Below are 63,485 nucleotides of genomic sequence, written 5' to 3'. Positions count from 1 at the left end.
TCTGACCATCAACCGGTGCGATAAGCGCACTCCATGCACCCGCAGGAACTCCCGCACATGCTATTCCCATCTCCCACTGGCGGTGCCACATCTTCTTCAAACGGAATGGTTCCTTCATAGGGAACCAGCCCATCTTCAGATACAAATCCTTCTTCTGTATAGGCTAAAAACATACAAAGAATAAAGGAATGAGTTCTAAAGAACTCAGTAAGAAACAATCATATATCTCATCCATCATCCAAAAATGCCATGATACAACAGTAATATGAATGAATGCAAAACATGAATGATGCTATGATTTCTAACTATGCAAGTCTCTAATAGCTGACATGCTTTAAGATAAACACCAGCCCTCCTCTGGGTAAGTCTCATCACTCTGATCCGGCAAGGACTGGTTACCTCTGTAGGGATCCAGGGAAAAAGGGAAAGTCCACACCTGGCTCACAAACCATGGTTAGGGGTTAAGTCCACACTCTCTCACCACGACCATTGCTAATGAGTACTGGCGCATGTTTGGGTTTCTAATCCAATGCAAGGTCATAATGGTTACATGTCTACATGAAGTCCAGATACATCCCCTATGGCACCGACCAACTTGGTTCAGTATCCTTTGCAACCTAGGAGTAAGAATCCTCACGGACTGGCTACCTCTGTTGGACTCTACTCCATAACCCTATGGTCATCCACATATCATTGGGGCGGATGCTCTCATGATTCCTCCCGACACCCGGTCCGGTCCCTGGACATCCATGAGCCCAACCCTAACATATGCAACCCTACCATTTCATGACCAACAGTGGACCACCAAGTCACATCATTGTCATCACGAGTCACTCGGTTTCAATTCCCCTACCGAAAGGGTAGTAGCATGTGGGGTACCTAGCCATGCAATCTAGACTCATCCTAACAATGTCATCAATTAATCATGACAAGCTTGAAGGCATCACAGAGCATGTGTCCCATTCCACAGCCTCCTGATAACATCAGCCAAGATATCCCAAAAGGAATACCCCAACTATCATAATCATATACCAACTATCACCATCTCATAACAATCACAAACCATAAAGTAAATATGAAATCAAAGTAAACAGCAGTAGTATAACAGCATTATATATGAAACTACAGCAGTTTATATTGGTACAGATTAAGAATAACAATTACTAAATCAACATGCTGAAGTATACATAAATAGATAAGATAGACTGTCCTTACTTGCATATACTGAAACGTCCGTAAAATGGAATCCAGTAATTATTAGTAGACTTTTCTTTTAAACAAGTAATCACCTAAACACGGGGTTATTAGAATATATAAGTCACATAAACCAAATTGAATCAAAACCGAAATCTATTTGGTCACTGTTTACCAACCGGTCGCTTGTGCCGGTCGCTTAGGTTAAGCGACCGCCACTAGTGACCGCCCCAAAAACAGTGAGCTTCAATCCGAAACTCAGGCTTCTGATTACTCGATTTCAATCCGGTTTTCGAGTAATCTCATCCTAAGTCTCGAATTAAACACTCCCTAAGCCAAAAGGGTAAGAGAAAACAATCCACTATCATCAGTGGATTACCCCTAACCCTCTCCTTGATTGGATTTACCATCTCACGAAGATGTGGTTCCGTTTATGGTTATTCCATCTCATGTAGATTAAAAAAAAAAGGGTAAAGAATAACCAAGGGGTAATCACAGTGACGAGGGAAAAAGGGTAAAACCAAACTAACGGAGATAAGAGAGTAGAGAACGAAGGGTTAGTTCAATACCTCACACCAGAAAGCCAGAGAAGAAGAGAACTGATCTTCCAAACCACCGTCGCACTCCGGAGACTCTTTCGGATCTTCCCGCAGCCGCCTTAACTCCCAAATAAGAAATAACGAACAAAGTAATCGTTAATGAGACGGAGGTTGCCTTTTATAGAAGTCTGGGGGCAAAATAGGGCAAAATCCCCGAAAACATACCGGGCGGTCGCTTGGGCCGGTCGCTTAGGTTAAGCGACCGCCACTAGTAACCGCCCCCATGTAATTTGCCATACAAGGGTGCTTTTACTAGGGGGTTGATACCCAAGGTCAACCTAGCCCTAAATAAGAGATGGGGGAGATCTTACCTTCATTCCGGACATCTCTGAACGACACTTGACTTCCAGAATTTCCCACGCCAGCCAAGGCAGGCTTTTCGGACATAGGATCCAGATCCATGGGTCCTGGGTATGGATCATGGGCTTCAATCCGGATACTCCACAAGTTCACCCGACTAGACCTTCGGGTTCTCGGACCTGGAATACGGATCTCGGGTTAGAAATACGGGGGGGGTATTACAGCTTTAATCTTTTTATCTAACTGATTCTCAACTAAGCTCATGAATTTCTTAAAACATTCCAGAGCTTCTGACTTATGAGAAATTAGATAAATATGACCATACTGTGTATAGTCATCTATGAATGTGATGAAATAAGCCTGTCCTTTTCTAGTATGCACATTCATGAGTCCACACACATCTGAATGGATAAGTTCTAAAGGAAGAGAGGCTCTCAAAGCCTTTTTAAATGGTTTTCTAGTTGCTTTTCCTGCTAGACATGACTCACAAAGTTGGCAAATCGGATAGTGAACCTTGGCCTAAGAGACCTTCTCTTGCCAACTGCGTTCATCCTATCTAAGCCAATATGTCTTAGTCTAGCATGCCACAAATTATAATCAATGCACACAGTATCTTGGCAAACAAAAGCACTACTAGAATTAAATGAATAATCAATTGTATCCAATACAATGAAACCATTCAGAAGAAAACCAATAACCATAAACTGTATCACCCAGATACAAAACCAAAGAATTGTTTTCAAATACAACTCTAAAACCATGTCTCATAAACCACTCTTGTTTCTATTCCCACCTTTGTTACTTTGCCTAGACCACTGAGGTTGAGCTCTCTCCTTCTTGCGCTTGAAGCCTGCACCCTTACTAGTGCTTGCTTCAGCAGCAACTACTTCAGTGTGAGGGACATCGGCCAACATCCGATCCTCCTCTAGCTCAAGGTGCTTGGCAGCTTGATCAAATGTCTTGACCTCATCAACATGAGTCAAGAAGATCTTCATATGCTCCCAAGTCTTTGGCAATGACCTGATGACTGTGGAGACTTGCTCCTCATCAGTCTTCTGGCGCCCACATGCGCTCAACTCACTAATCATGTTAGACATGATGGTTATGTGCTGCCTCATGGTGTGACCCTGGTGCATCTTATAACCGTCAAAGGTGAGTCCGAGCTGGCGGCCTCTTGTGGTGGAAGTCCCTCCATACTGGAACTTCACAGCCTCCCACAAAGACTTTGCAGTCCTATGCTTCTCATAACGAAGCATCAGGTCATCCCTCATGGAGCTCAGGATTGTAATCCTGGCTACCCATTCTTTCCTCTTCCAGGCATTGTAAAGCTCAAGGTTCCTGCTATACTGTGCAGTGGTACCTTCCTCAGGTGGGGACATGGTCTAGTTTACGGTTTCCAGCATGTTCTATTCTTCTAGGAGATACTGCACCTTTCGGTGCCAAAGGTCATAATATCTCTCATTCGGTTTATCTCCTTTCGCGAAGTTAGCAACAATGCTCTTGGTAGCAGCCATTTATTCTAGAGACATTACATACTAGGATGAGTTCAACTATTCTAGCATAAAACACAACTCATGCAACAACAAATCATACTAGCATAGTCAACCTATGGGAAAAGCACTTAAACCAAAAGAAATGCTAAAAAACATTCAATCAAATTCTCATGCAAACCCACATAGACTTATACACTAGCTTCATTCTGTGCAAGAAACATGATTGATAGACCCATATATAAAAAATAGTTTTATTAAAATAAAACATGCAATCATGTTAAAGCTATGAGGTGGTTCACATAGAACACTTCTACCTCATTAGCTCCCACTAGGCCCCATTAGGCCCTTAATGCTCAAACATCACATGGATTGTGAACCATAGATGTCAAATAAATAGAAACACATTCAAAATTGGACAAAAAACTCAGACGGATTCTGAGACGAATCACCGTCTGACAATCCGTCTAAGACAGATTCTGAGACGGCTCTCCGTCCGGGGAGTCCATCTCGCCCGGATGGACTGCCGTCTCACCGGACGGACAGATCCATCCGCATTATGTGACCAGACGAATTCTGAGACGGCGCACCGTCTAAGAGTCGGCCTCAGCTCGTGACTGACAGATTCTGAAATGGCGCACCATCTGAGAGTCCGTCTGGCTTCTGTGACCAAACGGATTCTGAGACGGCTCACCGTCTCAACATCCGTCTGGTACATAGACGTCAATTCCCCATTTAACGAATTTTTTTTTCTTTTTCAAAGGAAAAAAACCACAAAAACAAAAAAAAAAAAAACAAAAAAAAAAAAAAAAAAAAAAAAAAATAAAAAAAAAAAAAAAAAAAACCAAAACAAAAAAAAAAAAAAACACACCCCCCCCCCCAAAAAAAAAAAAAAAAAAATAAAAACACAAAAAAATCTCTCCTCCCTTTCGTTTTAAAAAAAACACCCCCCTTTCCCCCTTAACCCCCCCCCCCCCCTATCATCCCAATTAAAAAAAAAAAAACCACACACCCCCCCCCCCTTATATTATTTGGACCGAACATACAAGGGTAATTTGAAACAACGGAGAAGACAAGCACATGATAACGGAGTTCGGCATAGCCTACTCTCCGGGATTCGAGTATGAATCCAATCCACTATAGATATGGGAGATTACAGATTTTAGAAGAAGAACAGCAAGGAACATAAAACCTGGTATACACAACCTCTGATCTTCAAAAGATCATCGAATGCTCGCCTTACTCTTGCGATCAGAAGCCCTCTCTTTCCATCACCAACAACCAACTAGAACCATAGATACAGGTGACTGAAGACAAACGCCATGAAAAACCTCAAGAAGCTTCAAGAACTCGTAGCAGAGAAGCAAACCAAAAATCAGAAAAAATGAGTTGCTCACTCGTGCGAGCCAACCCCAGCCCCTAATATAATAAGGCCTGAACCATAAGAACCAAAAACCGGTTCGGTTCATCACTAAACATATACAAAATTACCAGATTAACCCCAACATTCTCCCCCTTAATCTGTATCCCCCAAAGAACTAAATATAGTGAATTGGATGCGACCGTCATCATCCACGTATACCTGCACACACAAGACAAAAGAAAAAACATAGTACAAAGCAAATAAAATATGCAAAATACCTAGACACACTAACCATGCAACACTAATGACTCCATGCAGATATACCATGCAACAGACTGCACCAGGTAGAGAAAACCCTAAACATAACTCATAACTCATAACTCACTCATACAACAATGAAGAGCACACATGCACACACCAGGCATATATCCCAAAACTAAGATAAACAGAATAAGAGTTATAAAAATTTGGGCAGCATCTCCCCTAAAACTGCAACAAATGCAAAACATGATAAACAAACAAATAACCACAAGACACACACCACAATCTAAAACAAGTAATATACAACTCAAAACTTACAGAACATATGTACTAAAAGGCAACATCACCAATTCCCAACAAATCAAGACAATGTAAAAAATTTAGAAAGAGGCAATGACTTAGTACCACAGTCTGCAGGATTATGCTCAGTACTTACCTTTTCAACTAAAAGTGAACCATCAGTTATTTTATCCCTGAGAAAGAAGTATTTAATGTCTATATGTTTGGTTCTATCATGATAAACAGGATTCTTACATAAGAAGATAGCACTCTGGTTATCAATAAAGACAACAGGTTTAATCTTCAAAATACCAAGTTCACATAACAAACCATTCAACCATATACTTTCTTTAACACATTCAGATGCAGCAACAAGCTCAGCCTATGTAGTGGACAGAGCAACTATAGGCTGTTGTTGCACCTTCCAACTAATGCAATTACCAGATAACAGAAAGAAATAAGAAGATAATGATTTCCTGTTATCTACATTACTAGCATAATCTGAGTCAGTATATCCTTCAAGAATAAGATCACCAGGTGTGGACTTGAACACTAAACCTTTATGAACAGTACCTTTCAAATACCTTAAAAGCCACTTAAGAGCAAGCCAATGTTCTTTACCAAGGTTAGGCATAAACCTACTCAATACACTAACAGCATGAGCAATATCAGGTCTAGTACATATCATAAGATACATAAGAGAACCTAAAAGACTAGAATAAGGGATCTTTGACATTTCATCTTTTTCAAAGTTATTCTTAGGACAATGATCATTTGAGAGTTTAAAATGTGAAGCTAAAGGAACATTTACATGTTTACAATCAAGCATGTTAAACTTCTCAAGCACTTTCAATAAATATAACCTCTGACCAATGAACATAGTATCCTCCCCCTTATCCCTATGAATCTCAATCCCTAAAATTTTCTTGGCTGTCCCAAGTTCCTTCATCTCAAATTCAGATTTCAGCTTGTTCTTAACATCTTGAATAAGGCTAGAATCAACACAAGCAATCAATATATCATCAACATAAAGTATAAGATATAACACAACAGAATCTGAAATGAGAAAATATAGGCAACTGTCATAAACACTTTTCTTAAACCCTACACTCAACACAAATGAATCAAAACGTTTATTCCATTGCCTAGGAGCCTGTTTAAGTCCATAGAGAGATTTCTTCAACAAGCAAGCTTGTGATTCATCTCCAGCTGCCGAAATGCCTAAAGGTAGTTGCATATATATCCTTTCTTCTAAATTGCCATGAAGAAAGGCGGTTTTCACGTCCAATTGCTCTATTGTCATTTTGTTACGAGCAACAAGGGACAACAACAACCTTATAGTCTTATACTTGGCAACCGGAGAGAAAATTTCATCATAATCCACCCCTTCTCTTTGAACAAAACCTTTTGCAACAAGTCTGGCCTTATATCTTTTGGAATTATCAATTCCATCATCTTTGATTTTAAATATCCACTTACAAGGTAATAACCTTTGATCCTTGGGCTTCGAACTAATTCCCAAACCTGGTTCTTATTTAATGAATCTAATTCATCATTAATGGCTTGAACCCATAAATCTTTATCTTTGGAACCCAAAGCTTCTTCATAGGAACTAGGTTCTTCTAACCCAATATCGAGAGACGGAAATATCGGTCTCATGTGCAAAGTTGGCTACAAACCTTCTAGGTGGCCTAATCATTCTCCTAACTCTATCCCCGGCCAATTGGTAACTACTTAGATCGGGAACTTCTTCCACCTCACCGAGTGGAAGACTCGGGGAGAGGGCAATGGCCCACTCTCAATCTCGAAACTACAACCTCGGACTCTTTATTACCGGAGCTAGGTTGAGGGGAAGTCAAGGGTACTTTTGGTATACTAGAATCAAGAGTACGAAGCGGGACTTAAGAAAACATCAACTGCCCTAAATCAAATTGAGTGAAGTCTGTCATTCTTTGATCAAGTGGATTCAAGTTGGTATTGTCAATGGAAAGACAAGGGAACACACTCTCCCTAAAGAGAACATCCCTACTAATAAAGGTCTTAACACCAGGCACGGTCCTATCCCATAGCTTATATCCTTTCACCCCCTCGGGATAACCTAGAAAGATGCTCTTTTTACTCCCGGGTTCTAATTTTCCAATACTCGATGAGCAAAGGATTCACACCCAAATACCCCGAGGTAACTAAGACTGGGAGGTTTACCCCACCACATTTCCTCGGGGGTTTTAAACCCTAAGGTAACGAGAGGGACTCCTATTGATTAGGTGAACATCTGTTGTAATGACTTCACCCCGAAACCCTTAGGTACTCCTGAACCGATGAGCATACATCTAGTCTTGTTTAAAATTGTCCTATTCATTCTTTCAGCAATGCCATTTCTTTGAGGGGTGTATTTAACGAGTCCTATGCCTTTGAATCCCTTTATCATTACAAAATCCATTAAACATTTCATTAACAAATTCTAATCCATTGTCAGTCCTTAATGTTTTGACTTTCCTTTCACTCAAGTTTTCTACCAAAGCAACCCAATACTTGAACTTTTCAAAAGTTTCATCCTTGGTCTTCAATAAGAAGATCCACACTTTCCTAGAGTAGTCATCAACAAGGGATAAGAAATAAGAGTTTCTACCATAAGACAAGGCTGAAAGCGGGTCCCCACAAATCGGCATGTACATATTCTAATATATCCCTAGATAAGTGAGACCCAGCTCCAAAGCTTAACCGGTCTTTGCTTACCTAAGACACATGACTCACAAAACTCTAAGTTATCAATGACATCCTTGCCAAACAGGCCTTGTTTACTTAGAGCTTGCATTCCTTTATTGCTTATGTGTCCTAGCCTAGCATGCCACACACTAGTGATATTTGACTCACTTGACGGACAACAAGTATTGGAGATATTATTAAGGAATGTACTACCATCAAAAACATACAAACCAGACTGAGAAATGCCCTTTAAACATACATGAGATCCCTTAGATACAGAAAGACTACCCCCAGAGATACAAGTTACAAACCCAGCACTGTCAAGGCTACTAATTGAAATCAAGTTTCTCTTTAAGTCAGGTATGTATCTAACATCATGTAAGGTAAAAACAGATTTATTGTGATTTAACAATTCAATAGAACCAATACCAACTACATCACATAAATCATCATTACCCATCATAACTTTGGCATTATTCAACTCAGACAAGTGTGTAAACCGGTGTAAGTGTGGACACATGTGATATGTACAACTTTGAATCTAAAATCCATCCTTCTTGCCTACTAACCTCGAAATGGTAAGCACCTCACTGATGTCTTCATAGACATTGGCTTGACCATTCTTGGGTCCGGGCATATCGAGAATGGGTATTCTCCAATTCCTTCATTTTTCTCTTATATGCAAAACAGTTTTTCTTAAAATGTCCTACTTTCTTGCAAAAGAAGCATCTCTTGAGGTTTGTATCAGACTTGTTGTTCCCATTATTATTCTTATTGTTAGACTCATGGCTTTCAATTACTTTTCCCTTTCCTTTTGGTCTCCCTTGTTTGTAAGAGCCCTTGCCCTTTACAAACAGGTTTTCCCCCCTGCCCTTAGTCTTACCAGAAGCCAATAGTTCAGACTCCCTATTCTTTAAGGCATCAATCAATTGTTCTAGGGAAATGTTTTGACATGCATATTTGATTGAGTTCTTCACAACAAGGTAATCATTATGTAATGAATTCAATAGGATAATAGACAAGTCCTGATTTTCCAATTTAGTCTTTTCCCTGTATTGGCTAAGTCTTGAATAAGCTTCTTAAATATATCTAGGTTCTTGTCAAGGGTAGTTGTAGGGTCCATCTTAAACCCATACAACCTCTCCTTCAAATAAATTTTGTTACCTAGATTCTTTTTAGGTATATCTGCTCAAGCTTGTTCCAAACTTTTATAGGAGTGTTGTCTTCATCATCAAGACACACGATAACCCCATCTGTGATGTTCAGAGCATGCAACCAATTGCATTCTCCATCACTTGGATCCTCAAGACTGGATCAATACTTTCAAAGAAAGCATCTGGGTCATCTATTGATCTTAGGAGCTTCTGTTGAGCCATTAAGGCTCGAACCTTCCTCTTCCAAATCCCAAAGTCCCCAGTGCCATCGAACTTCTCAATATCTACCCTGGAACCCCCCATAGGAGTATCCAAACTTAGGTAACTAGGGTCCCCCCCTAGTCCTACAGCTCTACTAGAGCCTGTGGTTATAATACTAACCACCTTTGGGAGGTGTATCCTCCTTGGTAGGCTGAAACCCTTTCTTGGCTCCACTTTGAACCCGGTACAAGACACTAATCGGTATATAAGAATCCAATTCACAATGCTTGATTAATCAATTCTGAAAAATAAAAGATTATTCTAACAAAGTGTTAAATAATCAATATTAATTAATCACAAAAACATAATCTCGATTTATACAAGTTCTGACAGCCTAATAATCGGATGTTAACACCACGAGATCAATACATACCAAGTATTAGATCAATACTAACAGAAAGTTAGACAGCATATAGTATAAATGAGAGATGCGAGAATTAAATGAGATTAATTAAAGAACTAATCATATCAGAATTATCTACCTATACTCGGATTGTCACCCAACGAGTTATAATCAACTTAACGAGAGCATACCACGGTTATATGACATAATTTAACGAGAGATTTTATAGGACCGAATCATAGTCATAACACATACATATCATATGAGATGAAAACAATTTCATACGATTAACACTTATGATGAGAAATTGAATGGAAACTATAAAAAACGGAATTATCATTCATATAACGAGAGATATTAGCGACGAAAGAAAATAAAGAATTTAAGAAATAACTTTGAGACAACCTTAACCGTATAGGCAATCTTCAAATTTAGGATTTAATTGCTTTAACAATACCTAAACGAAGCCGGGAACATGACTGAGATGGCTCTGATGCCAATTTGTGATCGTGAAATCAAAATACCTCATGCCCTAATTACTTTGGACCGAACATACAAGGGTAATTTGAGACAACAGAGAAGACAAGCACATGATAACGGAGTTCGGCATAGCCTACTCTCCGGGATTCGAGTATGAATCCAATCCACTATAGATATGGGAGATTACTGATTTTAGAAGAAGAATAGCAAGGAACATAAAACCTGGTATACACAACCTCTGATCTTCAAAAGATCATCGAATGCTCGCCTTACTCTTGCGATCAGAAGCCCTCTCTTTTCATCACCAACAACCAACTAGAACCATAGATACAGGTGACCGAAGACGAACGCCATGGAAAACCTCAAGAAGCTTCAAGAACTCGTAGCAGAGAAGCAAACCAAAAATCAGAAAAAATGAGTTGCTCACTCGTGCGAGCCAACCCCAACCCCTAATATAATAAGGCACGAACCATAAGAACCAAAAACCGGTTCGGTTCATCACTAAACATATACAAAACGACAAAAGGGGCCGCCCTAATAGTGAGTTTCCAATATTGCCCTTGGGCATTTAATTTATTAATTATATTAATAAATTCCAACAATCTCTGTACACTCCCTCACCGCAGGTAAGAAGGTCATCGTCGTTGGAGTTCCTGGCGCCTTCACCCCTACTTGCAGGTCTGTCTCGAACCCTTTCGTCCTATCTATTGTGGTTCTAATTTCACTACTACAATCCCTTGTGTCTGCAGCAAGAAGCACGTTCCAGGTTTCATTGAAAAAGCAGAAGAATTAAAGGCAAAAGGCATCGATGAGATTCTGATTATTAGTGGTAATTTCATTTGAGCTTGTTTGTCTTGTCCCCTGAAACCATGCTTTTGGAGAGGAACTAGGGTTTTGACGCTTACTCTCTGATCTTCGATTTTGCAGTCAACGACCCATTTGTGATGAAGGCATGGGCAAAAACATTCCCAGAGAAGAAGCATCTCAAGTTTCTAGCTGATGGGTCTTCGTCCTACATCCATGATATTGGGCCTGAACTTGATCTTTCAGATGAAAGAAAGAAAGAAATCGAGTCGGGCAAATGAGGGGTGTAAAATTGTAAATTAATAAAATTTTAACCCTTAAATGTAAAAGTTAAAAATTGACATATGATTCTGAACCATTGGATTTCATTTTGTTTATGTGGCTCCATCAGGACCGTCGGCACTTGTTGCAAATAAAAATCCAGATTTTGATACAATATGATTCATATTTTAGGTTTTGTGTTTTACATTGTACCGAAATCGTCTTGCATTACCAAAATCATACCATTTGACCGTGCCTTTCGAAGCCTTAATTTAGTGGATACCCAAGCTTGACTAATACAATTATGTAATGCACATGCCCTGCTTGTAATTGTACTTTTGATCAATAGATTTGTTGTCTTCTCAAAAAAACAAAATTTGAAACATATTGATTCATTCCTAGTCTGGAGAACAATGTGTTCCCGTGATGCTTTCAAACCACACAAGGCAATATGGTTCACCTATAAACATTAGAAAAAATTACTGATAAGAATCTTAATGGATCTAGGGGGCGAAGCTTTACATTAATTATATAAAAACTCTTTTGAGGATGATGTAGTCAAAGTGTGCAAAAAAAATAAACGTCAAATTCTTAAAATTAAAAAAAAAAATTAGTAAATCTTATGTGGACCCCACTTCGTACTATGTGGTTCAGAGCATAGGGGGAGCAATGTTGTTCCGGACTCATCCAATCCACCGCATCCGATTCGATCCAGCGATCCAAGCCCTGAGTCTCTGACCATGACGCTGGGTCAGCGGTAAACCCTAAAAAGCTAAAAGGAAATTCCTTTTGGCGCACCGTGGTACTCGGAAGTACAAAGCCGCTAAAGCCTTCCCTCGCAAGGTCGCAGGTTCTGGCTGGCTGGCATGGGACCACCCCCCACATTCCTGATTCCACACCAACTCGAATTCCATTTCTCACCCTGCTCGGCTGCTCTACATGTTCTTTTTGTCAAATCCTCTCTCTCTTCTACCAAAAAAAAAACAAAAAAAACCCTCTCTCTCTCACAGTAACTGTATAACTACCACGTTACACTGTTTGACACAACAGCTGTCTTCCTTCTTCTTCTCCTTCTTGCCTTCGTCGTCTACAGCGTTCGCGCCTTATCTGACGCTGCCATTGCTCTTCTCTACGTTCTCAAATCTGAGGATTTCCGCTTCCGCCCATTCCTTTTTGTTCCAGCTCACACAACTTTTCTCTCTCTCATCAGCACCATTGCGGCAGCTTCCCAGCTATTATTCTCTTTTGAATCTGCTTTATATAAAGCCACCCAACCTACTTTCTACCAATACATTCGAATATCTTTCTCACGAGGTCGAGGGATTCCTTGCTTCATCTATTCGTCTGCGAAGATTCGGTAAGTTCCTCAACATTTTCTTCTTAGATTCGTACTGGTGTTGGCTGTTCTGTCATTAGTGCTTTTAGCTGAGATGCAGGAGTGGCTTATTTGACAGCATTTTGCATGTAAATTCAGATTTGAATCTTGCGACTTATGAGAGGACTTGAGGGTTGATCAACTTTTGTTCTGTTTAAGGTTTCCAAATTCGAATTTCACTGTCTGCGTTTTTCCCTGCCGTCCATTTTCCTTTATGCAGAGTGAATTGGTGATTTCGAAATAATTATGAGTGGCTGCTCGATCAGGGAATCGGTGATTTCATTGATTAATTTCTTCTTATGTTTTATTTTTTATGCAGAAATAGGTAGATCTAGTGTACATTTCCTTTTTTTCAATTGAAGAGAGATGTCGACTGAGTCCTGGTTTAGTAGTTTATGGAAGAATTCGAGGAAAATTAAGCCTGAACATGAAAAGGTTACTATTGGTGTTTTGACATTTGAAGTTGCAAGCTTGATGTCAAAGGTGGTTCTTTTATGGCGATGTCTGAGCGATAAGGAAGTGAAAAGGTGTAGGGAAGAGATCATGAATTCAATTGGTATCAGGAAGCTTGTGTCTGACAACGATGAGTTCCTTGTTAGTTTGATCTTTTCCGAAATGGTTGAAAACTTGTGGTTTGTTGTGAAATCCGTGGCTAGATTTGCGAAGAAATGCTCAGAACCTGTATTGCAGCGGTTTGAGAATGTTTTTGATGAACTTGTGAAGACTGATGAGGATCTATATTGCTGGGAATTCACATCAAAGAAGATGGATAGGAAAGTTAATAAGATGGAGAGATTCATTGCTATTAGCACAAACTTGTATCAAGAATTGGAGGTGCTTGCCGAACTAGAACAGACCCTGAGGAGAATGCAGGCAAGTAGTGCTGACCCGAATCGAGTAAGCCTGCTTGAGTTTAAGCAGAAGGTTTTGTGGCATCGCCAGGAGGTGAAGTATCTCCAAGAGATCTCTCTATGGAACAGAACTTATGATTATACATTCCGCCTCCTTGGGAGGTCTCTGTTCACGATATTGAGGCACATCAAACATGTGTTTGGAATCAATCAGAAGGAAGCTGCGGGTGGAGTTTGTGATTCTAAAGCTTTTAGCACACATTATCTTTCTCGAAGTTATTCTGTTTCTGCAAGGATGCAGCCATCAGTTCATCCAAGTGAAAAAACTGAACCCATGTTCTCTTCAGGTCCCCTAGTTAAGGCAACTTCCAAAATCAGGGGCTCTCTCTGGCAGAGAGAAAACTTGCAGCAGGCATCAGTGTACTCATGAGAAATCATCTATCCATGTCCATGGGAAGAAAACATGCTCAAAATCAAAGCAGCTGACTACTGTAGGCCCTTTCAAGAGATGCATGACGGCTGGAAGTGACATTCCAACATTGCAATGCTACACACCTATAAGTCACACACCTATCAGTCGAAGCTTTCAAAATTCAAATGTTGTTTATTCAGGAATCCTCAATGGACTAGAAGATGCTAATGCAGAACTGCTCACTCACAGCAGTGTAGACCATACTAGTCTATTTGTCTTCGGTTCTAAGTGTAGTTTGCTTAATGCTCCTTCATCAACTCTTGGTGCTGCTGCTTTAGCACTCCATTATGCAAATTTGATCATTGTAATAGAGAAGCTAGTAATAAATCCGCATCTAATTGGTTCTGATGCAAGAGGTGATCTGTACTATATGCTGCCCAAAAGTTTAAGAATGGTGCTGAGATCTAGGCTAAAATCACACACTAAAAGCTTGGCTTCGTCCTTTTGTGATGCTGTCCTTGCAGAGGAATGGAATGATGCTTTGGCAAGGACACTAGAATGGTTGGCTCCACTTGCTCATAACATGATAAGGTGGTATTCTGCGCGAAATTTTGAGCAGCAGAACTTTGTATTCAGAACAAACGTGCTCCTAGTACAGACACTATACTTTGCTAATCAGGTGAAGACAGAAGCTGCAATAACGGAGCTTCTTGTGGGTCTCAATTACGTCTGGAGGTTTGGGAGAAACCTTAAGAAAAAAAGTTTACCGGGGTGCTAGTGGCAGAGATTTGGATCTTTGGGTGGACAAAGTTTTCAGCCCATAGTCCAATCTCCTAAAAATTTACTAGACGTATAGCAAAATGATGGCTGTCCACATGCAAGAGCTCCATGTAGATAAGTTTTGACCAAGTATAGCTTGATGCTGAAGCCTATGGTTTGTTCATTGATGTCGTTCGGTGAAAATTGGTCATCTGCTAGGATGGGTGAGTGGCATGAATCTTGATTATGGTGGGCACTTTGGTACCAAATGGGCATTGTTTGAAGAGTTAAGAGGTAGTTTCAGCAGTCTCAGCTTCTTACCCTCTTTTGATGTGAACTGCAAATCTTTCTTGTTGGGCCTTTGAAATTGGCAAGCATTGCCAGCTATCTCATAAATCATATTTTGACATTGTACCATTACATACGTTACACTCTCCCAAGAATTGTATACTGATAGCAATATTCAGTGGAATCTGTAAATTTTACTGTATAGAAAGCTTGTTTTTCACCCTTCACCCTGAAGCTCTCATTCTCTTAAACAGAATATGGAATTCTGACACATTTGTTTGTATGTTTTTTTTTGTGTTGGGGTGTGTGGTGCATGCTAATTAAATTTCATCTCTATATTGGTATATTGTATGCAATGCTTTTAATATATTTCTGGATTAGATTATGTGGCAGCACCCTTTTACTATGTTTTTCGGTTGCATATTGTCGTGAAACAGGGCAGAGTTTATAGTTTGCATCATTCAACTAGTGACTCTTCATGTTTTTACCAATCACATGCATTATGTATGATTAGTACAAACATGATCTACTACAAACATGGTTGTCAAGTTGTCACCGTCTGGGTGTCAAAGTTCTTGCTTGGGTTCAAGTGAAGTCACTCTTTTTTGACACATCATGAGATTTTGTTTGCACTCATCTTAGATGACTTAACTATGCACATACGAGATGAGGTCCCTTGATGTATGATATTTTTAATTATATGTTTTTGCTAGATGAACAGTGGGAGGGATTAATGTGAAGCTTGAATTATGAAGATCGAGCTTGGAACTTAGAGGCTTTATGTTAGTACAACAAAGACAGAATATATGATGTGTAACTTCAGTCAATCCACGAGTAGAAATAAAGTGGTAAAACTTGAAGAGCAAGAGTTACCACAGAGTTTTGGTTTAGATACCTACCCCTAGGGTCTACCTTTAATTAAAAGGTTGATACAAAGATCATGTTCCTGCTGAATAAAGGTAGGATGGATGAAATGGAGAGGTCCATCAGAGTGTTATGTGACAAATGCATGCAGGTTAAGCTTGAGGAAAATTCTATAGGAACAGTAATAATATTGGCCATGACTTTTGGATCAGTGTTGGGCATTTAAAAAGGGTAGAGCAGAGGTCAGGATGTTGAGGAGGACGTGTGGCAGACTAGGAGAGAACAAAGAATGACTGTTTTGGAACCACATTCCCAGTCAAACCAAGAAAAGTTCTGGGAGAATGGCTTGAGGTGCTATGGTCATGTCCAATGGAGACCAATAGATGCATCAGAAAGGAAGAGTGACCATATTCATTCAGTTTGATAGAGCTAGAAAAGGCACAAGGAAGCCTAAATTGACCACTAGAGAAGTAGTAATAAAAAACTTTAAAATTGGCATCTTTCGTTACTGGCAGGATTTTCACTTTCTGCTGGACTTATATAAAAAAGTTGGTGGTTTGTACTAAGAAAAATGAGACCACATATGGCAAGAAAACAATTTTCTTTGGGAATCTCAGTTTTTCTGACACTGTTTTTTTAGTGAAAACCATTGGGTCCTAATAGTCAATGTTGATGTTTAAACTATTGTGAATTTAAACATCAATTATATGTTTGGGCAAGTCTTGGTAATTATATTTTGAAAATTAGAATCTCCCCTAGTTCTGTATGTACTCTACACTCAAAATATTCCAAGAAATTTTATAGGTGCATATGTAATCCATGAATGCGGTGTGTTTCACTTATCATGGGGTTATTTATTTTTCTAAGAGAATTCGTTTTACTGTAAGCTTTTATTGCTTGGTATCACTTGGTAAAAGTGTAGGGAAATATTTATTTGTATTATTTCATAATATATTTATGACTCTAGTTATTTAATGACAAGAGATCTCTGATCTAACAAAGCCATGGTTATGTCACTTGGTTTAGTATCAGGTGTACAACAGGGAAATTCATTTCCATGTTTATTTAAGAATAGCAGTTTTACTCAGTACAGATTCATTGGCACACCAAAAGAATAGTTTCGGAATCTTTTATTTTTCATGGTTTGAGGGCTGTGGTACTTTAGATGTGAGTAGAAAGGAGAATCATAGTGTCTGCAGCAATGGTTGCATGCAAAATTTGGATGATTATTCTTAGAGATAGTAAGCTTTTTTCTTTTATTTATCTTTCTTTTTTTCATTTATCAGTTGGCCTTCACGAGAGTTAAACTCATGACCTCTAAGCTGTGGGACATGATCCATGCTTACTGAGCTACCCCCTTGGTGTATTATCCTTCTGTTTAATCTTTGCTTTTACAATTAAAAATTAACTCTTATTATAGGCTGTGAACTTATCAGTACTTTTTTTTTTTTGGGAAGTTCTTTTATTTTGGGTGATTTTTTTTTTTTCTGTTGGTGACCCACAAGAAGGGTGCATCACGTTCTACCATATGGAAGAGTGATGGGACACTTCTAATCATTGCATCTCTGCAAAAGTTGTTTCTGTGGATCCCGTTCACCCCCATCCCTCCCAGTGGCTGCCTCTGCCCCCCCCCCCCCCCTTCTCTTTCTCTCTCTGAGTGTATCCTCCTACTTTCCTCTCCCTCCATTTTGTAATTTCAGGAGGAGATTTATTTCCATCGTTGATCATCTTAGTTTTGCACACACAGAAGAAACAATGAATTGTTTGGCTGAATAGGACCCTCTAGTTTCTAAGCTTCTTCTGCAGCATTGCAGGTTAACCAGTGAATAGAGAGAAACAGGTCCCATGGCCATATTACTATTGATAATTTGCAATGATATCCTCATTACTCCAACCATACTCTGCGGCCCCAACACTCCCCCTCCCTTTCTAATTTTTGATTTCCTACTTCCATTGGAATTTTATTCATTTGGATTCCAGGTTTGCTGAAAGTATCTGTTTACTTTAAATGGCTAAAGTTATATTGGTTTGGCAGGGATTTTAGTTGAATTTATTTCGGCAGGGTTGAAAAAAATAAAACTGATGAGGAGTTAAAAGATGGACATCTTTTCCCTATCTCACCCCCTAAGAAACCACATATAGGTGAATAAGGTTCCTTAAAGATTCTATGTTTGTAGGTAGAGATCTGCTTTAAGTGAAGTTTTGCATAACCGACTCCACTTAAGGCCTGAAGGCATGACATAATATGCATTGTTGCATTGGCACAATTGTGCATAAAGTGAACTTTAACCCAAACGGTCAAACTCGATCTTGCTTAAGAGTTATTGTCCCATAGGCACAAGTGGGAATTATTATCCACTTAAATCTCTAATTGATATTCACTGTTCCGTTGAGAGAATCAGACCATCAACTAAGACTCTGCTGGTTATTTGGATGATTAGGGGAAGCACCCCATCATTTCCAGGTGATTGAAGAGAGCATCCATTGGAGTTCATGAATTTGATTATAGTCTTGGTAGGTGTCTTTTGGAGGATTTGTATTAGCTTCCATTATGTTCATGGTCATGTTGGAAAACCAATTTCATCGATAATCTTTGCAGGTCTCTTCCAGAGAATTTCAAATTTAGCTCCCTTCATAATGTTCAGTTTCATGTTGAAGGCTAGTGTTTCTTTCAGTTTTCTTTTGCCTTTCTTGTGATGCAAGGGACATTTTAGGAAAGAGAAGTTTGGAAAATTTTGTAACCTTTTGTCGAATTTGATTGTTTAAATTGTTGAGCTATGACTGTCATTGTTGTCTATACCATCTGTTGTGTTCATTGCAGTGACACAAGTGGCTGCATATAGTTGAGTTGTGTTCATTGCAGTGACACGAGTGGCTGCATGTGGTTGAACTTGTCAAAATTTTGTACTAAAATGGAGGGAAATGATGCTTGTAGAGTTGTATCTTGGTGGGCAACCTTCGGATGCTCCATTATGACAAGTGGTATGGCTTTCAATTTCATGAAAAACTTTGTATAGCAAGGATAATAGTTCCCCTAAAATAAGTTTGAGGGAAGAGGATACCACTGCCTTGATTCTGCATCATACATTTAAGAGGGGGTATTTGGGTGTCCACTTTGTCAAAGTTAAGAGGTGGATTTCCCTCCTGAACATGTGGTCGAAGACCTTCACTTTGATCTGATCCCCAAAAACCCTAAGATAGGTCTTAGTTGTTCTGCTTCCTGATTTTGTGCATTGTATAAGTCATGGATCTGTGTTTACCACTGGAACAACATGTTACCAAACAATTTTTGGTTTCTGCTTTGTTGGTGATGGATGCACCATTCGTTATTTGCCACTCTTCAATGTTTTTTATTTTTATTTTTATGGTACAAGGGTGCTTTTTATATATAGGGGATGTGAATATTATACTGTCCCCTTTTTAGATCCGATAACTTGTCTTTAATTTTTCTCAACCATTGGATCTGAAAGTGGATGGATAACAAATACTTTGATTGTGGATATCACCAATGTGACAATAAAAATGTCAATGGTAGGTTAATAGAGCGGTTAAAAGCCCAGACTCCCATGGGGTGGTCTTGGGTTCGTACCCATCCAGTGACGTTTTCATTTCACGATGTTCATTGCAAAAAGCACCGAAGAGTACCTGAAAAAAGAAAAAAAAAAAAGTGACAGTAAATGAAGAAAACTCAACAATGTAATGATCAACATGTCTTAGTAAAAGGTCATTTGTTTGATGCTCACTTCCTTTTTTTGGGGAAAATTTGAGGGAGATAACTGGAGAAAAGCATAAACAACTCAGAACTAGGCCAAATTGGCAATTATCCCATTTTTCCTTGAAATCGTTAGTTGGTTAGAGGAACAACTATAACCTTAATTGTATTATGCCATATTTGAAAGAACTCATGGAGGAAGAAAGAAGAAGAAATTAAAGATTATATTTTATAAAGAGCAACACTATAAAGTCATAAGAGGTTAAGGGCAACATTGTAAACTCACAAGAAATTAAGATTAATTTAGGAATTATGAAATTGACTAACCATGACTTAAACAGAATTTGTAATTGGAATATACTATTGTGCAAAATTAAGTTATACTTTAGGTGTCATTACCAATTTGGCATAGTTTTAGGGGGTGCGTGCTTTTTGCCAATTACCATGAACTGTGTCTGAAAATTTTCCTTTTTTCATGTTTTGATTATCATCAATTTAATCACAAGGATCAGGGCCCATAGGCTTAGGGAAGATAAATAGGAAAGGAAAATGTGTGCTAAGGCTCAAACTTGATTTTCTTATTCTTTTATTATTGTTATTATTATGATGATGATGATAAAGATAAAATTTTATAGAAATCAAACTTGGTGACTACATCTAGTATGAGACATGGTCTCACTGCAATATAGCCCTATATGTTCATCTGACAAACTAAGAAGCCAGTTTTTAGCTGCATCCTGTTTTAAGTTACAAACTTATAATTTGGATGTGATTGGTATCATCATTGCCAAAATAGGAAAAATAGTGGGAGATAATTGAGTGGTCTATTTGTCTGTGGTAAGGATTTCTCCTACTATATAATCACACCAAATATACTGTAGCTGGACATCCTTTTTTTGTGCTCTTTGTATCACTACCCAAGTGGTTTCTAGTAGATGCTTCAAAAGTTGTCCTGATGTGGCCCATTCTTTTTGTACATCTTTGATTATTCCATCCCACAGCAATCCTACATTCCATCTATTTTCATTTAGTTCATTAGATATGCCTGTACACATTAACATTGGTGAGTTTCCAAAGTTACTGTTTGAATGAAAGCATTTAAAACAAGTAGTCTGAGATGTTATTTCATTATTTGTCCATTCAAGATTTTTGGTAACAATTTTTAGGTCCCTAATCCACCTATTTACATTACCAATTATGTGAGAAGATTTGGATTTTTGTTATTATATATTTTTGCATTCCTAGCTAGCCAAGTAAAATAACAAGTAATTATGAAATTAGAGAAAAACCATATTTTAGTATGTTTTTTTGTTAGAAATGATATTGCATAGTTTAGAAGAGAGTGCTGCATGAATTCTAATATTAGTCCCAAAGCTCCTGCTGCCCAAATTCTCTGTCTAGTCGCACGAGATGAAAATATGTCAAATTTATTCTTCCTTCTTGTTGCATAATTCACATATTGAATTCGTTTCTGTCCATTTGGAAAAAGTCAACTTTGTTGGTAATCCTGCATTTAAGAGACGCCAAAATAATATTTTAACCTTTGGATGTATTGGTAGCATCCAATGAAACTTTCACCAAAGGAAGAATGTTGGCAGTGAATCATGGTTATTTGTATTTGACAACACAATTCCGGTTAGTTTTGCAAGAAACTTCCCTGTTGTTGATAATAGAGATAACCATGAGTCTTGTGTTGGGGATGGGTTAAATGAAAGAATTAGCTGAGAAAGAGAAGAAGTTAGTGGGTTAGTATTGTTCTGGTTGTTCAAATCCCTTCTTGGTGGTAGTTGTTGTATACTTTTCACATCGTAGCTTGCTTTTGCCAAAGTAGGAAATTTTGTTCACCTCCCATATGGTCTATTGTTGTTTGTACCCAAGGATCAAACCAAAAGTATGTGTCTTTCCCATCACCAATCTTCCTTTGTACCATTGTTTGTAGAGTGGGAAGAATGGTTGTAATACTTTTCCATATCCATGATCCGTTTTGTTTACTACTTTAGGAGCAAAGATAGATGAGTTGGAGAAGTATCTTGCTTTGAGAATTCCTTCCCATAGAGAGTTTGGGTTATTGAGGAATCTCCATCCTTGTTTAAGTAGCAAGGCACAATTGTTCTGCTCCATTCTTTTGAAACCTAGTCCTCCTTGTTGTTTAGGTTTACAACATCGCTCCCAAGAGATGAGTGTCAATTGTTTAGTTTTGTTAGGTTTGCTCAACCAAAATCGTTGATAGATTGTATCCAATGTCCTACACACAGTTTTGGGAAAACGAAAACACTGCATTAGATAAATGGACTGAGATTGAAGGACAGATTTCATGAGTACTTCTGTTACAACATATGATAAAGACGAGGCTTTCCAAGTAGTCATTTTGCTTCCCAGTCCGGCAATGAGGTGTTCAAAGTTTTTGTTTTGGTTCTTCTATGCCTAGGTAGGTTGCATTCTTTTTCATTTCCTGAATGCCTAGCACAGATAAAATTGCTCCTTTGTTGATCTGGTCCACATTTCTAGAGGAAAAAAAAACCACTTTTTACAAAGTTGATTTGCTGTCCTGTGATATGAGAGAAAATGTCAATGGTAGCTTGAAAGGCTAGAACATCTTCCTTTATCGCTCTGCAGAAAAGAAAAGTGTAATTTGCAAAGAAAAGATGAGATACTTTTGGAGCATTTCTGGCTATTTTTATTCCTTTGAAAAGGTTGGGATCCTTGTATTTAGTGAACAACCTTAATAAGACTTCCATGATAATAAGGAAGAGATATGGGCTTAGGGGACATCCCTGCCGAAGTCCCGAGATCTCGTGAACCAATGGTAGGGGCAGCCATTAAGTTTCATAGAGTAGGAGGCTGGAGATATTAAAGTTTTGACAAGATGACACCAATGGTTATCAAAACCCCACATTCGGAACAAATTACTTATAACACCCCCATTCAACCATATCATAGGCCTTGGACATATCCAATTTTAGAGTTATATATCCAATCTTTGCTCTTGTTGTGCTCATAAAATGGAAAATCTCTTGTGCAATTATTATGTTGTTTGAGATTTATCTATTAGGGACAAAAGCACCTTGACATGGAGAGATGAGACTTTGCAAGCGGGGTTTAGTCTTCTAGCTAGAATTTTTGCTAGGAGCTTGTAGGTAACATTGCAGAGACTAATAAATCTGAAATCCGACACTTTTTTTGGGGTTTCAACTTTTGGGATAAAGCAAACCAGGGTATAGTTTGTACCAAATGGTAGTTCAAAGTTGAGGAAGAAGTTATTAACAAAGGAACATAGGTCATTGCTAATAAGGCCCCAATTCTTTTGGTAAAAGAAGGCATTAAACCCATCTATCCCAAGAGCTTTATGTGGACCCAAAGAGAATAGGGTATCTTTAATTTCTTCTATTGAGGGTGGTTGAGAAATAGTTGTGGGATTAGATTTTGGTCCAGAGGGGGGGGGAAAGAGTGCTTTAACAAAATCAGGATCCAAAGGATTTAAAAGGTATAAAGATCTCTTAGAAAGTTTGCAAAAGTTGTTGCAATTTCCACATTACCTTTAATGATTTGACTTTCATGCTGCAAAGATTCAATTCTTTTTTGGAGACTATGAATTTTTGAGGCCAGATGGTAGAACTTGGTGTTCTGTCTCCATCAGTAATGTATTTCTCTTTTAATTTTTGGAACTAGAAAAGTTCTTCAGCTTGAAGAGCCCATTGAATGGTGTGGATTTTTGAAGCATTAAATCAGAATTTGGATTGTTGGAGGCGTGTAGAGCATCAATTTTAAAGGAAATAAGAGAAGTTATGAATATTTCCAAACACAGACCTATTCCAATGTTGGAGAAATCTAGACAGATTTGCTAGCTTGATATGTAACCCCTGGTCATTGTCAATAGCCCATGTTGACTTGACAATATCAAGAAAATTAGGATGTTGATAACAAGCATTTTGGAAATGGAATAATTTTCTTCCAAAGTGGTTAAGTGGTTCAATATACAGAAGAAGAGGGTTGTGATAAGATCCAATCCTAGGTAGGATTTTGAGTGATCTATTGGGGAAAAGTGATATCCAATTAGGACAAGCAAAGGCATGGTCTAATTTTCTACCAGGCTAGGTGGTTGTTGCATATGTGACCTAGTGAAAGGGTTCCACAGTTCCTAAAAGCTGGTTAAGTGAGAAACCTGCAAGGGTTTGGGCAAGTAGGTGAAGTTTTGTATGGTCCTTCAATTTTGTCTTCAGGTTTCAACACTTCATTAAAGTCCCCTATAATAAAGAAAGGGTGAGCCAGATTGTCAATGAAATAATGAAGATACTCCCATAACACTTTTCTTTCTGAATAGGTTGGAGAAGCATAGATGAAGATGATAATCCAATTGATACTATTAAAGGAGCATAGGACATCAATGAAATATTGGTGAATATGAATGGTAGAGGTTTCTAAAATTGGGTTATTAAGAATGCAAAGTCCTCCTTTTAGTCCTCTTTTCCCATAGCTATTTGAGAAAGCTATAGGTTCAAGATTTTTAAAAACTTTTTCCATTGAATAAAAGTTTTTGCTGATCTAGGCATTTTGTTTCGCATAATAATACTAGATCCATGTTTTGTTTCTTGATGATCTTAGATAGACATTGAGAAGTGACTAGGCCATTTATTCCTCTTAACATTCCATGAAAAGATCTTCATTATGAAGAAAACAATAAGTTTTGAAATACTTCAAATATGTGGATAAGATTTTTTCGCCCAAAAGCCACATAAGATGGGAAGGATCAAAAAGCAAAACAAGACAAAGTAGCAATAGTAAATAGTAAGCTAGCCAGTAGTACAACAAGAAATATGATGGATAATAGCTATAGTAAACCCATCTCAAGAGTGAGAAGAAGACATTATTTCAAAAGCATCAATCTAGGCATGATCCTATTCCATCTAATGAATTGAATATTGTTAAACCAACAAAACAACATGCTAAAAACACAAATAAAGTGGGTAATACAACTGTTTTAAAGAATTTACTGTAGAGGTGATAGGGAAGGACCTTGGGGGGCATCAATATCTTGGTCTTGGTTTTCATTTTAAGACTGTGGAGCTAGCATTTGTTAGTTGTTGTTCATCATGGATTGCATCAGGTTATTCTACAGGATGAAGTTGTTGAACCAAGCCTCTATTCCCATCCTGTACCATTGAAAGGTCTCCCAAGGTTGAGGGCAAGAAGCTAACACGAGTCTAGAGTACTGTTTAGGGTATCAATAGAATCTAGTACAGGTAGCGTTTCGGATACTCTTCTCCTCTTTCTATTCTGGTCAAGACTTGCAATTTGGCTAGGACAAGAACTTTCCCCTCCCTAAGTAGTGGTTAGAGATTGATTTGTTCCAACATTCATGGATCCCAAACAAGAGCAATAGAAATTCACATTTGTGCATTGATAGAATTGTTGAAGATTCCCCCTTTCCTTTCAAAAATTTTCAAGAATTTCTTTAGTTGTACCTCCCTAGGTTGAGCATAATGATTGAGGAGTTCTAGGTCCTTTTGTTTGCTGTTGATGGTGAGATCTAAGTCCCCTTCCTTTTGCTTTCCCTTTTGCCTTGCAAATTATTTTCCTTTTTTATTTGCCTCTGAATACTCAATGGTTGTCTTTATTGTTTGATCCATGCTTTTGCTCTTGTTGCTTTTTCTTTTTTGCTACAACATCCTGTTGTTTTCTTTCTTTTTCTATAATTGAATCATTTTTTCTTGCTACTTTTGCCTCCTCATCTTTTTCTTCTTCCTTATCTGTTGCAAAATCTTTCTCATCTTCAGGAACTTCAGTTTCTTCTTCTTCCTTTTCTTCTTCTTTTGGAGTTACAGCTTCTTCTTCTTCTTCCTTTTCTTCTTCTTTTGGAGTTACAGCTTCTTCTTCTTCTTCTTTTGCCTTAGCACTGTCGTCCTTTTCAGCGTCATGTTATTTTATAGCTTGTTCTTCTTGTTCTTCCTTATCTTCTCTTTGTTCATCTCCTCCTTGATCAAGATTTGCAACTGTGGTTACTAAATTAAATTTAATATGGGTAGCCACAATTCCATCTTTTCCTAATTTTACTGTCTTTCTCTTTTGCAAGTTTTACATGAGTTTTGTTTGCTATTCTATCTTCTACTACTTCTACTTCTCCACCTTTATTGATAGCTTTTTCATTCTCTATTTTCTTTGCTTTTCCAACTTCTTGTTCTCCCATTGATGCATCATTCTCTTCAATTCTCCATGTTCTATCTTCATTTGCTACTTCAATTTCTGTTGGGCCATTAGAGGATATAGCCACATGTTTAGTTCCTTGATTCCTTATATCAAGAATGGTAACAAAGGCACACTTAGAGTTCTGTTGTCTGAGAACAATACTAGAGTTTATAGCAGGAGCAAATTTTACCCCCTGATGAGTATGCTTAGTGATGTGCATATCACTTTTCACATGATGTAATTCTACCGGAGTAAGAAGATCACAATGCATTTCCTTATTATGTTGTGGGTTTGTAAAGATTTCAAAGTCCCCCACAAAAAAACATTCATTATTGTTGTTGGCATGCTCATCAAGGCACAAATTCAAACAATCACTCAATCTTTTGTCACTTTGAGATGGAAAGCATTGAGGATTATCAGACCTTAATTGTTTATGGGTTAAAAACCCAATTGATCATTTAGTAGGTGAACAGGGCAAGGGAAAGACATCATCAAGATTCATGGGAGGTGAGGTATTGAAATTGAGATTTTAATAGGTCAAAACCCTCACCCCCATAAGCATCATTGCCTTCAACTGATAAAGCAATCCAATTTACTACCTTAGAAGAGGATGAAGGTGTTTCAGCAGGGATGCCATCAAGGTCCACTATGGGGAGGGACATCATCTTTTCCAAATCTCTTATAGAGTGAAATCTAGAAAGCCCTCCTTGTATAGGTTGAGTTTGAAGCCCTTTAAAGAACTCATTGATCCTCCGATTTCCTTTTTGAGCTTGACAACCCATAGCTGGATTAAAGCCAAACTCTTATGTGCAATGCTTAGTTAGGTGGCATATTTTACCACACTTGAAACAAAGTATTCTTACCTCATATAGCAATTGTAGAGGGGCCCAAGATCCATTAGAGCTACGCATTGCAGTTTTGAACCCCACTCTTTTGTTGATATCCAACATGATCTTGACCCTAGCAGAGTTGTTAGGTATGCCAAGATCCACCGGATTGAGGTGAACTTCAACAACTTTATCAATAACCGCAGCAACACCATAAACAAGATGGTGAGATAGATTGTCACTGTTGATACCCCTCAATAAGATCCTAGGGGGCAAAGTCTCATTTGATCTAAACTCAGGTATGGGTTTGAACGAAAGATGGAGCAGTGAGGTTCCCAACCACCATGGGGAGAGGGAGAAGACACGATTCCTCTTTTCTTTTGAAACAATGGTGGCCTTAAAGGAGTCAATCCTAGCATAGAAAACTTGTAATGCTCCAAGAGAAGCCCACAAGGCTGTAAGCTTTTTGCCAATAGCAAGGTTAGACTCAGCTTGGAAACCAATGGCATAGCCATACAATATTCTATTATCCTCAACCAATGGAAGAACATGAATGTCATTACCAGAGGCCCATGACCCATGGTGGTTCACTTCCTTCTAGGAAACTGCTATGCCTTTTTTCTTTTCATTATTGTGAAAGTGGGAATGACCAGTACCAACTACTGGAGGGAGGGATTGTTGAGTAGAATGAGGTGGAGTAACTCAAGCGGAGGACCTTACCATATTGGGTTTGTACCAGAGGACAAGGAGTAGAGTAGCTATGATTTTCCACCAGCCAGTAGTAACACTTCGAGTAAGGAAATAACCAGCAAAAGGAATGAAATAATCTTCCATAAATGGAAGGATTGGGGTAGGTGTTCGTACATGTATGTTATGGTTTCAAAAATGGAGTGTGAAGCCTTAGACGAGCATTAGATGTGCTGGGATGGGCATGCACAAAAGGGGATAGCTGTTGGATTTTATTTTTTGCAACAGTTGCATCCTCCAGCCAACAACTTAGATTTTGCCACTTTAATCCCTCATTTTCGCAAGCCTTAAATTAACATTTCTTGAGGTGGATGCTTCTAGTTTGTTAGCAAATTGTCTCCATCAAGCATCGCACACAGATGGGTCTCAGCCCTTGTTGCTTCGCACAGTGAGTCCAACATCACTCATTTCATGACCTTCCTCATCTTCCAAGATCAAGCTCAAGCTCAAGCTCAAGCGTCTTGCACGGGTCTGGTGGAGCTTTCTTCACCTTCGAGAACCAATAACATCCCCACTGCCAACGGAGAAGAACACGAGCCAATACACTCCTGTCACCGGAACAATTCTCAACAATGTGGTCTTTGGTGTCCATCAATGGGTCAAACCCCAATTTGCTAGCATTTGAGGCACTGCTTCTAATGGTGTTGGGTGAGAGAGCTAGTGAGGAAGGGTGGCTGAGGTATCTGCACAGACTTCCCAAAATGGCGAACGAGGCTAGAGTCGTTGAAGATGAGAATTGAGTTATTGGCCAAGGTGGATGGGGAGAAGGTTGAGCCCGAGAGAGAGGTGCCTCTCAAACCAATTGAATTCGAAGATACAACTACGGCTATCATTCTCATTTGGGAATGCCACCATGTTCAGTGCTGGTGGTTTATCTTCCTTCTAATCCCTTCACATTATGAATGTGTTTTGAAAAGCTTATGTAAAGACAAATGAGAACACTATTCTTTTGTCAAGTCTTTTTTCTATGGAGAAATTGCCCATTTGTAACCTCCATATTATTAGTGCAGAAAGAGAAGAAATGTTAGCATAATTAAATTTCAGAATAGGAAATGTCAACTAGAGTCGATTTCACGGCGTCATTGTGTTAGCTAGCATGGCCATGGTGGCCGACAGTCAATAAGCGAATGTGGATTAATGCTAATTTAGGGCTTGTGAAATGAGGGATTAGGGTTGGGCAGAATAAGGATTTCATTTTGTAAATCTATAAACTATTAAATCTTTTATTATAAATTAAAATTCGTATTTACAACTAAATCTCCGCCACTTGATTTTTCATCGTTCATGGAAAAATCTAGAGCGTTGGTTGTAGACAAATAAAAATCCCTTAAAGCCTTTACATAAATAGTTTGACTTAGGATATATATATATATATATATATATATATATATATATATATATATATAAAACGAGTTTCATGGGCCCACACTGAGCAAACTCTAAAGTGGAAAAAGCGACGCCACCTAGCTTCAAAAATTACACCGTAACTCGAATTAAAATTGAAATGACCATTTGCCCATAATAGCGAACGGAATGCCACCATGTAGCGGTGGTTTATCTTCCTCTAATCCCTTCACATTAGAAGTGTTTGAGAAGCTATGTAAAGACAAATGAGAACACTATCTTTGCAAGTCTTTCATGGAGAAATTGCCGAACCGCCAAATAGTGCGAAAGAGAAGAAAGAGCATAATTAAATTCGAATAGGAAATGTCAACAGAGTCGATCACGGCCAGGAGCAGCAGGCCAGGGGCCGCGCAAAGCGAATGTGGATTAATGCTAATTTAGGGCTTGTGAAATGAGTGATAGGGGGGCGGAATAAGGTTTCAGAAATCTATAAACTATTAAATCTTTACTATAAATTAAAATCGATCAACTAAACTCCGCCACTGATTCACGCATGGAAAACTAGAGCGGGCGGACAATAAAATCCAAAGCCTACATAAATAGTTGACGGATATATATATATATATATATATATATATATTATATATATATATATATATATATATATATATATATATATATATATATATATATATATATATATATATATATATATATATAAAACTTTGAGTTTTTTTTTCATGGTGCCCACTTACTTTGAGCTAAAACTCTAAAGTGGAAAATATTGCAGACAGTCCACCTATGCTTTTTCAAAAATTACAAGTTATCCACTGTTAACTTTTCTGTTAATTTAAAATTGAAATGACCATTTTGCCCATAATAGACGTTAACTTGTGAACGTGACACGTATTAACTATGAAGGTGTGATGGTAAATATAATTTTTATCTTTTATATTTAAGGATTTTAAGTTTCTAAATTCACAAAAAGAGGCCATTGCCAATAAACTCCTTCCTAGGCTCCTAACCCTAAAGAAGATAAGGGAAAGTGGGGGAAGCGCTTCTCACAACGCTATCCATAGAGAATCATCATCCATCCACTCTCTTATATATTCAAGCTCCAAATCGCATGAAGAATTGGATTGAGAGTTGAATAAGTGATATGATCGAGCCTAAACAGGTCGGACCGACCAAGGTCAACCTTGAGTGGACTAGGCCGATCAGATCTTGGTTGGATTGGGGCCAGAGCAGGTAACACGTCGTGCACACCAAACAACGTATATTGGTAGAACTATAACTAACCTTCCCTAGATCCTCGGATGGCACTCTTGGACAAACAGGGAAGAGTAGTCAATCGAAGAGGTCTAGAAAGACTCTGTCATTGATCACTACAAGAACACCCCAAATCGAATGATCGAAAAGAGCTCGCAGAGGTTGATTATATGACCTAGGTAACTCCCGAACAACTATATAAGCTTAGCTTATTGGCACTTCCAAGTATGCACATTTTTTGTCGTTAATCTAGTATTCAGAGCTCTACCACTTGTGTTCTACTTCTAAGCTGTGAGCATTCACTGACTTGATAGTTGGAAGTGTTCCTTGGTCACCTTAGCCGAGCACGTTGTTTTGTAGGTTAGTTCGGCTTGTGATGAGTGCACTTTACGTGTGAACTCTTAGAGCATAAATCATACATTTTTACAAATTTTAGACAACTCCCTTGAAGTATTTTTTTTATTTGCAGGATAAATCTAACAAAAGGGTGAATGTGGAGCTATAAAAGGTATGAAAATGAATATTTTAGAAGATGTCTAGAGGTTAGGATCAATCTCTTCTTGTGGGGTCCCATTTGGGATCCTAGATTCGAAGGTATGAAGCCATTTTCAGAAGAACAAAATGGGGATTTTGTTTTAATTTATTCTATTTTATTTTTATCTTTTTCCTTCATCATATATATCTCAATTTTACTTAGGAATATTCTCTTTTATTGTTTAGTCCTACATTGAAAATGTAAAGCATTTTCTTCCATCTTCACCCATAAAAAGTCAAGCCTCACTCCCCTCTAGAGATCTTGAAAATTACTCAAGCTCTTCTTCCTTGGTAGAATCCTTTCAGTTAGCTTTTTAAGGGAGTTGGCTATCATTATTATAATTTTATTCTTCAAGTAAACCCCTTTTCTTTTCTTTTTGTTTAATTTATTTATTTTTATTTTTCCTTTTCAAGTAGATAGAGATTTTCTTTTATACATTGTAATTTTTCTTTCCATTGAATAAAAAAGATAAAGTTTGTTATTTTTATTATCGTCAATCTTGTCTCCTTCTCTCTCTCTCTCTCTCTTGTGAAACTTCCTTCTCTAAATATTCCAATCCTAGTGATAAAGATTGGAGTAGTTAGATCAAGCTAAGCTTAACAATTTTGTCTATCTGAGAGCAAGTCACATATCACATCAACTGAAGAGAATGAGATCATATACTCCTTCCATGTGATCGACCCATTTGTTATATGATCTGTTCGCTTGTAGTATTCATATTTATTAATAACAGCTTGCATTGATGAACAAGTTTTTAGAACAACAGTTTTTGGCACCATCTGTGGGAAGCCATCATAATGATCCTGGGATTTCTGCGACCTAAGAAGAGGATACGTTCACTAGTGCGAGAGCAAGTTCAAATCCGAAGAAGTTCAAACTTTCCAAAAAGTTATTTGGAGAGATGATTAGAAAGAGTACAAATATCAGTAAATGGAAGACTGAAGTTAGACTAATGACTTTCCCTATTCGAATCATTTAAAGCTCTAAATATCAGGGAATACTGTGATGAGTCCATAGAAGCACTCACTTTAGAACTTGCAAAGTTCAGATTTACCCTATTATAGAAGTTACAATGATGGAGATAAGACTGAAGAAATAACTCAAAGAAGCACGAGACCCTCCAAGCTGATCTTGTACCCTTCGAAACCCAAAATCTCCAATCCATTCTCTCTCCTCTTTCATCTTCTGCTCCATGGCCCGAAATCTATGTAATCCAAATTCAGGATTGAGGAATGAAATTTCAAATCTTGAACTTTAGAATGAGTTACAGTTTTGGGAACGACAAACAATTTCGAAACTCCATTAAATATCTCTCCAAACTAAAATCAAGTACTTGTGTAATCTAGGTTTTTCGATTCCATTTTATAACCATCCTATTGATGAGAGAGAGAGATTTCGGGCTAGGGATGCTGTTGGGTATTTTTTTGTAAATTTTGTTGTATTATTTTTAATGTAATAAAGTTAATGTATTGGTTAAAATAAAAAACTTGTTTATTTTAGGAAAGTGTTTTCTTTACCTCATAGGCAAAATAGATATTATAATTTTAAAGTTAATAGAAAAATTTGTGTGATTAACTTGTAATTTTTGAAATAGCTTAATTATTAGACTGTCTATGATATTTTTCCCTAGGCAAAATGTCAAGAATTTTAAGCCAAAATAAGTGAGCGCCCTGGAAGAAAATCCAAAAAAACTAGTCATCTTGATGTTTCGATCCGGCCTTTAGATCGTGGGTCGAACGATCCAACGGCTACGAACGTTGGCATTTGTATCCCTACAGAGAGGTGCACCCATACGCAATGGCTCAAGAGAGGCACCTCAATGCCTATAAATCCTCTCTAGTTTCTCAACAGGAGAACATAAGAAAATCCGAGTTTGTCCGTGCTTTGCAAAACTCGGGAAACAACCTTGAGTTTGGGCTATTTGTATCCGGAGAAAATTTTTGAGGCGAAAAATATCCATAGTAATGTGCCTAGAAGCTAAGTACACCGGATTTGGATTCGGATAACATTGCTTATGAATAAGTGATGTTTGGTAAAATAAAAAATTTTATTTTTCTTCACCGATAGACAAAATAGATATTATAATTTTAAAGTAATGCAAAATTTGTGTGAATAACTTGTAATTTTTGAAAATAGCATGATTATTCGGACTATGATATTTTTCCCTAGGCGAAATGTCAAGAATTTTAGGCCAAAATAAGTGAGCGCCCTCAAAAAAAAAAAAAAAATCCTGTTAAAATAAAGTATTTAACACACCCCTTTATTGTAGAAGAAAAAAGAGAGAGGCTAATAATCGGATAGTTTATTGGATCGGATAATTTCTTATCGTAATATCCGTATCAAAGTAACCTTCGGATTTGAATTGCATCGGATCGCAATTCTCTAAATTTCTATCGGATATAGCAAAGATTTAACATTTTTTTACAAATGGATGATAATCGGAAATCGAAAATTATCCTGTTAAAATAAAGTATTAAACATTTATAAAAAAAAGAGAGGCTAATAATCGGATAGTTTATCGGATCGAATAATTATCGAATATCAGATAAAGTTTTGGATTCGGATTCGGATATCGGTTTTGCTAATCAGATTCCGATTCGGAGGTCTACCTTTTACCCCAAAGACAGAACTCAACCGTGCTGTAAATTGACCAGCTGCAACCCAGCGTCTGGTCAAGGAGTCCAGTAATTTGTGAACTGCTGAATCTGATCATTGATCATCTAAATGGAATCTTAGGAACACTTTTCATATTTATCTTGTAGATTTCTACCTATAGTGTTCATTGAATCGAGTCTACCTACGCATCCTAGAAATGGCCGCCACCGCCACTTCGTTCCTCTACTCGACCTTTCCCTTCCCAGCCCAGAAGAGAATCGCCAAAACTGAAAGAAAAAACTTCCACGTCAACCCTGTAATGTCTCTCCGACAGCCACCGCCACCGCCAACGGCGGCTCCGGACACTGACCTTTTGGCCACTATTACCGGATTCCTATGGGGCAAAGCCCTTCCTCCGCAATTCCTAGTTTCTACCGTCCGTACAACCTGGAATGCCACGTGGCACCTAATGATGAAGCAGCTAGCGCCATCTGATCGCTCTGGTTCATACACTCGCCCTGCTAGTCAATTCCGCTCCAATCTCGATTCAATACAACTCTCTCGCCAAAAGCCAAGCTCTCTTCACCTGTATGTAGGGTTATCCTGTCCATGGGCTCATCGAACCCTCGTTGTTAGAGCCCTTAAAGGCCTCGAAGAAGCTATTCCGGTTTCAATTGCTTCTCCAGGAAACGATGGCCCTTGGGAATTTCGTCGGGTATCGAGCAATAACAAGGATAAATTGGTGCCAAGCTTGGACAATGCAAATGGATGCAAGACTCTAAAAGAGGTATATGGGCTTCGTCGTGGTGGCTATAGTGGACGAGCTACGGTTCCTCTGTTGTGGGATGCTGAGAAAAGAGAAGTAATCTGTAATGAGAGTTCCGATATAATCGAATTGTTGAATTCTGGTTTCAATGGAGTCGCTGGAAATCCAAGTTTGGATCTTTCTCCACCGTCATTGAAGGGACGGATTAAAGAATGGAATCAGATAATTTATCCTAATGTCAACAATGGGGTTTACAGGTAATATAGGATTTATTCAAGTTTTATATTGATAAAGGCATTTGTAATTTTGTATTGTCATTTGTGTTTTTAACTTGTTCAATAAAATAATTGATTGGCAGATGTGGATTTGCACAGAGCCAAGAAGCCTATGATGCTGCTGTAAATGATTTGTTTAGTACACTGGACATGTTGGATCATCACTTGGCCACTTCACGGTATTTATGTGGAGATATGCTGACACTTGCTGATGTCTGTCTGTTCACCACATTGATCCGTTTTGATATTGTCTATAATGTTCTTTTCAAATGCACAAAAAAGAAGCTGCTGGAGTATAACAATCTCCACGCGTATATGTGTGATATCTATCAGGTACGCTACCCCACACTGATGACTCAAATTGTCACCCAATGTTATTTTGTTGATATATTCTGAACTGGAGTTAAAGGAAACACCAATTTAAATAAATCTAAACAGAGATAAGAGCCAAGTTTTTGAAGTCCTTCACGTATAAAGAACCTTTTGTTCGGTGACTGGTGTACCATCCATTTGCATTTCAGGAAATTTATGGAAGATTTCATTTTGTTGGTAACCTATGATATGTTTGGAGATTAAGAGGTTTATTAGTTTGTATTGTTTTATAAATTTCATGTGTGGTTTTAGTCAGTTTTACTGGAGGAAGTAATTTGAAGAGTGAACAGACATGTTCTAAAGTTTCTTGCTAGCTCAGTCGGCAAGGAACCTGCTCTTGTCCTGTGCCGGTTGTCACAGGTTCCTGCTCCGAGTTCTTCCCCCTTTGTGCAGCACGTGTTCTTTCCTCTCTTCTTTTTTTGATATTCATCGACCTCTCCTCTCCTGTGGCCGTCTTGTGGGTCATCTATTCTGGTGTGGGGTAGGCAAAGCAATTTTGAATCCCTTAATATAATTTTACCAAATAGAATCCAACAATAAAAGATAAAAGGGCAAATTCCATATTAGCTCACTAAACTTGCAAACAATTACATGAAGGAAGCTTGAATTTAAGGAATTGCAAATGTCCCCTAATTTATTCCAACATGATTACAACTATATTCCTACCATTTCAGTTTTTCTGCTGAGTGATGACAACATCAGTCAAACAGTTTAAAAACCTGAAACCTGTATTCATGGTTCACCTTCCATCTTCTTTTCTCTTTCTCTTTTTTTTCTCCATCTTCATTGCTTCTGTCTACTGCTTGTTGGAAGGTTACAAACCTTCTCTGTACTTTTCTCTGTCTTGAGAACCAGGAAACTAAAAACTTTTTTATGACCACGATATCCATGTCCCTAGTTTGATATAGAGGTAGAGAAGATTGCAAGCAAATCACATTTCCATGTTGAACCTACCTGAGCCAGCTTAACACCATCTTCTTTCCCATCTTTCCGTTCTTCTGTCTACTTCCTTTGTTCGAGCTTCTTCCATAAAAATGGAGAACTGTTTGAGCCAAAAAAACCGAGAGAAGAAACAAAGAGAACAGGTACAGAAACTCTTATGGATGCTTTCTCGTTTACATATTTAGCAATGAGCAGAGAGAATCGCCAAATAATTGAGAATACGGTAGAATCAGGGTTTGGTTGGGAGAATTCTGTTGATTTCAGAATCAGAACTCAAAATGGCCTAAAACCCAGTGGAATATAGATCCTTTTGGGTTAGAGCTGAAATTCCATGGAAATAAATTCAAATTACAGATTAATTCTCAGGACAACTGATTCAGTTATTTATTCACTAAATGTATTGGATCTTAATTCTTTCCAAGTAGGAAACTTGGAACTGCGGCTGCAAAAAAGCTTAGATGGAGGAAATGGAGGACTTGTGCAATGGTTCTACTGTTTTTTATTTAATTGAGACTGGCTTTCTCTTTGCAATTTGGGGGGGGGGGGGAAGTTGAATAGTTATACTTATTATTTTTCTTAGTGTCCATTTTGTTGACTGCATACACTCATCTCTCTCCCTCTCCTTGTCTATCTTTCTTTCTTTCTTTTTTTTATTTTATTATTATTATTATTATTTATTTTTTTTCAAGATTCAAAAAGCCAAAAAAAGAAAAAAGAAAAAATTTGCATCTCACTCTCCCTTCAATATTTTGCTAAATAAATGTTTTTTGTTCAGTATTAGCCAAAAACTGAGCAATCCTTGCACTGGAGGCTAGTATAGCAATATTCAAGTGAGGCCTTTGAAGGAGGAAGAACTGCCATGGTTGTCATTCCGGTTACCGGCTCATTAAGCGGTGGAGGATCTGAGGGTTTTGAGATCAATGTCTACATGGTTGTTGTTGCGTCTCAGGTTTCAGTCCACCCTCTTCAATTGCTAACTTTAGGGGTTTGAGCTGAGTAATGAAATCTAGGGTTCAATCCATCAACTTTTTTATTTTTATTTTTTTAATGTATATAAATCAAGATCTCTGTTTGGAAGATCCAACTAGGAGTGCACCAGAACCCACCTGGCTTGCCTTGAACCTGAATAGGATTTGCGCTCAAAATTTTGGCCTTGAGGGTGGGTGGCCTTAGACTAGGGCTAGGTTTGGGTTAGGGTTGAGTGTTTGACTTGATCCAGCTCAGCCCAACTAGGCCCTCACTACCATCATGTAGGATATTTCTGGTAAATATAGGGCAATAAAATTGAATCATATATTGTTTTATTCTTTTCTGGTTAGGGCTAGGGTTTAGGACAAGGTTTGGTGTTTTATGGTTCAAGATCTCACTTTTGAGTGAGGTCTCACCCCTTCAAAAATCTGAGATCTCGATTGAGATGTGGTCTTTTTTTTGGGCCAACTCGATGGCCCATCTCGGTGGGTTTTATGGTCTAGGTAGGGCTCAAACTTGGTGGTTAGCCTAATTTAGGTCTACTAAAGACATTGGTGGTCTTAGATTTGTGAGAAAACAACCATAAGTATGAGTTCTAAGTTGACCCTAAGTGTGAAACCAAAATATTGTAAGATTGGAGAATGCAAGGTTATTCAACATGTAATATAGAACTTTTAAGGCTTATAACTGAAAAGTAAGTATATCAAATACATCAAATAACTTAAATGTCATCAAAATTCCATTCATGTAAGTATCACAATCTCAACTCTTGAGAATAGAATAATAAAATTATACAACCATCAGAAGTTCTGTATAAGTCATAACTTGTAAGTTCATAAGACAAGCATAGAATGATTGATCTTCTTTTGCTGTTGTAGATGTGCTAAGAGTAGTTGCAAGTGAAAATCCAGCTGATATCCGCAAAAAACATGGTGAAAATTGAGAATTTCAGCAAAATATGGCGAGATCTGGGGAGAGATTTGGCAAGATATTGAGACAGCAAGATCTCGAGCGAGATGTGGAAATCTTGCCCTTTATCTCGTCTCGCCCCCTTCATCTTGTCTTGCCTTCTTAAAAAAGCGAGATATCTCGGGAGATCTCAAACTATGGGGTGTTTGACCTGGCCCAGCCTGGCGTTGCCCTATAAGGTTAGGGTTTCAAAATGCCAGCTTAATCCAACCCTCTTCCAGTCCTAGATCCAACCATTCCTATTTGATTGCAACTTCAAAAATTTCAGCTTCTGGTTCTGATATTCAAACCAACTGAGTATGTTCTCCCTGCAAAATTGCTTCCTCCGTGTTTGCTCGTTTACCTTGGCTGTTATTGATCGTTGCAGAGAAGGCTGAGTAGGGTTTCTGGGTAGTGGTAGTTTTATTCGCATGGAGAGGTGGGTAATATGGAAATTACCATCTTCAGCGGTGTTTCTCTGGTTGGTCGGTGGTTGCTGGAGGAGCAATGACACCAAAATTGCAGTAGCAGTGGCTGTTGGACCTACAGGTGATTGGGATTGCAATTGTTGAAATGCACAACATTTTTTTCTGGGAAAAAGGGAGAGGGGGGGGGGGGGGGGGGGGGGTTGTGTGTTTTTTGTTCTAACATATAAGGTAGGGCAGGCAAGGGCTAAGGGTTACTTTCCCCTTAAAACTAACGGTGTTAGTCTGTTGGGGGTAGGTTTGCAATTTCTTAAATTTAAGGGGTCCCTAGTGTAACAAACTGCAACTACAGGGGCCATGCATGTAATTTGCCCAAAATAAAATGAATTACTGGCCTTCTGTAAAATGAATATTGAAGTATGATCCTTGCATCCTGTTAACCAGTATCAGATCAGCTAATGTAAATTGGTTCATCATCAAAGGTGGTGTCAACTGTCAAACTGAATAGGAGATTTGAACAGAGCTGAGGTAGTGATTGTCACTTGAAATATAAATCAATTCTATAACTCTTTTAGTTCCTTTTCTTGTTCATCCCAGTTTAAGTTGGGGTTTCTATGCCTCTTTCCCTTCCTTTCGTCACAGTAGATTTCTCTTCAATAAAAGGAAAATAAACAATATAAATACGCATTGTCTTTGTACTTTACCATACAAGTAGCCCTCAGGAGTGAACCTGGCATCTATTTTTGTTTTTATTAGATATTACAGTGACCTCCCACACCCTCACCCCCCCCTCCAACACACACACCACCAAAAAAAAAATGTTACTTCTCCAACTGCGATACTCAGCTTCCTTTTTCTTTAGTAGAACTTCTGTACTCAACTGAGATTTTCAAATTTTAATTTACAGGTTTGAGGTTCAAACCCAGCTTCATGAATTACCAAATTTATCTTTAGGGAAAACCATTGGCAAGCCTTTTTTGTGTTTCAATATCTATTAAGAAGCATACTCATGCATGAATTTGCTGCCTGAAACAGATGCCAAAGGTTGCATCAACTTGCAATTTGGAAGCGATTATGGATGGTTACTTCAAGGTTCTTTTCCCTCTGAATCCTGGTGGCATTCGACCTGTCATCCCCACAGGATGTGAGCATGAAGTTCTATCTAAACCACACAATAGGGGATCACCACTATCAATTGGTAACTATTGAGATTCATCTATTGTAGACAGAATTTCTACCATGTTGTTTGGGCTGAAGTAATGGATCATCTATAGGATTTTGTGGTATGCTAGTAAAACAACCAAAATTTAGAAAGAAGAGGGAGAAGAAAAAAAAAGGACACCTCTAATGATATGTACATGGAATTTAACAAGAGTATATATTGTTTTTAGGACTAGTAAGAGTGGACATCTAAGTGTAAATTTCATGGATATGCTTGGAACATTTAATTAAAATGTGCAGACAATGCTTTTGGAATTATAATTATAATAACAAGTAAGAGGTATAAGCTGGGAATACTCCACCCTTTTATGCTCTACCCACTTTTTTTGTCTCAAAAAGGGAGGGGGAGAAAGCCTATCCAAGATGGAACTGGAACTATTCCGTAGTTCATATTTTGTCGATTTACCATTACACACTCCATGGTCTCCTGAGAATTGTATTCTGATAGCAACACTTTTTGGAATCTGTAAATTTTAATAAATAGAAAGCTTATTCTCTGTCCATTCTTCACCCTGAAAAACTCATTTTCCTTGAATTGAAGACAGAATGTGGCACTGTGACGTATAATGTTTTTTTCTATTTTGTTTTCTATTTAGCTGTGTGCTGCTAACCATTTTCTACTGCATGCTAACTAAACTTGATGCTCTATGTTGGTCTAATATATATCATATTCATTCTGTTCAGGTTATAAGACACCCTCTTAAGTATTGGTTTTAGTTGCATCTAGTCATGAAACATGACAGAGTTCATGGTTTGCATCCTTTAGCTGGAGATATATAATTCTCCCCAATAACATGGATTATGGTTTGTACAAACACAATTTGCTAGAAACATGGTTGGTATCACCACCTAGGTGACCAAGTGCTTTCTTAGGTTCAAGGTGACAACTTGACTCTTCATGGATTTATATTTATTGCCTTATTTTCTATACATGTTCTTATTATATACATCAACAACATAAGCCCTTATCCCAACAAAATGGGGTTGGTTACATGGATCCTATATTGTACTTGATATATGTCAATTTTCTCATATTAGGTTAATTACTAACTAGCATAGTTAGATCATGTTGCATTGATATAGCTTTTTTGTTACATATAAGTTTACTTATAATATAATAATATAATTGCTTCATTTTCTATAGTCATATATTGCATGGCCATGGACCTTAGGTGACCCCTATGTTTTTCATCTTTATATTTTTGTGTGGTTTATTTATTTATTTTTGGGGGGGGGGGGGGGGGTGTTGCGTGTTACAACTTGTCATCTAGGCTGCTCTACTATATCTTGGGTTGTGTGGTTTCCTTAACAACTATGGCCAAAGTATGCTTTTCGGTTAATTCCTACTCTGCTTTTCCACTTTGACAAATCAACTCACTGTCTGACAGTTCATATGGTTATTTATCTTTTAATAGGTCCCAATAATCATTTTGATCTTTACATCAACTACAAGGTTGTTGGGTTTTTGGTAATTAAATCAAAATTAAGATGATGTAAACCAAAATTCTACAGTTTGCCTTTTAATGAATCTAATGATGCTGCCCTTGATTTAGGTTCACTCCACGGTCCTCTCTCAGTGAACCAGCAGTCTTATAGGAGATTTCTTGCACTAATTAGGGTTAAAGTAACAAAACAGTACCCTAGAAGGGTTTGGCCCAGCTTTGAGACAAGGGAAATTGGATTTAGAAGCTTATACCTTTGCTGCAAATTCAGTTCAACTCTGGTAATAGGTTTAGATTTAACTTTCAGAGCTTTTAGGGCTTGGAACGAAGGCTACTGGGGTTCGGCCACTGCTGTCTTGGAGTTCAGGTTAGGGGAATGCTGTCTGGGGTTTTGGTTGGGCTTGGGAAGGGACTGTTGTTGCTGTTTTCTAGTTTTAGGTTTGGTCATAGTGTGTTAGGCCAATCCTAGTTGGTTTACCATAGGTTTGAAGAGTCCTAAAGGGTTTGGGATTCTTTGGATTGGGCAGGGATTGGGATCGAGTGTGGGAGAGGGGATGGGGAAGCTAGTCCTAAGAAGGTGAGGTAATAAGAGTTTGGGTTTGAGAGAGATGGGTGTTCTACGGTTAGGTGAGATTCTGCAATTTTGATTTCCTGGGTTTCCTAAGCTGCTGCAGGTTAGAGAAGTAAGGAGGGAGAAAGGGGAAAGGAGAAGGGCTTTATTTAGGGTTTAGGGTTAGAGGAGGGTAGAGGATGAACTAAAGTGGTATGGAGGAGGGGATCTAAGGGTTTCACAAGGTTTAGAAGGGGGCTGGGGAAGTCTGTGATAGAGGGTATGGGTGGGGAGACTTGGTGGGTTGGGAGAGTGGGAGAAGTGGGCTGGAATGGGGAGGGAAGGGCTGTACTTTAAGGAAATTAAAAAAAAAAAAAAAAAAATTGCTGCTGTGATTGAATTGTTGCTGGATTGAAGTGGAAGACCCCTTATGTCGCCGTGGCCTTCGCAAGAAAGCTACGATTTGGATTTCCTCCAAACTCAGAATTTTATTCCACTTAGCTTGTTAATTACAGAGAATGGAGGCTTTATTTATAGCCCCTAAAAAGAAATCATAAAAAGACTTGAAGTTGGAAAACCAATTAGAACTCTAACTGGCTAACCAATTCTAACTCATAACTAGTAATTCACTATGACTTTAACTTGTAGAAGGAACCCTTCATAATTTACTCTAGAGGCCTCCAATTCAAATTCTAAGACTAGATATGGAGTCCTAATAAAAGTAGAATCAAAGTGGACTTGAATGAGGGGATCCCTACATAAATAGGAATCACACCTAGACAAGGACTCTTTGATGACCTGCAAAATATGGACTCAAATAAGAAAACAAGAATAGATCTTGGGTCCAGACAACAAACTGAACTCGATGGGTCCTTCGATTCAAAGAAGCAACCCTAGTAGGCCCTGTGGAATCCCTGGAAACAGTTCACATCATAAAAGCGCCTCTCAATTCTATATGTAGTTGTATGTTGGTGAAAATACACAATGCACCAAACGGATTTACACAGTTCGCCTGAAGGCTATGTCCATGGCCAAGCACTAATGGTTTCAACCATGAAGATGAAGAAAATACAGAAATTACACCCATAAATTTGTTTTCTACCCCTCTGTGAAAGATATGAATTTACAAAGAGCCATATGAAAACTTTTTCAGGAAAAGACCGAATCCTTGCCCCAAACAATGCCCAAGAAAAAGTATAGCACCACCAAACGGTTTTGGTCCACAGCTAATCATTTTTTAGGGTTCAAAATTCTGATATGAGCTACTGCCTATTACGCAGCGCTAGATGTGAAAAACAGCAATCCAGGTGCATCTAGTCCAAAAAATGGCCCCTGGAACATTCTGGTGGTAAAATTTGTCTTCATCACAACAGTCTACCTTTAAAATATTTTAAAGAATGTCATAGATGTTGCTTCACCATGACTTTCTTCCAGAAATTTGTCTTCACCACAAGGCTCTAGATGGATGTGGTACATTTTACTTTATTGTGGGGGGTTTTTAGTTCACTGAGAGCTGTTCTTTGCTTGTTTAGTGTGACTGTTATTGCTTCTATATTACTCACTGAAAGATCAGGTAAAGATTTATCAGTGCTGTTTCAGACTGATAAATGACTCTTGTTAGTTGGTTTGATGACTAGAGATCGTTGATCCATCAGAGTCATGCATGTCACCTGGTTTAGTATGAAGGAATCCAGTTAATGCGTCTTTACGAAACTGTATTTATACTCTCCTGGTATATTGACATTCCAGAAGAATGGTTTCTGCAACTTTCCTCTAATAGTTTGCCAGGTTTATATGTTTGAATAGGATTTTGATATTTTACTTGTGTTAAAGAAAAGACATTAATGGCAAGGGAATCATTACAGTATCTTAAGTAAAGATTTTCATATAAAGTTGGCTTTACGTTGTTTTTTTTTTTGAATTATTGTTTATTATTTATTTTTGGCCTGGAGGAGAGTTAAACCCATGACCTCGTAGCTGTGGGGCTGAGACACCACCTTTGGGTTGGCTTTCCTCGTTGGGCTGCACCATTTTCTACTGCATGGAAAGGCTATGTGGCAATTCAAATTGTTGCATCACTGCAAATAGAGTAATCTTTGTGAACCACATTTACTCTTGATATTGTCGAACTTGAATAGACGAACCTGGGTCGACCATGATTGGACCAAACCGACCAGAGCCTAGTCGAATTATGGGTAAAGCACGAAAGATGACATGCGTGTTAAGCAACGTGTGCTGATACAACTAAAACTAACCTTCCATTAGCTTTCGAACGAGACTCCTAGTCGAACTAGCAAGTTGGATAATTCATAGAGTATGAATTCGGATCATCACCACTGACAGGGGAGGCAGCTTTTCCACCACAAATATGGTGGGGCCCACCTATAAAAAATAAAAAAAATAAAAAAATAAAAAAACCCTCCCATCACCCCACCCCTGGGTCTCCCTGCTTTTATGGTGGTAAAGCTGCCGGGGAGCACTTTGTGCTACCCCGACGGGGAGCTGATCCGGACTCATAGAGTATTGGTTGAATTCGATCACTACCCATCTAAGGAATGCCCTAAATCTGACGATTAGCAAGCGTTCGGAAGATTGATCACACAACCAAGGTAACAAATTGAAATTTATATAAACCAAGCACATTATGATAATTAGGGAGGAGCATTGAGAGCTTCGCAACTACTTTATCTCTAAGGTTGTGCATTAACTAACTTGATTGTTGAAGACGTTCCTTTACCAACCCAATCGAGCACAATGTTTTGCAGGTCAATCTCTAGCATTGACGAACATGTTTTCGGAGCTACAGTTTTTGACACCGTCGATGATAAACTAATCAAAAAGCCAAGGTGTTAACCAGATCTGCGTTACTAACAGGAGGTCATCCGAATAATTCTGAGGGATAGGAGAGTCAGTAAGAGGATGTAACACAAGTTCGAGAACAAATATCTCCTCATAATGATGCCCTTGCTAGTTTGTCTAATCAGAACCAATATGTGACCATGGATCAATATAATGAGTTACAAAGGTAGATCTTAGAGATTAAAGATTTGATTAGGGCCAGCATCTGCCAACAGGTGATCCCTAAGGGTCCCAAGCAGCAAAGAAATCCATCTCAGTTACCTTCTGATGGAAGGCATGAAGACAAGGGATCGAAGCAAGGTGATGGTCGACCACCTCCGCCTGACCAGTCACCACGACCATCTCAAATAAATCTTGCCAAGGGAAAGGAAAATGTTGGTGATCCAGTTTGACTAGCACGAGGGGTAGCATTCATTCATAACGTGGATCCTCCCCCCGGAGGAGACAACGATGATAACGGAGGTCATGATAAATCCAAAGTACGAGGTAGTTGCCAACTGCTCAAGCACAAGGAAGGAATGGGCGACCATGATGTTCCCGACAAGGGAATTGCCTATGTTGACAAGAGATTCGAGGAACTAGACAAAAAGTTGAAAAAGTTAAAGGATTCAGGAAAGGATGACCTATATTCCATCCTCAATCTTGACCCGTTTGTTAGAGCTATATCAGAAGTAGATATGAAAAAAGATTTACAATGCCCTACCTTCACTATGTTTGACGGAATTCAGGATCCAAGGCAGCATGTGATGCAATACAAATTAGTGATATCTTCGTAAAAGCACAATGGAGTAGCACTATGTTGGATCTTTCTAGCCTTGTTGATTGGAGTGGCATCCTAGTGGTTCTTAGGGCTGAAAGGCGACTTGATCTTGAATTTTGACCAACTTGGTTGAATATTTTTGTCATGCTTCCAAAGTGGAGTAAACACAAAAAAGAAAGAGATTCTCTTCTCACTGCAACAAGGTCACTCAGATTTTGTTCAGAGATTTAATAATTTGACCTTCCAGATTGAAAATCTAGATGAGAAAATAGCCATCCGCCCTTTATCGAGGAGTCACTCATCCTCGTTTGTTGGAGAATCTCCATGCATGACATGCCCGAGACATATGTAGTCCGGCTCAATTGTTGTCATAAATCTCTGAAGCGGTGAATCTAGAAGTGAGAGGAAAGAGCCTACCAAAGAGACTAAAGCTAATAAAGACAAGCTTTAGTAGAATAAGTGTTCAGTCGGAACTGTTGAAAGGAGTGGTCGGCTAGAATTGAAGAAGTAGTCTCCAGACAAAACGTTCGCTCCTCTGAACACAAGCTAGTCAGAAATTTTGATGTAGTTCAAGAGTCAGGGACTTCTCAAGTGGCCAAGCATCCTTTCTCAACCACAAGAGCAAGATAAAAGTAAGTATTGTGATTTTCATCAGGATCATGGTTTGGACTGATAATTGCATGCAACTTAAGGTGGAGATCGAGAAACTTATATTATAGGCGCATTTGAAAAAAATATTTCCAAACCAAATAAAAAGCAACTTGGTCACCTCCTAGAGACAGAAAAAGATGGTCGACCAAGGTCCAAAGGAGGCAACAACCAAAAGAGAAGGCAAACTTCAATCTATATAGTGCTTGGTGGACTGAGAGAGGAGTCTTTTAGGTAGGCAAAAATAAAGGCCTAGTATGTGGGCAATGCCAAGCTCAAGAGGTTAGAATCCAAGATAAAAACAGAGCCTATTATCTTCTCTACAAGAGATATGCAAGATATCTGGACTCTGCATGATGATGCTTTGGTGATCGAAGTAATGTTGGTCGGCTGTGAAGTTCATTGAGTCTTGGTTGACATTGGTTCATTAGTAGACATTCTATCTCTTGAGGCTTTTAGGAAGCTCAAGTTAAGTGAAACGATGCTCATCTCGTGTGGTGCTCAACTATATGGATTCACAGGATCCTCTACTAGGGTTGAGGGAACAATTAGGTTAGACCTAAATATTGGCAAACATCCTTGTGACACGGTCATCTAATCCACCTTTATGGTGGTGAGGGATCTGTCAACGTACAACGTCATCCTTGGTCGACTAACCTACAATGCTTCGGGAGCAATATTGTCCCCTAAAAGAAATGAAGTTCCCAACAAAGTGGCATTTGAGAATGCAGTTCCAACTAGATTGCTAGTCGACAATTCTATGTCAACTATAGGAAAAAGAGAGCCAGAACTAGCTTCACAATGACAATAGAGGTAAGGGATGATCGAGATGAAGAAACTACGTAGAAAGCAGAACCAGTTGAAAAAACTGGAAAGAATCGACTTAGTTCTGGAAATCTAGGTCAAGGCACAATGATTGGAGCCAAGTAGGAAGCAAACTTCAAGGTCAGATTGACCAAGTTCTTAGAAGAAAATTTTAATGTCTTTCCCTAATCGGTAGAGGATATGCCAGGTATTGACAGAAGAGTGGCCACAGACTGTGGATCGACCCCCAAGAAATTTCGGTTGTCCAGAAAAGAAGAAGCTTCTCTATTGAGAAGCATGAGACAATCCGAATAGAAGTTTAGAAGCTGAAACAATCAGGTTGATCAAACCCATTGATTGCTCGACATGGCTAGCTAGCGTGTTGATCGTCAAAAAAGCTAATGGTGGGTGGTGAATGTGGATTGACTACACTGACGTCAACAAGGCTTTCCTAAAAGGCTGCTATCCACTTCCAAGAATTGACCTCTTCATAGATGCAACTGCCAACTATGAGATGCTCGGTTAAAAAAATGCTTATTAAAGGTACAACCAGGTCTTGATGCATCCAGATGATGAGAAATACACCGCTTTTATGATTGATTGAGACAATTACTATTAAAAAGTGATGTCTTTTGGGTTAAACAATGCTGGAACGACTTACTAGAGAATTGTAAACACAATTTTTTGCTGATCAAATTGGTCGAAATATGGAGGTCTATTTAGATGATATGTTGGTAAAGAGCACATTATAGACCTGGCAGAGGTCTTTGATATACTTAGAACGTACAGAATGAAGCTTAATCTAGAGAAGTGTGCATTTAAAGTTTCATCAAAATTCCTAGGCTTCATGGTGTCCAAGAGGGGAATTAAAGCTAATCTAGAAAAAATCAAGGCAATCCAAGACATGAAGCCACTAAGGAATATATAGGACATTCACTGCCTTATTGGTCGGGTAGTAGTGCTGAATAGGTTCATTGCTCGGTCAGGGGAGAAGTGGCTGCCCTTCTTCAAAGCTTTGAAGAATGTATCCAAATCAGAAAACACCCACTCTCAATACATTCAATACATGGAGCACCCACTCAAACATGAATCCTTACACCCACAAGAAAGTAGGGCTACAACCTCAAACATCTCATACCAAACAAGTGACTACTTGAAAAGTAATACTATTCAAAGAAGAAAGATTACAATAGAAGCACTCTTAAAACCGTTAGATTATCTCTTTAAAGTGGCTGGTCAAATTTGGACCTTTAGATCTTCCAAGTCATGTAAGATCGGAGTGCACTTCATGGGATTATTTAAAATAGAATATTCTTTTATTATACCTTAAATATGTGATGCACTTTGATGTTGATCAATTATACTTTTGGATCCGACTGAGCCTCCTCTCGTATCCGGGACGATGAGTCCTGCAAGAAAGATTAGATGTGGGCCGGTTTGTGTGCCGGGCAGCCGCCTCCGATGGCTAAGTCAAATAATGAACAGAGTGAGGTCTCGTGCAAAAGCTACACAAGATTATACTCAGAGTGTCTTGGATTGCTTACCGAAGAGGTGCGTCCTCTATCTTATATTGATTAACTTACCTTATACGTGTTTGGTAAGTCTATCCGACAATGGCTATCGTATCTCTTGGGATTATGCCTTTCTATCATTAGCCCCATGCAATCGTTGATGGAGTTGACTTTCTTAAGAGAGAAAGGTTACCATATTGGTTGAGTGTTCATTGTGCCTTGGTCAACTTAGTAGGCTATGTCCCGCTAATATGCGAAGCCCATCCTGGTATAACCCGATGGCCAAAGAGACGAGTGCAAATTGGGTGTAGGAATATGTTCGGGTCCTACCCGGTTAAGTATGAAACTTCTGTATCATAAGCCCCTTATCCCGGTCGTTGTTCACAACGTGCGGGATAGCGAGGAAGTACTGGTTATCCATGATTGAAGTAGCAATCGAGTATAATCCCGAGTGTATACAGGAACGATACCCCTTTCAGATCTGCCAAGTTTCTGAGAGAGTACTGGCTATCCATGCTTGAGGTGTCAATCGAGCATTATCCTGTGTGTACATGTAGCCGAGAGTGGGAGACATTTACTCTTGCTTGAGTTGAGGACAATTTCCAATGCCCGATTTTGACTGTCTTATCCCGATCATTACCATGTTCCGTCCGGGAGAATGTGGATGTTCATCATACATAAGCTCTGCTTTAACCAATGAGGGAAAGAGGAAACTTTTGCCCTGATAGTTGTTTCTCATTATTCAGGTAATGAGGAAGCACTTGACTCGGGTGCATTAAATGCTTGCAATGAAGTGACCAGCCGTCAGCAGTAACGGCTTTCCTCTAGTTCCTCGTCCAGTCTAAGTGTGACACGTCAAATGGCTATGCTTAGGCTCATAATGAGTGCTTCGGGGAGACAAACCATTTTCATTCTTGAACCGTCGATCATCAATGGATGTAACCGTTCGATCTAGAAATTTAACGCCTCTTCCGGCAGTATAAATAGAGACCTTCCTTCTTCATTTTCGACTTACTATTCCTTTGCTCTCGACTAAGAAACGCTCCCGATTAAGCTCTCCAAGTCTTCAAGTAGTAAGTTCTCTTTTCTTTTTTATGGCCCCGAGGAAGTATATAGTTAAGAGACCAAAAGTGAGTTTGAGGGATTTTATGTTTAAACCTAAGTTCCCATTCCCTGTGCATCGGAAAAACGTCGTCGGCTGAGGGATATGCCAGTGAAGGTGATAGTGACCAAACCAAGAAGTATAACTTGACCGGGGAGCGTCTGAAAGACCTTCACAAGCAATCCTCGGAGGAGGAAAGATCGGGCTCTAATCGTAGGTCCACCGAAGATGACGATCCTCGGGTCCTTGATGAGCTTTACGAGATGTTTCGTAAGGATAAGGAGCAACAAGCTGCTCAAGCTCAGGGCGCTCGCTCTGCTCAAGATCAAGTTGAGGACGTTCCTAGCGTTGAGTCTCTGGAGGGTCCTGAGCATGGCTCAAATTCTAATCCTGCCATTGCCTCTGATTCTACCACTCCTTCTGCCCAAAGTGCCCTGAGACCCGAGTCCACTGCTACCTCTCGGGAGCCTCCGGCTCCATCTTCCCAAGCTTTCCTTCGAACGGATGTTCCATCCACGTCCCGAGCGTCCAGTAGAAAAGCCCCACCTCGTCCGCCCTTTCAGCGTCCCAGTGGTTTTCGGTGAGCTATTCCCCGTAAGCCAGATCGCAAAACTTTAGATCCTGCCGCCTTAGCGTTGGCCCAGTCCTAGCCTTTAAGTCCTTGGCATGTTGATTTTGTTCAGAATTCCTCGGGACCAGAGTTTTACCTTTGTTCCCTCTTTGCTGAGGACTTAGATAGATTTAAGTCCAGCTTTGGTATACCCGAGGGGTACCAAATTGTTATCCAAACCGATAGTCAGAGGGTGAACAGTCCCCCGAGGGGATTTTATCCCTTGAATTACGATGCCTTTATCCGGGGGCTGCATCTCCCCTTGCACTATCTTTTTGTTGATGTTCTAGATCACTACGGGCTTAGCCCGTCTAACTTGAGCCCGAACAGTTGGCGAATCATGATCAGGTTCATCGGCTTCTGCCATTCCTTGGGAGTCTTCCCGACCTTTGGCATAGTTCATCATTTTTATTCTCTGCACCCTCACAGCCAGCGCGGTTGGTTTTTCCTTTCGAAAAGAATTTCTTCTTCTTTTCAGGGGAACTTTATCTTGAAAGATTCTCTCCCGTCCACCACCAACAAGTGGAGGGAATTTTACCTTTTCTTCAAACCACCTATTCCCGAGCCTTTCCTTACCCAGTTCTAGGAAGTGCCCAAGGAAAAAATTGAACGTTTAAATGCTCCAGTCGACCTAGATCCCGGGGAAGAACAATATATCAGGATCATTAACCAGGTTGATGATGACGAATTTGCGGTCCATGGGTATTCCATGGAGTATGAGTCTGTGCTTCAAATATGGGGTTTCTCCCCAAGTAAGTTTTTGTTTATACTTGCTTTTCTTTTGTTCTTGCTGTGTTGACCTGATTATATCTTCCCTGTCTTGCAGTGAGTCATAATATCTCCTGAGGATGACCGATGGCTATGGCCCTCGGGAAGATGGATGAGGTCTGAAGGAGAAAGCCTGTAACGACCACCAAGACCTCGTCCTCTGGGGTTTTGAAAACCAAAGCTCCCGCCCAAGGTTCTGCACCGGCTAAGGTTTCCGCACCCAAGGGCCAGGATCCTGCAGCGGCCTGGACAGTTGGGGCTAAGAAGAGCCCCAGAAAGAGAGCCCCTCCTTCGGGAGGGGAAAAACGAAAGGCGGACGGCCTTCCTTGTCCTCCAAAGAAAGTTCGTATTGATGAACCTGTGCGTGAAGTAGCGCCTTCTACTTCAGCCGGAGATCCCGGCTTTAACTCTGTTTTCTCTGACCCGGGGTATGCTCAGTAGTGGCTGAATCGGGTCACTGATGACGCGGATCGGGTGTGTTTGCAGAGTCTCCCGAATAGGGAATTTTTTGATGAAGGATTCAAGTAACTATCTCCTGAATCCTTCGCTCTCCCTTTTTTTTTTATATATTCTTCGTCTAACGTTTTTTCTTAAGGTATGTGGCCGGGGCGGTTCATATCTTTTCCGAGTCTCTTCGTAGGGCTCGGGACCAAGCTAACCAGTTAGCGCTGGCCGAACAGCCCCACGGAGTGTCTAACGTTTGGGCTGGTTAGGCAGTCACTCGGGCGGACCAGGCAGAAAAGAAATTGAAGGAGGCCAAAGAAAAAATGGCCAAGTTAAAGAAGGAGAGAGACGATTTTTCCAAAAGCAAAGGTAAATACAAAGGAAAAGTCAGTGATCTTGAGAAGAAGCTTGGGAAGGTTGCCGAAGTCTTGAGGGCTTCTGAGGCTCTCTTGGCAGACGAGAAGATTGAGAATGCACAAATGAGGGACAAGCTAGCAGAACTGAAGTCCTCGGGGGAGCAAATCTTTAGGCGGGATGTGTTAGAAAAATACTTTGAGACCGAGGAGTTCAGAAATCTATCATTGGCCATTGCTACTCCCGCCTTCAAAAGAGGATTGCGTATAGCTTTCAAGAAGGCATTGGAGCAGACAGAGCTTTCTTGTCCTCAAGAGTTGGAGAATCTTCTGGACCCTCTGATCGATGATGAGCTCAATCTTCCCCGACCGGAGGGTCTTCCCGAACTTGAATTCTTCCCCTTCCCGGTTGCTACCGATTATATCGATCCTCCTCCTCAACCCCATCCCGAGGAGGAAGTGGAAGAGGAAAAAGAAGAGGAAGCAGGAAATGAGGAAGAGGCCAGGGAGTTTGAGGAAAACGCTGAGGATGTCGGTTTGGAGAAGTCTTTTGCTGAGGAAGGAGTTAAGAATTCCCCAACTGATATTGCTGCCGATACTCAAGTGTCCAACAATGGATTGGTCGAGCCTGTTGCCGAAGAGAACCTTCCCGCAAGCCCTTCCGTAAAGATTGACTGAGGACCTTCAAGCCCCTTCTTTTATATCCCGACTCATATGTCTGACTCTTCTCTTTTTATCCCGAACAATGTAACCTTTTTGTGAATGAATTAACTGTTGCTATTATAGCCTTCGTGACTTGTTGCCAAGCGCAAAATCCTTTTGCAAATAATTAAAGATTTAATGAAAAGTTGGGAAGGAATCGAAATTGATTATCTTTAGAGAAAGATGCCAATCTTTATCCAAGGCGTAAATAACTAAATGGGAAGGACCCAAATAGTTTATGTATTTTGGAAGATGTAAGTCCTTATCCAAGGCGCAAATAACCAACGGGAAGGACCCGAATAGGTTTTATCTTTTAAGGAAAAGATGCAGGTCCTTTTCAAAGGTGCAAATAACTAATGGGAAGGTCCCGATAGATTTTATCTTTTAAGGAAAAGATGCAAGTCCTTTTCAAAGGTGCAAATAACTAACGGGAAGGTCCCGATAGATTTTATCTTTTAAGGAAAAGATGCAAGTCCTTTTCAAAGGTGCAAATAACTAATGGAAAGGTCCTGATAGATTTTATCTTTTAAGGAAAAGATGCAAGTCCTTTTCAAAGGTGCAAATAACTAACGGGAAGGTCCCGATAGATTTTATCTTTTAAGGAAAAGATGCAAGTCCTTTTCAAAGGTGCAGATAAATAAACGGGAAGGACCCGATTTTAACTTTATAAAAAGTGCTAGTCCTTAAAAAGGTGCAAAATATACCGGGATGGACCCGTGTGGATCTTATCTTTTTGAAAAAGATGGTTATTAATAGAATTTTCTCAGATTGGTGGAGTTCCATGACCAATCAATCGGTTTTCCCGTAGCTGAGTCTTTCAATCGGTATGATCCCGGTCTCATTTCTTTGTCTACCAGGTAAGGTCCCTCCCACGTTGGAGTTAACTTTCCTTGATTCCTTGGATCGAAAGCTCCAGTTCGTCTCAGAACTAGATCTCCCGATCGATATCTTCGACTTTTGACCCGAGAGTTATAGTGTTGAGTTACTGTTTTCTGGTATGACTGATTTCTTTGTTGTGCTCGTTCGGACTTCTTGCAAAAGGTCTAAGTTCTCCCTTAGGCCCTGGTCATTTTGACTTTCATCAAAATTGTTGTATCGTAACGACCCGGCCAACACTTCCACAGGAGCTAAGGCTTCAGTTCCATAAGCCAGGCAGAATGGAGTTTCTCCAGTCGGGGTTCGCACAGTGGTCCTATATGACCATAGAACACTCGGGAGTTCCTCGACCCATTGTGCCCGATTATCCTCTAGTCTCTTCTTGATCCCGTTTAGAAGTGTTTAGTTGGTGACTTCTACTTGTCCATTGCTCTGAGGGTAAGCAACTGAGGCGAACCGATGTTCTATGTTGTACCTTTTTACAAAAGGATTTGAATCCTGCTCCTTCAAATTGTTTTCAATTGTTTGTTACCAGGATCCTAGGTATCCCGAACCTGTATATGACTTTTTCTTCAAAAAACTTTTCCATCTGCTTTTCTGTGATGGAAGACATAGGTTCAGCCTCGACCCATTTTGTAAAGTAGTCTATGGTAACCACTAGGTACTCCCGACTTCTTGAAGACGTTGGTAATTTCCCGACCAAGTCCATTCCCCACATTGCGAATGGTGTCGGGCCGGCGATGGGCATCATGGGAACCGCTGGCACCTTTGGAACGTTAGCGTGCTTCTGGCATTGCTCACATTTGCGAACATACTCAATAGCATCTTTTTGCACTGTGGGCCAAAATATGCCCGAGCACAACACTTTTTGTGCCAAAGCCTTTCCCCCGATGTGTGCGCCGGAGATGCCCTCGTGAATTTTTGCTAGAGCATAGTTTGCTCGGGAGGGACCAACATATCGCAAGAGAGGCTCTATGAATGATCTTTTGTACAGTTGGTCCCCAATGATAGTGAACCAAGCTGCCTGGTTTCTGATTCTTTTGGCTTCTTTTGGATCAGTTGGGAGGATATCATCCCGAAGGTATTGCATCAAAGGCATCGTCCAGTCGGACTCGCTCCTGATCTCAAAAGTTTCCATCTCCTGGGTACTCGGGCTGCTTAGTTCTTCAATATAGATTGCCGAGTCTAAATTCTTGTAATTTGCCAAAGATAGCCGGGATAGTTCATCTGCCTTTTCATTCTCCTTCCTGGGTATTTGTCGGTAAGTTACCCGGTCGAAGTAGATCTGGAACTGTTCAACCTTGGCCAAGTATTTGGCCATCCTTCCATCCTTTGCATTATATTCTCCCTTAATTTGATTGACAACAAGTTGAGAATCGCTTCTTACTTCTAATTCCCGAACCCTTAACGCTCGAGCCACTTGCAGACCAGCTATTACTGCCTCATACTCAGCTTCGTTATTTGAAGCCGGGGAATTAAATCTTAAAGCGTAGCTGATTGTGAAGTCTTCAGGACTACTGAGTGTCAAGCCTGCTCCCAATCTTGAAGCGCTACTCGAGCCGTCAACGTGTAGAATCCACAAGTCTGATGTTTCAGTAAGGACTGTTTGATTCTCACTTTGTGGTAGGGTGCTTTCTACAATGAAATCGGCCAATACTTAAGCTTTTATGGCCGTCCTCGGTTTGAACTTGATCTGGTATTCACTAAGTTCCACCGCCCACCCGACCATTCTTCCAGCTACATCAGGTCTTTGAAGTATCTTCTTTAATGGGAAGTTGGTCGGGACCATTATCGGATGTGCTTGAAAATAAGGCCTTAGCTTTCGTGATGCCACAAGGAGTGCTAAAGCTTGTTTATCAACGTCCGGGTACCTTGTTTCAACATCTATGAGTACATGACTCACATAATAGACCAGGTTCGGGTCGTTTCCCCTTTTACCCAGTACAACACTAACTATAGTCAATGAAACGGCCAGATAAACTGTGAGAGTTTCCCTGGTCACTGGTCGGGCTAAAATAGGTGTTGTTCCGAGTGACGTTTTCAATTGTTCAAATGCCTGTTGGCATTCCTTCGTCCAAGTGATAGTTCCCGTACTTGATGTAGTCTTCAAAGCTTTGAAAAAAGAATTGCACTTTTCCCCAGCTCGGGAGATGAACCAATTTAAAGCTGCTACCATTCCAGTCAGACATTGGATCTGTTTTATCGTGACAGGTGGTGTAATCTCGATCAGCGCCTGAATCTTCTCCAAGTTGGCCTCTATTCCCCTTTGGGAGACCATGAACCTGAGGAACTTTCCTGATGAAACTCCAAAGGCGCACTTTTCAGGATTCAAGCGCATTTGGTACGTTCTTAGTACATCAAATGTTTCTTCTAAGTCTGCCAAACCAAACTCTTCACAAGCATGTCATCAACGTAAACTTCCATGTTCTTTCAGATTTGTCGTTGAAAGATTTTGTTGACAGCTCTTTGATAGATGGCCCCTGCATTTTTTAAACCAAAGGGCATCAATCGGTAATAGTAGCTCTCTCGATCTGTCATGAATGATGTATGCTTCTCATCATCCCGACTCATCAAAATCTGGTTCTATCCCTAATATGTGTCCATGAAGCTAAGGACTTCATGTCCAGCAATTGCATCAATTAGGAGGTCAATCCTCGGGAGAGGGTAGCAGTCCTTCGGGCAAGCTTTATTCAAATCTGTGTAGTCGGTACACATTCTCCATTTCCCATTCGCCTTTTTGACTATTACTACTTTGGCCAGCCAGGTTGGACATTCAATCGGTCCTATGAAACCCGATTTTTCCAATTTTTCCACTTCGACTCTAATTGCCTTGTGCTTTTAGGTAAATGGATAGCTCCCACGAACCGGACTTTTAGCTTCGCCTTTCGGATTGATTCCACGGTAGGGCCTCCCATGATTACGTACACGAGTGTTTCTTCCCAATCCACTTTCTCCTTTCCCTTGTCTGCCGTTTTAGCGGCTTCCTTTGGACTTGGTGATCGGGCTCTCTTTTTTGATTCTGGCGAGTATGTGCGGGACTTTCCCGAGTGCCTTACATATTGACCAAGTTTGCCTTGCTGGATCAGTTTCTCGATTTCTGATTTCAGAATCCGACAACCATCTGTGTGGTGGCCGTAATCCTTGTGGAAACGTCAGTATTTTGTCATATCCCGATCTTCCGGTAGTGAACGTAACTTCGCTGGCCACCTCAAAGATTTCTTGTCCCGAATATTCATCAAAATCTCTGATGGCTTTGCGTTGAGGGGGTGTGATTCACTCGAACTGGATCACGTTTCCACTTACCCTTCGATCCTTGATTTCTACCGTTTGGTGAACTTTTATCCACATCTCGATCTGATCTTCTATCCCGATCGGCTTTTACCCGAGCATTTATAACTTCATAAACGCTGGCTTGCTTCTGGCATTTGCGTAACAGTGTCCCGTACGTTTTGGGTTTATTTGTTAGCAAAACTTCCAGAAGTCTTTGATGAGTGATGCCACTCCAAAGTGCACTGTACGCAACTTGATCATCAAGATCCTTGATCTCAATGGCAACCTCATCGAATCGTTTCAGATAATCCTGAATGGATTCGCTTCTTCCTTGCCGTATGGCAAATAGGCCATCAGATGTCTTCTTACTCCCGATTGCGCTTCGGAATTGAGCTATGAACTTCTGAGCAAGCTCCCAGAAGTTGTTAATGGATCAGGGTTGCAAGCTGCTGAACCACTTAATGGATGGCCTTTTGAGTGAAGCCGGGAACGTTCTGTAGAGCAATTCGTCCTCCTGACCAAGCACAGTCATTACTGACTTGAAGTAGCTTATATGCTCCTTCGGGTTCGTCTTTCCCTCGAATGGGGTGAATGTGGGCATGATGAAATTTCGTGGAAGAGGCATGTTCATTATCTCATCAGAGAAAGGTTCTCGGTCTACCACGTCCAAATCCTCATTGTGGTCTCGATCCTCCAGTTTACGATCAACCTCCGCTACTCATCTTCAGAGCCGATTTTGCCTTGCTCTATCTTCGTTAGATTCAACAGGCTCCTCCCTCCGATGGTGAGTTGTCGCCTCTTCTCTTTGGGAATGTACCCGGGACGTGGATATTCTCGAACGTGAAGGCTGAGGTTGACTTTCTCCTTGATGCTTGATCTCTTCCCGACGACTCTTCTGGGGCAGGGATCCCGTCTTGGACGGTACCGAAATTCGATCCAAGGCACTGATTCGTGTCCCGTTAGGAGTCATCTAGCGTTTATTCCGGTCGGAATGAGTTTCTTTTTGTTCACGAGTTTGCCTATCTCTTGGGATACGCCTTGTTTGTCTGGAGCTTCTTACCGTTTGGAAAGCTTTTAACAACCTTCCCACTTGAGTGTTACGTCTTGGTCCTTGTTCTACTCTGATTTGGTGGACCAGATTACGTAACACACCTTGCATCTCGAGCATGCCCTTTCTGATTTCATCTACATCTGCTATAGTGGCATGGCCCTGGGGACCCTTGGAAGTTCCTTCCTCAAAAACCAGGTTGTTCTGCAGGGGATCCTGTTCTACTCGGGTGGAGGGATCAACCTCCTCTTCGAGGATTGTTCGACCATCTCCAGTATTATCTTGTCGGGAACACCCATTAACTCGTCTTACCATGACTTCAGAGTACTGTCGTTCCCATAGACGGCGCCAAACTGATGTGGATCAATTATACTTTTGGATCCGACTGAGCCTCCTCTCGTATCCGGGACGATGAGTTCTGCAAGAAAGATTAGATGCAGGCCGGCTTGTGTGCCTGGTAGCCGCCTCCGATGGCTAAGTCAAATAATGAACAGAGTGAGGTCTCGTGCAAAAGCTATACAAGATTATACTTAGAGTGTCTTGGATTGCTTACCGAAGAGGTGCATCCTCTATCTTATATTGATTAACTTACCTTATACGTGTTTGGTAAGTCTATCCTTGTATCTCCTGGGATTATGCCTTTCTGTCATTAGCCCCATGCAATTGTCGATGGAGTTGACTTTCTTAAGAGAGAAAAGTTACCATATTAGTTGAGTGTTCATTATGCCTTGGTCAACTTAGTTGGCTATGTCCCGATAACATGCGAAGCCCCATCCGGGTATAACCCGATGGCCAAAGAGACGAGTGCAAATCGGGTGTAGGAATACGTTCAGGTCCTACCCGGTTAAGTATGAAACTTCCGTATCACACTTCATTTGACTCTTTATGCTATGTACTAGTGCACCATATATACATGCTCTTGACCAACTACATGGCATGCAATAGAATCTTTTTCCGTTTGAGTGTTAAAACTTCAAGTGCTTCAATCTCAGCTCTTAAAATCAGATCTTTCTACTTGGCCTCCTGATAGTCGTTGGATTTACATCATCAAGCATGGAATGACCAAAATAATCTGTTAGCACCACTAGTCCTTGAGACTTAATTCTTCTTCCTAAAATACCCCTGAAACTCTTTAAAAATATACTTGAACCCTTGCTGCCAAACAACATCATAGAGAACAATTTATCTTTAACAACTAAATTGCTCATATTTGCCTCATATTGCCCACCCTCACGAGAAACATCATAATTCCTTCATTTGATATCATAATCACAATATGAGAGGTGTACTGGAAAGAAAACTTCACAAACTACATTTTTTAGATAAAAAAATTGAACTTGAAAAACAACAGTATGACCATTCAAGCATTCGTTCAATGTGACTCTTGTGCGATGACATGTAAAATCCGCCACACTAAGGAACCTTCACTACATCCAAAACTCTGAAATCTTCTAAAAACACTCGAAACAATTATTATAATGCTAATCACCATTAAACAACATAGTGAACACCCAAAATCTTCTACGTGACATTCACTTTAGTACGACCCACAAACTCTTAGAACACACTACATTTTAGTTGTCAAAAATGACAACACATGCAATGCCAATGGATTAGTAATGTCGAAAGATAAAGAGTATTTCTTTTGCTCTGTAGATTTCGAGGGGAATTACAAGAGGCGTAGTTTAGTTTTTCAATAATAAAATTATTTTGTAGTCATTATCTAACAAGATAGTATAGGTTGTTGAGCCATCATTGTCAATACAATTAGAAATATTTTTAATACTGATTAACAAGGAAAATCTTCCCCTTCTTCTACTAAAATATCTACCACCACATGCATGATTACTTGGAAGAATTTAATTATGCATATCGATATGAAGTATAAAACTTACACATCTTAATCGTGACTAGTCAACTGTTTATGCATAACACAATCATGTAGAGAAGAACTGATTCAATTCAATCACATTTCTTGCCGCATAAGCAATGCAAATTTCCTTCTAATTTCTAAAAGATATAAAAGCAAACAAAGCATGTAACTCTTCCATTTCATAAGAACAACACACGCAGGGAGGAAGATCAAGTCATGGAGGCACTTCTAATCAAATGGTAGCTTCCATATGAAATCCTTTAGATGCATTCTCATATGTTTACATTCCTAAAGATTCAACGGACTCAGTATCTTCTTCGTTATTCTTTTCATTTGTAGGAAATTGCTTGACAAAGGAACTCTACCAACTTTTTTTTTTTGGTAAACAGTACTTCATTCAGATAACTAAAAAAAGTACAAACACAACTGCATGATTTCACAAGGTTCGAACCGAACCAAGGAGCGGCAAATGACCAAACTGTCGTACATGCAATAGACAGGGCCAGCCAGGGTAAGGGTTGGGTCAAGCCCAAAATGGATCACGTCCACAAAACCCTTAGAACAAAGACACCAGAAAACCATCAACACCCACAAAGGGGGACTTACATACACCCACAAAGGGGGACAGACATACACCCACCAAGGGGGACATACAAAATGCCTCAAGGGCGGATACAAAACTCCTACAGTTGTGGCGATGGTAGCAACGAAAATGCGGAGAAGGTTCGGACCTGCCATCCGACTCTGCCATATAGGCATACCTGTCAAGCTCGACGCAAAAGAACTTGTACCCAAGTTGGAGTTGTTCTGCGTGTGTACCAAAGAAACGCTGCAACCAAAGGAGCTGTTATGTGAAAAAAAAAAAAAAAAGAAGCAAAGTACTGCAACCAAAAACAACAAAACAAACAAACAGAACTAAGGGGAAACCCTAGATCTGGTTATTGAAGTGGAGACAGGACAGATAGAACGGCAAGGAAAAGAAAAAGGAAGAAGGGAGTAGTGGAGGGAGGAAACCAGAAAAGTAAAACGAAAAACCAGATGGGAAAGAGGAAAACAGAGACAGGAAAGAGGGAGAAGAGCCGAGTGGGAGGTGGAAGCAAGCAGAGAAACAGAGGAGAAGAAAAGAAGAATAGTAGAGAGGGAAGCGGGAGAGACTGGAGACGGAGATGGAAGACGGAAACGGAGATGGGAACGACATGAGAGATAGAGCGGTAGAGAAAAGGAGAGATGGAGCCGGAGCCGGGAAGAAGCGGAATCGGAAGGAGCTTGAAAAGGAAAAATAGAACAGAGAGGCAGAGAAGAAATGGAATCGGGAGGCGGAGAGACTACCAAGCGAGCCTCTCCGCCTCAGAAGGGGTGAGTGGTTGGGGCGGCGATCAGGTTGTTGCAGAGGCGGCGACTAGGGTTGGCGATCGCTGAAGAAGAAGTTTAAAGAAGGATTTCTTCAATCACCAACTTAACCATCAAAAGAAGTATAAGCGATTATCTTACTTCTATGAATTTACTTTTCTTCAGTGTGCATAAGAAACATGAAAAGTTGGCTTAAGCTTGTCTTAAATAATATTGGATCTAGGGGTGTAAATGGATAACCGAAATCCGCTCTCGAATTCCAATCTACATCTGTCTAGCGGTATCCAAATCCTTCCGATTACTAATAGGATGCGGATATGGTATATTCCTTTCTTACCGATTATTAACCGTCCGATTAGGTTGCTCATTTGGATTTATTTTTCTTATTTTCCTAATTTTTTACTTGAGATATGTGACTATTTTTTTAGATTTTATACTAAAATAACTACCAAAGTTGTTAAATTCTTAAATTTCATACATAGCCTCACAAATAAAATAGAAAAATGTCAACAGGTAGTCAAAAACTTGTATTCAATTTGTATTCATGCTCATTTAGAAGAATCAACTTAAGAAAATAATTATCCGATTATCATCCGAATCCGACTGAATTCGTCCGAAAACCGATAGGATATTATCCGAAGTCTGTCTGAATATAATAGGATGTGGATATGATATTACTATTATTTGATCCGAATCCGATCCTTTTACACCCCTAATTAGATCTCAACTACCAGTAGGGGTGTCAATTTGTAATATGAACCGTTAAAATCGAACCGAACCTGCCTGTTATAGCACGATTCAGCCCAAACCAAATTTTTATGGGCTATGTTTGGGCTGGTTCGGGAAAGCCTATGTGCGTTAGCCTATTAGTTCTACTAAAATGAAGTTTTGGAGAGGTTTTAGTGGATTAGTTCTATTAAGCCCGTTATTTTTATTTTTTAATTTTTTGGGAGAGGCTGCAGTTTCTACCAAGATATAGTTTTAGTGATAGTGTTTCTATTTAATAGCATCTACATTTATGAAACATCTATAGGTTCAATTTTAAGCTTCAGTTCTCTAATATATTTCAAGTTTAACTTACACCGAGTGCCTTCAAATGTTTTCTTTTCTACTCAAAATTGATTATTGAGAATGAATAACAATATTTTGTAATGGTCTCAAAGACATCCCAATCTAAATCCAAATTGTTTGCCAACCTTAACCCAAACCGCACCAAACTGAAACCGAACCGAAACTGCCCCAAACCGCATTGTTGACACCCTTGACCACCACCCTTAAAATCTTCTTTTTCCATTGAAGAACATAAAGATAAAGAAGAACTAGTTGATGGATAAGGACTCTGATGCTTAAGTCAAACTTCTTTGCTACACTAAATTGCCTTGAGGTTTACAAATGTGGATACTTAAGTTTAATAAGGAAAGAATTGTGAGTTGCATCTATATAGATTCTATGAGAGGTGTTTATTTTGAAGAGAGCTTAACTAATGTTCTCGCCAACTCATGCATGTGAAGGTTAAAATCTACTTAACAGCAGTCATGGCTGGAATCTTAATTACCAAAAATCTAGCTGATAGACTCAAAGATCTCGATCAATAGGTCAATTATCCTGTCGAGGAGATAAACTATTCTACTCAGTATTGGATTCTTTGTTTTACTGTCTTTTTCTTCTTCAATTTCTTTTAATAACGAAGAAAGCATTCTCTTACAACTCCCAATGTAAAAGGAGCTGTTGTCTTTGTTTAATTTTCATACTATATTTGGATCTTCTCCTAATATTTTTCTTCCAGATTTTATTAACCTTTTAACATTTTTGCTATTTCATTTCTAGTGCCAGTGAGTAATTTAAATGATATCCATAAAAATTGGAATATGAAGCAAAGCTTTGAACTTTCAGCATCATCCAATGAAAAACTTTTCTTAGAGAATGAGCTTTCACCAAAACATGAGCACTCTAATGCCATTGTTTTGAAGAAGAAATGGGAAGCATTCTATCAACTATGCCGACCTTACACTATAATAGCAACTGTAAGTATGATTTAATTACAATACATCAATAGAACGTATGTCCTTCTCAACACCATACTATTCTTAGTCTAGTCACAACCTCTTGCGCCTGACTCGAGTTTCTTTATTGTCGCCTCCCTAGCACCACATAAAATACTTGCACTGGCTCTTATAGGCAACATGAATAATGGGAACATTCATGTCGATTCTCTTCACAATAGAGAATCTCATCTTGATTCCAAATTAATGCCACATCATGATTATGAATTGACCTACACAAAGTCATTCACAATCCGTCTCATCTCTGCTCTCGCCTTCAAGGCACCAGAGGCGAATGCTCGTGTGAGTGAGCCATTCTCTTGCCTATTGACATATCTCGCTTTATGCTAGAAGAAACACAATCACACAAAAAGTGGAAAAATAAATGTTAGAATTAACTCATATTACTCAATAATAAGAAAGTTTCAATACAAAAGTAAGTCACAATCTACGCAAGCCCAAGGATTTTACATGAGAGATAAAAACATCATTGGCTATAGGTTTGGTAAGAGGGTCAGCTACCATCTGACTAGTAGATATGTGCTTAAGTACAACTTTCTTCCTTGATATAATGTCTCTAACAAAATGATATCTCAACTGTATATGTTTGGTCTTCCCATGATACTTGGGGTCTTTGACATAGCTAAGAGCTGACATACTATCACAATAGACAAAGAAATAAATCCATTCTTGGAGGCACTACAGAGAAAGGCAAGAGTCAAAGTTAAAAGAATTCTCAGTATCTTTAAGGAAATAAAACATGGCGGATAGAGAGCTCACGTCGAGCCAACCCCCAGTATTGAAGGATGGAGTTGTATTCCATCTCATATCCATGTATTTCTTGATACCATGGAATTGACTTGATCTTCCAGACAGCCGCTCTCTTTTCTAGGGATAAAGGAAGGACCCGATTACTCTCAGAGTATGAAGAGTACTGCTTCCAGACGATCGGGAAGTTAAGGTCAGATTGAGGCGCTTGACAGAAGAAATATCACTTGCACCACCCTTTTTGATTAGAAGGGCAAGTTCCTTTGGCAAGAATGTTGCCCCTCCAATCAAGTTCCACTTTGTTGCGCTTGGAAAGCACAACCCAACCAGGAGGATGGGAGATAGAAAGAATGTGAAAATGTACGAAAAGAGGAAGAGAAGGCGTGATGCCAAGTTCAAAACATAAACCCAAGAAGCCGACGATGAGACGCTAGCTATTGGGAAGAAACATTCGGGACAGATGTCCCAATGATTTAGAAGGCCTGCAAATAAGGGATTGAAGAAAGGAAAGCGAACCCCGCTTTCCAGTGC

General features: G+C 39.5%; 2 protein-coding genes across 3 annotated transcripts; both read left to right on the top strand.

Moving 5' to 3' along the window:
* Positions 1-12,537: 12,537 nt before the first annotated feature.
* Positions 12,538-15,509, top strand: LOC149022495 (protein PSK SIMULATOR 3-like). Its single transcript, XM_089147291.1, has 2 exons — positions 12,538-12,852; positions 13,190-15,509. The coding sequence occupies exon 2, from the start codon at positions 13,237-13,239 to the stop codon at positions 14,149-14,151; it is 915 nt and encodes a 304-aa protein (XP_089003417.1). The 5' UTR covers positions 12,538-12,852; positions 13,190-13,236; the 3' UTR covers positions 14,152-15,509.
* Positions 15,510-33,351: 17,842 nt separating this feature from the next.
* LOC149022494 (Glutathione S-transferase family protein) lies at positions 33,352-40,235 on the top strand. Of its 2 annotated transcripts, none has more exons than XM_089150565.1 (3): positions 33,352-34,279; positions 34,381-34,630; positions 38,989-40,235. In XM_089150565.1, the coding sequence occupies exons 1-3, from the start codon at positions 33,474-33,476 to the stop codon at positions 39,160-39,162; spliced, it is 1,230 nt and encodes a 409-aa protein (XP_089006691.1). In that variant the 5' UTR covers positions 33,352-33,473; the 3' UTR covers positions 39,163-40,235. The 2 variants fall into 2 exon arrangements, with proteins under 2 accessions (XP_089006691.1, XP_089006692.1); XM_089150566.1 differs by lacking the exon at positions 38,989-40,235 and adding an exon at positions 36,387-38,113.
* The last annotated feature ends 23,250 nt before the right edge of the window (positions 40,236-63,485 follow it).

Source organism: Hakea prostrata, chromosome 3 (genome assembly GCF_041222555.1).
Source record: "Hakea prostrata isolate BN-2017 chromosome 3, UWA_Hpros_2, whole genome shotgun sequence".
Taxonomy (NCBI): domain Eukaryota; kingdom Viridiplantae; phylum Streptophyta; class Magnoliopsida; order Proteales; family Proteaceae; genus Hakea; species Hakea prostrata.
Note: the sequence above shows the minus strand (reverse complement) of the source record. Positions and strands in the feature narration are given on the sequence as shown.

Excerpts from the sequence above, each read along its gene's own strand:
- LOC149022495 (XM_089147291.1), top strand. The coding sequence starts at position 13,237 with ATGTCGACTGAGTCCTGGTTTAGTAGTTTATGGAAGAATTCGAGGAAA.
- LOC149022494 (XM_089150565.1), top strand. The coding sequence starts at position 33,474 with ATGGCCGCCACCGCCACTTCGTTCCTCTACTCGACCTTTCCCTTCCCA. Across the intron at positions 34,280-34,380 it reads GTCAACAATGGGGTTTACAG|ATGTGGATTTGCACAGAGCC; the intron begins GTAATATAGGAT and ends ATTGATTGGCAG. Across the intron at positions 34,631-38,988 it reads ATATGTGTGATATCTATCAG|ATGCCAAAGGTTGCATCAAC; the intron begins GTACGCTACCCC and ends TGCCTGAAACAG.